At 42.8% G+C, this 63038-nt stretch overlaps 1 protein-coding gene and 1 pseudogene across 1 annotated transcript; one reads left to right on the forward strand and one right to left on the reverse strand.

Moving 5' to 3' along the window:
* The first annotated feature begins 21180 nt into the window (after positions 1–21180).
* CUNH21orf62 (chromosome unknown C21orf62 homolog) lies at positions 21181–35563 on the forward strand. The gene is made up of 3 exons (XM_032865423.1): positions 21181–21492; positions 34153–34259; positions 34734–35563. Exon 3 carries the CDS (start codon positions 34799–34801, stop codon positions 35456–35458), a length of 660 nt encoding a protein of 219 aa, XP_032721314.1. The 5' UTR covers positions 21181–21492; positions 34153–34259; positions 34734–34798; the 3' UTR covers positions 35459–35563.
* A 23237-nt stretch (positions 35564–58800) lies between these two features.
* On the reverse strand, positions 58801–60511 carry LOC116872345 (annotated as a pseudogene).
* Positions 60512–63038: the final 2527 nt, after the last annotated feature.

Consider the following 63038-nt stretch of genomic DNA (forward strand, 5'->3'; position numbering starts at 1 on the left):
GAAGCAGGTTCCCCTTGGAGCAGGGAAGCTGATGTGGGACTCAATCCCAGGAACCTGGGATCATGACCTGAGCCCAAGGCCGACACTTAACTGACGGAGTCACCAAGATGCCCTCTTCTGTTTAAATCTAAAATCCCTGTCTCCTAAGTGGATGGGAGGGGGGTTAAGTCACTGTCACCCATGCAAGCATGGCAACACTGATGGGGGACCTAGAGCCACCCACTCTGGTGACCAGGCCTGCTCCACGCCCAGGTCTCAAAGCTATGGGGGCCTTATGGGGTCGCCTGGTTTGGCCTTCAGCTTTCGGCCTTGAGGCAGGCAAGGCTCCCAGGCCTGGTAATGTCCTACGTTTGCCCAGTTGGTACGGGAGGAGGAGTGTCAGGCCCCAGGCCGCATCTCCTGGGTCAGTGAGCTCCTCCCCGTAGTGCGCTATCCAGTAGTCTCTTCCCATGAACTTGTTGGCCCATGTGGAGAGAATGGAGAGAGTGGATTAAATGACTTCTGGGGCCTCTCAACTCTCCAGTTCTGTGGTTGGGACCAGCAAGATCTTAACCGTTCGGGTAAAGATTGTCTTTGGATAGAGAATGCCATCTGGCTTCCCGCGCCCGACACTGTCCACACGCCAGTGTCTCAGCTAGAAAATGTCCGCCTGTTTTCCTCTCCAGCCCTTATGCCTTTTGTCTCCAAGTGCTACTATTTCAAACTCTTTCTCAAGTCTTCAGCTTCTCCTCCCTACTGCCCTCCCTTCCACATGCCTTCTAGCTCCTCCCCCAGCACCTCAGCTCTGCTCTCAGGAGCATTGATAGGAGACCATCTTAACCGGCCGGTCACAGCCCTGCTGCCCACCCCTCCCTACTGCGCTGGCCCCCGCCCCTGATCACCTGGGCTTCCACTAACCTCCCCAACTCCAGCCAACCTCACTTTGGTCCCTCAGCTGGCCATGCCACCCTCCACTCACTCTGCCCAGCATCACTGGCACGTTTCTCTTCCCGGCAAAACTTTCTGCTTCTTCACTCCTTTCCAAGTGTTATGGTCTTAACTGCGTCCCCCTGAAAAATCATAGGCTGACCTCCAAACCCCCCAGAACCTCTAAGTATGCCTATATTTGGACATAGTGTCTTTAAAGGGGTAATTAAGTTAAAATAAGGTCATTAGTATGGGCCCTTATCCCATATGACTGGTGTCCTTATAAGAAGAGATTAGGACACAGACCAGACGGACACAGAGGAAAGGCCAGGTGAGAACACAGGGAGAAGGCAGAAGGCAGCTGCCTACAAGCCAGGGAGGGAGTCCTCAGAAGAAATCAATTCTGTAACACCTTGATCCTGGACATCTAGTCTCCAGAACAGTGAGAAAATAATTTCTGTTAAGCCCCCGACCTGTGGTGCCATGCAGACTCATTGGCCAGGTCATCCATTCATTCATCGGCGGAGGAGGGCTCAGTTCGAGTCCTACGTTCTCTGACTACACTTGTCCATCCTGTTCCCCTTTGCTCTGTGTGTCATGATGGAGCCATGTAAGCTGAGCTGGGAGGGAAGGGAGGACATGACAATGAGAAGCAGCAGTGACAAATTGGCAGGAACAAGGGACCATAGGTCCAGGTCGGATCAGACATCATGGGAATTGAGTGTTCCAAAGATCAGAGGCGGCAGCCAAAGATCGGGATGAGCAAGGAGCTGCAGGCTCTGGTAATGATTGACAGGGCGTCATGCCCAGCAGTGTGCTCGCCAACCAGCACTTACGAAATTGCTTGTATGATCAGTCCCTCAGAGGGAGCTGTTAACAATTCTCTAATTATTCCACGTGTCCGGGCACCTCCAAGTTACCACGCTCATGACGCGGAACATAGAAGCCACCAGCTGGGCAAGGGAAAGGAGGTTTGCCAAAGGGCTCATCTATTCAGGGCTACAAGTTGAGGATGAGGGCTGAAAAAGAGAAGTTTAGGGGGCACAAGAGGCTAATTTATATCCCAGGGATGGACACTTGGGAATACAACAGAGAAGAAAAACGCCCTCAGCAAGCTTACCAACTAGTGGGGGGTTGGAAGTACTCCAGGGGCTCCCAAGGACAACACATATAGTCCCACAGAAAAAGCAAAGAGAACGCATGGCACATCCCTAGGCCAGCTTGCAAAAGGCTACATTAAATTCATTAAATACATTAAATGGGTCAAATAAGCATACATCCTTGATACAACATAACTCTCTGCAGTCATCAAAAACGAAACCGAAACAAAACAAAAAAAACCCAAAAAACAAAAACCCTGAGATACCCTTGATGATAAGAAATTGACTTCAGAAAAGTAAAGAAAGGAACAGGTACATAACAGTTTGTATAGTATGTTTCCATTATGTAAGAATGGACACACACGTGCCCACATGGCTCTTGTGTATTAGAATAATTCTGGAGTCACACGAGGAACAGGAAGCACTGACTGACTGAATACACAGGGGAAAGGAAAGACTGGGGAAGAGAACTTACTTCTACTGTATTTTCTTTTTTACTATTTGCACTTTATCACACATATTACTTTTTCAATGAAAACAAACTAATTAATGAAAAGGAAATATTCATGCTTGGCGAGAATAAAGTCTATTGAACTTTCCTTCCTTCCTCCCTTCCTTCCTTCCTTCCTCCCTCTGTACCTACCTCTTTCTTTCTTTCTTTCTTTCTTTCTTTCTTTCTTTCTTTCTTTCTTTCTTTCAGTAGGCACCACACTTAGCATGGAGCTCAATGTGGGGCTTGAACTCATAACCATGAGATCAAGACCTGAACTGAGATCAAGAGTTGGATGTGTAACCAACTGAGCCGCCCAAGTGCCCCTTGAACTTTTCATCTCATACTATATACAAACCAAATTCCTGATGGCTTAAAACTGTTCAGTTTTAAAGTATTAAGGACATATTACGATCACTAATGAAATAATTGATTCAGGCAAGAATTCTCCATGGACACTAAAGCCAATGGGTAAGAGTTTGTTGGGGGAACAGGAGCCTTACACAGTCTCAAAGCATCACCCCACAGATTGCTTTTTAACTGCAGAAGAAAAGGTAAACTGATCTCTGGGTGAGAAAGAGTGCATTCAAGCATAAAAACAAAACAAAAAAGCTGAAGGCCAAACACACAAACAAAAAACCCATCCACCCTACACACACACACGGAACAGGTCCCTCTGCTTACAAATTCATATTTTCTTTTCCATAGGAAAGTTCCACTGTAAGCCCAATAAAAGGCAACTTGCAATTTTTGAAAAATAACTACTATGACCAGTATAGCAAGTCAGCGTATGTATTATATAAAAACGTACCACAAACTGACTTGTTAAAAAAATAGAACAGCAGGGTACCTGGGTGGCTCAGGTGGTTGAGTGTTGGACCCTTGGTTTCCATTCAGGTCATGATCTCAGGGTCATGAGGTCGAGCCCCATTTTAGGCCCTGTGCTCAGTGCAGTCTGTTTGAGATTCTCTCTCCTTCTCTCTCTGCCCTTCCCACTCGTGTTCTTTCTCTCTGTCTACTAAAATAAATAAATCTTTTTAAAAATTAGGACAGTAGGGGGTACATGGGTGGCTCAGTCTGTTAAATGTCTGTCTCTGGCTCAGGTCATCATCTCATGGTCAGGAAGTCTGCTTTTCCCTCTCCCTCTGCCCCTCCACACTGCTTGTGCTCTCTTTCTCTCTCTCTCTCTCAAATAAATAGATTAAATTAAAAATATAGGACAATAGGGAATGGACAAAAGAAAAGGATATTTCACAGGGCAGATAGATGACAATAGGAACAATAAAAAAATTAAAAAAGACATCTTACCTTTTTGTCCATCAAAGTAATGCCAAGTGAAATGGGGTTGTATGTTTTACTTTCCAAATTAGCCAAAATTTTAAAAGTAGGAGATACTTAAAGTGACAGACACTGTCACTGAGACTGGTGGAAACATAGATCAGTTGGAGCGCCTGGGTGGCTCAGTGGGTTAAGCCTCTGCCTTCAGCTCAGGTCATGGTCTCAGAGTCCTGGGATCGAGCCCCACATCAGGATCTCTGCTCAGCAGGGAGCCTGCTTCCCTCCTCTCTCTCTGCCTGCCTCTCTGCTACTTGTGATCTCTGTCTGTCAAATAAATAAATAAATTCTTAAAAAAAAAAAGAAACATAGATCAGTTTAAACACTCTGAAGAGAATCTGGCCAATGTATATCAAGAATTTAAAAATAGTTCATATATGTTACTCAATAGTTCAAGTTCTATGGCCCTGATCCAGAGGAATAAGCCAAATGCAGATGAAGCTTTATTATCTAGACTATTCATTACATCATGCTTATAATAGCAAAAAATTAGAAGGCTTTCAAACATCCAGTAATAGGGAAATTGTTAATTGCAATACATTCCTACAAGAGAGTATTTTGCAGCCAATTAAATCAGGATATTTTTGATATTTTTCTAATTTTGGATTAGAGGTCAAAAAGTAGCAAACAAAACCATAGAATATGATCCCCATTTGGATTTAAAAAGTAAACATTAAAAATGTGAATGCTTTGGGGTAACTTGCTGGCTCAGTCAGTGGAACACTGACTCTTGATCTCGGGGTTCTAAGTTTGAGCCTAGCATTGGGTGTACATATTACTTAAAAAAATAAAAATCTTCTAGGTGCATGGGTGGCTCAGTCATTAAGCATCTGACTCTTGATTTCAGCTCCAGTCATGATTTCAGGGTCGTGAGCTCGAGCCCCTTTTTGGGTTCCAGATTGAGCGTGGAGCCTGCTTAAGAATCCCTCTCTTTGGGGTGCCTGGGTGGCTCAGTGGGTTAAGCCTCTGCCTTTGGCTCAGGTCATGATCTCAGGGTCCTGGGATCCAGCGACACATTGGGCTCTCTGCTCAGTGGGGAGCCTGCTTCCCCCTCTCTCTCTGCCTGCCTCTCTGCCTACTTGTGATCTCTCTCTCTCTCTCTCTGTGTCAAATAAATAAATAAAATCTTTAAAAAACAAAAAGATTCTCTCTCTCTCCCTTTGCCCCCCTGCCCCACCCACACCCACACCGCTAGCTCTCTCTTTGTAAAACAATCGAAATAAAAATCTTTAAAACTAAATGTGAAATGTTAGCAATGATTATCTCCATGTGGTGGGATTACACATGATTTTTTACATTACTTATGTTACTTATTTTTCAAACTTTTTATATTCATTTTGTAATAGGAGAAAGGTTTACATAACAAGAGTAACAACAAGATTAAAACTAATACTTACTGGCCATTTCCTATGTGACTGTCCCCATGGCCATCATGTTACCTGTGTTACCTCCTTTATGATTAATCCTGTGTCGTAGGGAATCTCATTACTTCCACTTTGCAGATAAAGAAAGGGAGGTCAGAAATCAAATGAGTTCACAGGTTTGAAGAATTTCTATCGGTGAAGGGAAATGCTTCTGATAACTAAAAATTATGACAATTTTCAGGAATGCACAGAGAAAACTATTGGCACTAAAATGTTAGCGGTGATTATCTCAGGAAATGGAATTTGGGGAGATTACAATATTTTTCTTTGTGTTTGTATTTTGGATAATAACTGTAGATTACCCTAATGATAGAGGGAAATGATAAAATGTAGTGATATTAATGGTTAATTTGGAAAACTAACCACCATATAAAATGTTAATTAGAAAATGTATTTTTAGGTCCAAAGATTTGAAAATACAGCCCCTTCCTACATAGAGAGCTGAATGTATTATTTTTGATGCCCCAATACTTTTATTCAGTATTCAGAATACCAAATACTTCTTTGTACCTACCAAAGTGTTAGCACGATTTTTTTTAACGTGGACTTATCTCCGTAATATCTACTGATAGAAGTGGTGATACTAAAAGGAAGGTACTAGGAAGAAACTCTTCGAATTGGGAGGCACAGGGACATGAGAAGGTAAGCATCTTGTAAGGTGCACTGAACCCTGAGTCCGTCTAAGACCTAAGACCTAACACAGCCCTGCCTCTCATTTGGATTCTTTCCAACACAATCAGGTGAAGAATGTGGTACATCAAAGAGAAGGAAATCAAGACCCAATCTCAGATCTAAAGTTAAGTTGGAGGCTATTTGCTCAGAAAAGCACCTGCTTCCCATTGTGTTTTCACCGAGATGTTTGCTGCAATGGAGAATCCCTCTCTTCTCTTCCCCCACTCACTGTCTTCCCTTCCCTCCTTCTAACTTGGTCGCCAGCCTCAGGGGACCTCCACAGCTCTCCTCCCTAGGTCCACAGAAGCCTGTACCACTTCTAATTTGTCTCCTGGAGTCAGCAACACTACTGGGAGCCCTCCGGCACCCCCTAGGGGAATCGGCAGGCTTGTCCGAGAGCCTGAAATCTGGTTTGGTTTGCAGAGAAACATTGCCATCTAGTGCAAGAAAAAACAGCGTTCCCATTTCTTTTCTTGAGCTATGGGTGTGACTGTGGATTGAATGTTGATAGTGCAATCTCACCTTTTTTTTTTTTTTTTTTGAGATTTATTTATTTGAGAGAGAGAGGGAGCAGGGGGAGGGACAGAGGGAGAGGGAGAGAGAAATTTTATGCTGACTCTGCACTGAGCTTGGAGCCTTAAACAGACTCTGAGATCCGGACATGAGCCAAAACCAGGAGTCCGAGGCTTACCCCACTGCGCCACCCAGGCACCCCAATGCCATCTCACTTTTAAGCTGAATTACATCTAATCTCTCCTAGAAAAAGTTCTAATCATCTTCTTTCCCTGTTAAATATTGTACTGTAGGAAATTGAAGAAAATGTAATCCAGCATCACTTTCCTATGGAAATTACCAGAAATCTGAGCAAGACAGGAAAGAAAATGAGGAGAGAACAAAGAGAGCTTTACTTCATGATCAATTTGCTATTTTCCTCATTTTTACTGGCACTCCCCCCTGTCTATGTACATACTATGATTTCTTTGTCAAAACTTCGCTTACTGGCCCCATGGGTTCAGAATACAAAGGTGCACATGTTAGCAAACCTTCCCGGTGTGGTATGCTAGATTAGGGGTCTTGCTTTGGAAATATGCTCTCAAGAAAAATTTCCTGCATGAAAATTGACAGCTTAAAAGTGAGATTCCGTGGCTGCAGCTTCACATTCTGCCTGAATTACATCAAGAACACATCTTGCAACTTCAGAGAAGATGGTCTGAAAAGGAAATGCCCCGCTTGGCAGTCGAGAAGAAACTGGCCAGCCTGTGCAGACCCATGAGCTACATGAGTCAGATTCGCAACCTCTATGGGAAAATGGTCAAAGACCTGGGCAGAGAGCTGGAGAGAAGCACTGCCACTGTCCCTGGGAGGTCCTTCATGAGAAGAGAGCTCCGGAAGCCTGGGTGGCCGCCTGCTGACCGAGAGAAAGCTCGAGGAGCTAAGAAGTGATCCCTGCAGACTCCTGCTGGCCAACATCGAATCCAACAACCCGCCTTTCCCAAGGGGCCCTCTTGCTCCCGCTGCTCCACCGGCCGCCCACAGGGGTCCGGAAGTGTCAGGGGGTCCCTGGGGTCATCCGGCCCACCAGGAAGGAAGAAGATCACACCGTGAGGGCTCCAGGATCGAGGGTCACCTGCAGGTGTGACTCGGCTCCCGGCAGCGAGGACCCCAACATTCACAACCATCTGCATGTGTTCCTTGCATCCACATCAGCCAATCCTCTAGAATTAAATGGTATAATTCTTGTATTTTGACCTAAAGAAGAGGGCCACCATGACTGGAGCTGTCACTGAAATCTGGCGTGGATGTGGTCACAGCCGTGAAAACTGCTTCTGCCCAGCAGCGACATTTCTAGAGACCATACTGAAACACGTGAGCGGGTAGGAGAAGTCTGTAGGAGTAATTTAATAGTTACTGAACAAACTGACTCGTTTTTAAAAAACATTAAAAAAAACCCTAAACAACAGCACCCCATTCCAACTTCATAATATTTGCATTAGATTATCCCTAAATTCATAGATTAAGAAAGTTTACATTTTGCAACCAATTTTTAGATTTTGATTTTTTTTAAACATTTTATGTATTTATTTGACAGAGAGAGATCACAAGTAGAGAAGCAGGCAGAGAGAGAGGGGGAAGCAGGCTCCCTGCTGAGCAGAGAGCCCGATGCAGGACTCGATCCTAGGACCCTGAGATCATGACCTGAGCCGAAGGCAGTGGCTTAACCCACTGAGCCACCCAGGCACCCCGATTTTGATATTTTTTAAAGCGTTTTGTTTTAAGGCATTGTGTGTTGTTTAGATGTTTCTAAATTTGACCCAGTGAACAACTTTCCCTTGATGGCAAACAGGCAAGTCCACCAAAGACAAAGCAGACACGGGGACTCTCAGCTGGTAGGTCAGAAACAGAGGATAGTATAAAATAAAGCTGCGACATTTTTTTTTTAATTTAAAGACAGAAAGAAAATCATGCTGATGATCCCTAACTCACAGACACACGGAAGGAGGGGTCTGATGGATCAGACAGTCCAACAAGAAACGTCTCGTTGCAGCCGGTCAGAGGAAGAGTGTGCGGAAGGCGGGGTCTGGAGCTGCCGGCAGGGGTGGGGCGGGGAGAGTGAGTCTGGGGAGACCCCCAGCCGCTAGCCACCCACCCTGGAAGCTATTTCCAGCCCTGGGGGCTCGGGCCCTGGAGGCCGGAGGGGAATGTGGTGTCGTCTGGGCCCAGGGGAGCTTCATCCTGGAGGCAAAGCTGGGCGGGAACCCAAAACCGGCCCCCACCCTCTCCCCCAACCCTCTCCCCTCCTGTGCCCCCATTTACCACTGGAGGAGCTGCACCGCGCTCGGGACGGCGAGTCCGCGGCCTGGGGCACAGGGCAGGCCGGAGAAGGGCCCTGCGTGAATTTGGAGAAGGACCCGCACACGGGAGCCTGTTCGGTGGATATGTTCGGGGAAGAGGCCTGTGGGCGACCGGAGCTCAAGTCCTGGCCAGGGGGAGGTCAGGTAAGAAAAAGGAAGACGGAGAGAATGGGGATGAGGAGAGCTCAAGACCAGCTTGGAGGTGGTAGCGGGGCTGGCTCCCCCCTTCACTCGGGAGGAACCTCCTGGCCGTGGCCTCAGCCAGACCCAACCTACGACAGAAGCTCCTGGGCAGCGGCTCTGGGACCGAGGCTGATGTCCTCCTCGACTGCTGGCCCTGGAGCCCCAGCCCAGCACTTGGGGGGCTGCACTCCGGAGGCCGGGAGGGCTGCCGGAGTGGAAGTTTCCCACCCCTTCACCTTCGGAAGCCTCTTGCCTTTGGCTGCGTGCGATCGCTCCCACCTCGGGTCTCGCTTCGCTTCGTGGCTGGACCAGCGTCCTCACCGCTGACCCCGCACAACCTGATAGCGAAGGGTCTGACTCCGGCCACCACCCCAAGCTGGCTGTGTGCCCTCGGCCAGGTCACCTATCCTTTCTGCGCCTCCGTTTCTCAAACGTGGAATATGATTATTCATCAGGAGTACCTGCAGAACACAGGTGGCGGGAGGTCCTGCCGAGATGCTGGGTTAGTACTTAGTGCCTGTGCCTAGCGGATCCCACGTGCCTGTTTGCCAACAGCCGGGATTTTCCTCTTGACCCAGTGGAGCTCCTGGGTGGTGAGAGGAGCCATTCACGGTGAGGCAGATGTGCGTGGTTCCAGCTGGCTGGTGGGGGTGCGGGAGGCACAGCCAGGCTGGCCTGGGCTGGTCCAAGAGAGTGAGGTAGTGATGCCTGAACTGGGCGCTCAGGGAGCTGGGGCGGGTCTGCAAGAGGTCATGGCAGCCACAGGGAAGCTGGTGTGGGCCCCGTGGTCACCATGATTCCCCCAGCAGTGGGACTTGGGCTTCTCCATTTGCCCTCCCTCAGGCCCTCAAGACTGTGGCAGGGCTGGGGAGCCTGGGTGGCTCAGTGGGTTAAACATCTGACTTTGGCTCAAGTCATGATCTCTGGGTCCTGCATGGGGATGCCAGCTCAGCTGGTAGTCTGCTTCTCCCTCTGCCCCTCCCACCACTCATGGTCTCACTCCCTCTCTCTCAAACAAATAAAAAATTTTTTAAAAATTCTATCATCTAAGCTTTCAGTGAATCATCTTTTTGCTGGAGGGTCTTGCCTTGATGTCCATGGTGGTTGCTTGAAGGTTGGGGTAGTTGTGACAATTTCTTAAAATAAGGCAACAATCTAGTTTGCCACATCCATTGACTCTTCCTTTCCTGAACAACATGTGATCCTGTTTGAAATCATTCTATCCACAGAGGTTCTTTCAAAGTTGGAGTCAATCCTTTCAAACCCTGCCGCTGCTTTATCAACTCAGATTGTATAATATTCTTGACCTTTGGTGGTCATTTCAACAGTCTTCACAGCATCTTCAGGAGTAGAGTCCATCTCAGGAAACCACTTTCTTTGCTCATCCATAAGAAGCAACTCCTCATCTGGTCAAGTTCTATCATGAGATGGCAGCAATCCAGTCCCATCTTTAGGCTCCGCTTCTATTCTGGTTCTTTCAGTTTTCCAACCACATTTGCAGGCACTTCCTCCACTGAAGCCTTTAAACCCTCCAAGTCATCCGTGAGGGTGGGAATCTGCTTCTTCCCAACTCCTGCATGTGGATAGTCTGACTTCTTTCCATGAATCATGAATGGGTTCTTAATGGCATCTAGCATGGTGAATGCTTTCCAGGTTTTCAATTTACTTTGCTCAGATCCATCAGAGGAATCAGTCTATGGAAGCTATAGCTGAGTAAGAGGATTTGAAGGTCAAAATTACACATTGATCCATGTTCTGGAGAATGGATGTTGTGTTAGCAGGCATGAAAATGACATTCATCTCATTGTCCATCTCCAGCAGAGAGGTAGGGTGGCCAGGTGCCCTGTCAATGAGCAAGTAACATTTTGAAAGGCATCTTTTCTTAACAGTGGGCTTCAACTAGTCAGTAAGCCACGTTGTAGGCAGAAGAGCTGTCATCCAGGCTTTGTTGTTCCATTCACAGAGCACAGGGAGAGTATATATAGCATAATCCTTAAGGGCTGTAGAAATTTCAGAATGTAAGTGAGCATTGACTTTGACTGAAAGTCACTAGCTGCATTAGCCCCTAACAAAAGAGGCAACCTGTCGTTTGCTGCTTTGAAGCTAGGCATTGACTTCTTTTCTCTAGCTTGCAAGTCCTAAATAGAATCTTCTTCCATTGTAAGACGGTTTTGTTTACATTGAAAATCTGTTTGGTGTAGCCACCTTCCTTGGTGATCTGAGCTAGACTGGAGGACTTGCTGCAGCTTCTACATCAGCACTGGCTGCTTCCCCTAGCACTTGATGGAATGGAGATGGCTTCTTTCCTTTAACTTCATGAACCCACCTCCACTAGCTTCAGGTTTTCCTTCTGCAGCTTCCTTACCTCACTCAGCCTTCACAGAATTGAAGCAAGTTGGGGCCTTGCTCTGGATCAGGCTTTGGTTTAAGGGAACATTGTGGCTGGCTCTCTCTTCTATCCAGACCATTCTGACTTTCTCATCAGCAATAGGACTGTTTTGCTTTTTTTAATCATCGTGTCTTCACTGAAGTAGCACTTTGAATTTCCTCCAAGAACTTTTTCTTTGTATTCACCACTTGGCTAACTGACACAAAAGCCCTAATTTCGACCTGTCTGGGCTTTTGACATGCCTTCCTCATTAACCTTGATCATTCTGGTTTTTTATTTGAAGTGAGAGATGTGTGACTCTTCCTTCTGCTTGAACACTTAGAGGCAATGGCAGGGTTATTAATTGGCCTAATTTCAACATTGTGTCTCAGTGAATAGGCCCAAGGAAAGGGAGGAGGGCAAGGAACTGCCAGTAGGTGGGACAGTCAGAATACACAACATTTATACAACTAAGTTCCCTGGTCTCAAATGAGTACAGTTTGTGACCACCTCAGAACAGTTACAGTGGTAACACCAAAGATTACTGATCAAAGATTGCTATAATGAATATAACAATAATGAAAAAAAATTGAAATACTGAGATTTACCAACATGTGACACAGAGATATGAAGTGAGAAAATGCTTCTGGAAAAAGCGGTGCCAATAGATTCACGAAACACAGGGTTGCCAAAAACACTCAATTTGTAAAAAAATGCAATATCTGCAAAGCACACTAAAATGAGGTATGCCTATAAAAACGGAGACCTGGATAAAGAAGAAAAAAGCTAGAGACATCACACTCCCTGATTTCAAACTCTATTACAAGGCTGCAGTAATCAAAACAAAATGAAAAGTCTGGCTTCTAGATGGGAGAAAATATTTGTAGATTATGTATCTGATAAGAAGTTAATCTCCAAAATATGTAAAGAACTCATACAACTCAGTAGCTTAAAAAAAATCCAATTTTCAAATGAGCAGAAGATCTAAGTAGATATTTTTCCAAAGACATAAAGATGGCCAAAAGATACATGAAAGAATGCTCAACGTCACCAGTCATCAGTGAAATGTAAGTCAAAATCACAGTATCACCTCATGCCTGTCAGAATGACTAATATCAAAGAGACAAGAAATAACAAATGTTGGCAATGGAATACCATTGAGCCGTAGAAAAGAATAAAATATTGTTACTTGCAGCACCATGGATGGACCTTGAAAGCCTTATGCTAAGTGAAATAAATTAGAGAAGAGACAAATATCAATTAGAGAAATTAGAGAAAGACAAATATCATATGATCTCCCCACTTAAATGTGGGATCTGAAAAAACAAAAACAAAACTGATCTCATAGATGGAACAAATTGGTATCTGACTGAGGTGGAGAGTGGGGTGGATGAAATTGGTGAAGGGGATCGAAAGGTACAAGCCTCTAGTTTTAAAATAATCATAGGGATGTGATGTACAACCTGGTGATGTATTGCACATTTTAAAGTTTGTAAGAGTGAATCTTAAAAATTCTCATAAGAAAAAGATTTTATCTAGTCATGGATATTAACTACACTTATCATGGAGATCATTTTGCAATACATACAAATATTCAGTCATTATGTTGTGCACCAGAAACTAATATAACATTATATGTTAATTATATGTCAATTTTTAACAATGGAGATCTATATTATATCACACTCAAAATTAATTATAGATGTATTAAAAACTCAAATGTGGAAAGCAAAACTTTAAAACATTCAGAACAGGGTGCGTCGGTGGCTCAGTAAAGCCTTCAGCTCAGGTCATGATCCCAGGGTCCTGGGATCGAGCCCTGCATTGGGCGGCTCCCTACTCAGCAGGAAGCCTGCTTCTCCCTCTCCCACTCGCCCTGCTTGTGTTCCCTCTCTTGCTGTGTCTCTCTCTGTCAAATAAAATCTTTAAAAATAAAATAAAATGTTTAGAAGAAAATATGAACATAACCTTATAACGTCAGACTGGGAAGGGCTCTGCAGCTAGGCTGCCTGGGATCCAATCTGAGCTCCACAATTCACCAGCATTAAAGAACATGGACAAGTTACTCCCTTTTCTCTAGTTTCCATATCTGAAAAATTAGAAGAATAATAGAAGAATTTGATGAAATCTCTTTCAGAACACTCCCCCAATTTTTTTTTTTTTTTGTAGGTCATAACAGCAAAGTAGGAATCCAAATCAATCCAGTGGAGAAGATGGAGAACTTTATCACATTTGGTTATAATCCCATGTGTCTCACCTCCTCCCTTGAAAGTTACAAAAATTAGAAAATGATCTAAGGCAGGTTCCACCATGCACATCACCACCACCGGGCTGATCCTGATCAAAAGACAGCAGCAGTAAAGAGGGCGGTAACCTTAGCAGTCACTATGTTGCCAAATATAGCCAATAACATTTAAATCACATGAAGTTCGGTTCAAAATAAATATGTTTCTAATCTAAGTGTGTTTTTGTAGATCCTCACCGATAGTGACATTCTTGGCTTGGGAGGCCACTTGGAGTTTTCCCTCTAAAAAAGGCAGGGCCTTGAAAGACAGGCCTTGAGTTGAGGAGGTGGGTGGCCAGAGAATCATGTGAACCAAGCTGCCACAGAGAATTAGCTATTTTTGACAATCCTCTATAAAAGAGACAGTAGAGAACAGGAGTAGGAAGTTTAGATCATCTGTGTACAAACACAGAATTTTTTTTTGAAGAGTAGTAACAGAACCTACCTCAAAGTGTTGTTGAGACGATTATATGAGCAACGTGCATTAAGTGTTTAAAATGACCTGACACTTCTTACGTGCTTTACACAATTTTGTTATTGTTATTGGTTGCTGTTAGAGAAATAGCTACACCTGGTTACAAAGGCAAATGCTCTCAATTTGGCAAATCTATGCCTAACAAATTCCAAAATTTTTAGTAATGCAGGGAAGGAGAGGCTGATCAATCCTGGAGGGTAATGAAAAAGAAAAAGTAACAGAAAACCATAATAATGAAAGGACAAGAGTTCACGATGTGTTCATCAAAAACCGAACAAATGGGAGTCGAATTGCTCTATCAATTATTTCATTTAATCATTTCATCTGTGTACATCCTCCCCCCAAACTGCCTCCACCAAACTGAAGCTGTATGGGGTGTGTTTTGCCTTCTTTCTCTCTGCTGCACTTCCACATTCTGAAATGTGTGTGCATCATGGGTGTTCAATAAAAATCAGTTGATCAAGAGACAGAATCTGCAAACTTGATGCTGCAAATATGCCCCAGATGATGTGTTCTTTCTCTATCTGGAGGCACATTTTCTGGTAAGATGCCACAGAAATCAGAAACAGTGAAACAGAGATTCCTTAGAGATCCAGCAAACTTTGCAATAAGATGTTCTTTTATGCTCATCTTTTACAAGTTTTTTTGACTTCTTAGTTTTAAAAAAGCAGTTCTTTAATTCCATAGTACTTTTCCATCATATTTTTCAAACACTGACAAACTGCAATGCACAGGCTTACGGTTCAGTTGTTAAAATCAGTAACATTATGTAGATATAATATTTTATGTTTTTGACACAGTAAGGGTGTGGCTTTTCTGTGCTAATTTTACTATGATACCATTCTTTTCATTAGAAAATTTATTATTGTCATTCTAAATGTATCAGCCAGTTGAACACATTTGCAGCATTGCCTACTTTTGCAAAGTGGTTTAAAATACCAAAGAATGGATTTTTCAAAAAATCCGGGTGTTTCAAAAAACCTGGACCCTAAATTTCATTTTTCACTAACCAACCATTTTGTCATCTAACGTTAGTAGGATTCCAAGGGTTTGTTAAAAACAAAAACAAAAACAAAACAAAACAAAAAAAACCATAATTTTGGACAAGTCACACACACGCACAATTAAAAAAAAAAAATGTATACAAATGGGAGTTTAATGATCTGCAATGTTCTGGGTTTGCTATTTCCTCCCCAATAAATTTTAAGGATTTGTAACAGAGAACCAAATCACAGATTTGAAGGTTACAAGTAGAAGTAGGACAAGGTCGAATAAGGAATGCAGATGGCCTTTCTTGCCACTCTCTTGACTAGTTGGGCTTCCCTCCTACCAAGATAAGAAGCTGGGTCTTGTTACTGCTTTCCTCCTATCAGTGCCTAGTTTATAAATAAGTTAATCTTTTATTGATTCATGGATAGTATCTCTAACAGACATTATTTTTTTTTTGTCAATAGTCTGAAACTTCTAGTAGTGATAGGAGAAAGGGAGTGTAAGCAACCCCTCTAAAATAACAGTCTTTCAAGCTATGTGTTAGTCAAGCACTGGGACAGCTGGGTTCAAGGTCTTAGTTTGTGAGAATCAACTGTCACCAGTAGGTGGAGTACCTGGCCAGATATTGTATGTGGGTGGCCGCAGGGAGGTTGAAGATGGAGAAGGTTGACAGCTTAGCTATTCAGTGGTCTAAGCAGGTCAGGGGATGTTCATGGTCTAGATAGTTTAGAAGGCTACTTCTACATGTAGCCTTCAAATCTGTGATTTGGTTCTCTGTTATAAATCCTTAAAATTTATTGGGGAGGAAATAGCAAATCCAGAACATTGCAGATCATTAAACTCCCACTTGTATAAAAAAATTTAAAAAACATTTTTTGTGTGTGTGTAGGACTTGTCCAAAATTATGTTTCTTTTCTTTTTTTTTTTTTTTTTTACAAAAAAGATAGTTTAGTAGATACTAGGAAGTGGATATTTAACTAGATGACACACAAGACTAACTGGAAATGTGGGACATAGTGAAGGATGGCATCCCTGAGTGGGGCAGCCCTCCATAGTGAGTTCCATAGGCACCCTCTCTTAGGCGATGGGGCCCCAATCTTTGTTGCACACCCTCATAACTCCTTCTGGAGAAGGAATTTCAAAACAAGGCTTGCAGTATTTGGTGACCCATTTGCTGTATGGACCGAAGGAGAAGGAAGAATCAAAAATGCTTCTGTGGTTTGGGTCTGAGGGACTAACAGGAGATAAGTATGAGACAACAGAGTATTGCTAAGGACTATAAAAAAGAAGAGGAAAGATTTTTTTTTTCAATGCTTCTTTGGAGGACAAAAAAAAAAAAAAAAAAACAGTCAATGTCCCCAAATTACCAAGAGACAGATTCAACCATATATAACAAACCACTTTACACAAAAGAGCTCTCCAGAAATGAAAAAAGCTGCCATGTAAAGAGGTTAAGACCTTCATTTCTGGGGGCATTCTGGCTGAGGGCAGATTACCCAGTATTAAGAAGATGGCCCTCCTGTGTTGAGTTGAATTACGCTGTGTTGAGTTTGTTCCCCATGTGGGGGTAAACTAAGGATAATTGAAACAGAGGATTGGAATTCATAAAGAAGAAATGTAAAAGAAGATCAGAAACAAGCAATGAGCTTTAGTGCTGAGAGGAAAAAGAAAAAAGAGCCATAGGGAGAGAAAGAAATGATGTAATTAATAAGTAAACACCAAAGGAAAAAAATCACAGAATCATGGATGACAACAGAGAACTAAGGAAGGATTGGCCTATAGTCAAGAACCACACAGAGCATAAGTAGATTAAGGCCTAGAAAGAGTACTTTATAAAACTATTTAAGGGTCTCAAAACATCACTTTGGTGTTTCAGATATTTTAATTTTATGGAGACAATTATATACAAGAGAGGTCCTCAAAAAGGTGGGTTTTTTTTTTTTTTTCAAACTCTCAGGATACCTCCCTTAAAGCTATCAAGCTTTTACTTACTGGAGGAGGTGAAGATATTGATATAGAAGAAAACCCTCTCAGGAAAGAGGAAGGGCTAGTCTTTAGTTCAAAGGAGGAAGAGTATTTTAGAATCTGTAAAGAAGAACAAAAGATGTGTCTTAGTCTGATTTCCCCAGAGAGATGAACATGAGAAAAATATACATCTGCAAATGTTTTGCCGGGGATGGTGATCCCAAGAAGCAGCAGTAGAAGAAGAGTAAAGCACTGGGAAGTTCTCTTGCATTGTTTGCCCACACAAGCTACCTAAGAGGCCATGGGACACGCGTCTCACACCACACTGTGAGTAAGCAGGCAGGGTATGTCTATCAGCTGGCATCCTCCCTTGGTCAGAGAATACTCCATGAGGCATTCACTCCCCGGCACTTCTAGGTTGTGTTTATGAGGATGCCAGGGGTCGTCCGCCCAGTCCTGAGCCATAGTGCAAACAGAGAAGCCTTATAGAAGGCAAGAGGTGCTTGCAGGTCGCCTTCATGTGCAACTGGTTGGACCCATGGCCACACCGCTTACCATCGTGGTTACTGGAGCATAAAACAAGTATGGCTGAAAGAATCCAAAGTGGTATGTAACAGGTGCTCCAAAACGTTTGTAGTTTAAGATGTGTGTTTTTTGGGACGCCTGGGTGGCTCAGTTTGTTAAGCAGCTGCCTTCCGCCCCGGGTTGTGATCCCAGGGTCCTGGGATCGATTCCCACATCTAGCTCCTGGCTCAGCAGAGAGCTTGCTTCTCCCTCCCACTCTGCCTGCTGCTCTCCCTACTTCTACTCTCCCTCTCTGTTAAATGAATAAATAAAACCTTTTAAAAAAATTCTTAAAGACGTGTGTTTTTGTGAGCAGGGTGATGAGAAAACCCAGACCAGCTGACTGGTTCCTCTCAGGAAAATAAGATGCAAGCACCCCTTACAAGAACAAGGGTGCTGTGGTTGAAATGAGCGTTCAGTTCCAGTAGAGGAGGGTCATCAAAGAAAGCCATTGGGCAAGAGCAGACGGGAAGGATGACCAGTTGGTGGCAGGGGTCCATTTGAAGTGAGCATTATGAACTTCTGGCTCTTCACATTTTCTCCATGAGTACCTGCACCCTCCAGTAGGAGCTGAGAAGGCAGACTGGGGTGGGGGTGGGGGGGAGGTGGCAATCCAGGGCTGGATGGTATGGCGTGTGCATCCTCCTGGGTGGGGTGTCATCAGCATGGTGGGGAGGGCAGCATGGAAACAGCTGATCAAAGTCAAGAGTGGGTGGAGTAGATAAAGTGAAACCCGCACAGATGTTTCCATGAGGGTAAAGCAGAGCAGGAGTGAGGGAAAGAAAGAACACAAAGGCAACAGTGGCAGCTTGAACGTGGAACAGGGTCACATGCCGATGACAAATCAACACATGTTGATTTGGAGGTGGTTACACCTCCAAACAGAAGACACCAGTATCTTCTGTTAGCATTTACATCATCCTGGGCAACTTCAGGATTCATCTCAGGTCCTCCCTTTCCATCCCAGCTCCTTCTGTTAGCAAGTGGTAATAAAGACTTTGGATGATAATACCTGGAGAAAGGCTATTGGAAAGAGTGGTGTTTGAGGCTTTGCTTTAAAAGAGTTTGGGTAACCAATATGTTAATTAACAATCAAAGCAGTTGCTAAAGTTTGAAGACAAAGCACAATTTGCCTCTATGCAGAATTATAATTGGCTTTATTTCTGCAGGATAAGTTGGAGAGGTGTGTATCAGTATGCACTGAGTATTATCTGCATGTGCTCTCAGGAGTCTGCATTGTTCTCGTGGAAAAGAAAAAAGAAGAGAAGAGAGGAGAGGAGAGGAGAGGAGAGGAGAGAAGAGAAGAGAAGAGAAAAGAAGAGAAGAGAAGAGGAGAGGTGGGGAGGGGAGGGAAGGGAAGGGGGGAAGGGGGGAAGGAAAGGAAAGAGAAGAGAAGAGAAGAAAAAAGAAAAGAAAAGAAAAAAGAAAAGAAAAGAAAAAGCTTCAGGTAGTTTCTCTTGGCCATAAAATAAAATGTCTGCGAGCAGACATAAAATGTCTGTCTCTTTCTCCAGCAGACAGGGCAGTACAGAGCTGCTGTGGTGATGTAGCAATGTCCTCAAGGTACTGGGCTGCTCCACATTCCTGCAATCTCTGTGTTCACACAGGAAGAAGCAGCAGAGGAGGCAGTGCTAGCAAACCGCCACTCAGCTGGTATTGGCCAGAACTTGTCCCTGGCATGTCATTCAGGGTTCAGGCTGGTTGCAGAGGACGGAGTCCACTCTAACTGATCTAAATGAAAGGAGTTTCTGAAGACATACAGAGAGTTCTTGAATCATGGAGAGGGCTGAACAGACTGTAGGCTGAGCTCAGAAAGTCCCCGGGGGATTGAGCTATGGAGGGAGCTGCTGTCTCTTCCACAGTCAGGAAGTTGCTGAAGTAAGAGGCCACCTTCTCCAGCTGGAAGCCAGGACCACAGACCTCAGCTCCAAGCCATGACACATCTGCTATGACCAGGAAGCAAGTCGACCAGAAAGCTGTGCCCCCACAGTGTTGCTCCCAGATGAGGCCAGTTCTGCCGAGGCCCGTGCCCACAAGAGAGATGTCCAGAACTCTCTTCTCGCTCCCCACCAAATTCAATTCCTAAACAAAACACCGTGGTCCTCTCTCCATGTGACTTAGTTCCAGATCAAGGAGACGTGATCAGTCAAACTTAAATCCTGTCTGGAGCCGCAGCTGCAATGGTAGTTGTAGACTCTGTAAGTTGGGTATTTTAGTGGAAGCAGGCCCTGGAATAAAAGTTCAGTGTGTCAAACTCCTGTACTAGCCACTGTCGCTCTGGAAATTTGGGACGGCTGGCGAATGCTTGGTCAGCTTTCCCTTCCTCCATTCTCAGGGGGTCTGCCCACACAGGTCATCTCATTGAATCCCTACCTCAACCTTTCAGTGAAGTATTGCTATCCTGCTTATGGATTAGGAAATCAAGGCTCATGAATGTTGAATAATAATGTTCAAAAAGGTAGTAGAATCAAGATTTGAGCCAAAGTCCATGTTCCGCTATTCTCATATGGTAGCATTTACGTTTGCTTTGCCAAAACTAACCACTGGGAATAGTGGATTTTCTCTATTCTCAATTCCCTTGCTCCTGACTGTGGTTCACTGGCTTTCAAGAGCTGAATAGGCTTAGTACTCTGACATCTCCAAACCTTTGCTCTAGCAACATTCTTAATTGCTTGAGTTGCTTTGTCCTGTGGACCATCTAAGACCTCAGATGACCTGGGTGTCAAGACTGAATGGGGTGAGAAAGGAGGATGGCTTCGTCCATCAGCTCACATTCTCTATTGGCCAAAGACTCACCCCATGAGACATTATTGCCCTTTTCCCTTACATCTCACCACTCCAGATCAGATGCTACCCCTCCCTCTACAAAGACGTGTCCAATCTTCCCGCCAACATGTAGCTCTACCCTTCCTGCGACTCCTGTGTGTTTTCTTTGTACTTCCCTTCAAACATTTCTCATCATCAACTGAGATAAATACCCCTTCCATATTATAGCTTGAAGATAAGAACTATGACATTAATTCCTTTTGTCCCTTACAGCTCTTGGCACAGCACATGCATGTGGTAAGGGTTCCCTAGGTGAATAATAAATAAACAGAATGAATTTCCCTAATTCATTCAAGAGGGACTCTCTTTGTTAAAATAGTGGATAATCTATATCAGGGTAACACAAATCAACTGATTTTCCCTAGTGTTTTTAATTAGTGAGAACTTCCTCTATCACCACCACCTGATTTTTCCAGTATTTACTGACCCTTCATCAGTTAAGGTACACAGAATATTACTTACATGTTTATTTGCTTTGTGGCTCTAAACATTTTAAAAAGTGCTTGGAAAAAGAGAGAGAGAACAGGGCAACATCTTTGGAGTTGAAATGTGTTCATCTGCTCTTTGAAACAACCACAAGAGGGTTTTTCCCCTAGTTCAAGCCTCTACATACATAACAATCCCTCAAGCCCAAAAGAATGGAACAAACCATGAAAACAAAACATCTAGGAATCTATGCTCTAAACTTAGCCCATTCCATTTCCTGCTAAAGTAGAACTTCTCCCGCTACTGTCAGCCCTTCAGGGTCAGCATACAGCAGCACCCTGCCTAGTTTCTTCTGGAAACTTCCCATTGTCCAACCCCCAGAGTGGCCAGCACTCACCAAGGCAGGTTCTGTCCTGCTGTGTGGTTAATGAAGCTGGTGAGCTGGCAGCTTCCTCCTGGTTGCCATGAGAACGACCAGGGCCACTGGCCCTCTGAAAACGGAAAAGAACAGCAAGTGCAAGACCACACATTCCATCCTGCCTTGCAGATTAAAACAGCTGTCAAGCCGGAGTGAAGAGTCAGACAGAGGTCTACAGAGTGGAAAAGTGAGCCTCACGGTAGAACTCTGAGATGTAAGTACTTGGTCTCTTCTTTTTTGAAAAGCATGCCTAGCCGGGCAGACAGGTTTTCGTAGCTTCAGAATTTCTGCTGGCTGGCAGGCAAGTTCTGTGACCACGTGAACAGCCACGGTGGGCGCCCCTTCTTCTCACAGAAATTACATTCCCTGAACAAAATGTACACTTAATGGGTGACTTTCACCATGAAACGATTTTGTTTAGGCTTCTAGGCACATGAATTGTTCTTTACTGACATTCTGCCTTTAAAAAGAAATGTTTTCAGTGTCTTCAGCAAAGAGTGAAATGGTCTTCTCATTTAGTCTCTAAGCAGATAAACTCATGTAGGCTAATATTATACAACAGATAATCTCCGTGGAACCTGGGCTTGTTTCTATTTAAAATATTTGGCTCTATTTCCCAGTCCATCTTCAATGCAAAGTCATAATTACACACAAGAGATGACCTCTTTGCCTTATCGTGATCCCACGGAAAACTGGGAACTTTCAAAACATCAGCTGATATTGTTCCTTTGCTCTGTTTTTATCTAACAGCATTACATTTATTGCTTTTTTACACATTGCTCAATGGAAAACATGGAAAGATAAGAAGAATGTTTAGATGAGCTTTACTCATGGATTGGTAAACTTGGTAAAAAATATGTCCCTTTATTTAAAAGTGAAAAAATACGATAAGTACTATAGTCAAAGGCAAGAGGATGGGGATTTTTTAGTCAAAACTAGGCGTCCTTACACAGTTCTGCATAAATGTTATTGTTTAATAAGCATTTTTTGGACAGTTTTTTTTTTATTTTAGCAGTAAGTGTGTTGGCATGAACTGAGTAGAGGAAATGTTTCAGAAGAGTTGTACATAATACTCTGTAAAAACCTGTTTTTAAAAACTACCAAAAATATCCAGCCTCATGTGTTTGAAAAATTTTTTAATGAAAACAGGGATCTTTGGGAAGTTTTTAACTTTTATCTTTGGACCAAATAATGCCATATGTTTGAAAGAAAAGATATTTTCATTAAAAAAATTTTTACAGAAACTGGGTATTTTCTGAAAATAATAGGTTCAATAAAGTATTTATGGAAAAGAGTGCTTTTTCACAGCTGACGGATTTCCCAATTTTCTCTTCCATACTAGCATTTGTATTGCTTAAAGCTAGTACACAATCAACTTTTTAAATTCAGTGTCCAGTAGATCACGTCTCTGTGTTAGTGGGGAGAACAGATAAGCCACATGGCTCATGGGTGTATGATCGAGAGCACAGACATGCGTGTATGTGCCAGGCTGGAGGGTTTGAACCCCAGTGTTCTGATCAGCTGAACATAGACCAAGTCCTTCAAGGGAAAGTCTTGAGGAGTTTACAGTCATTGGGGAACAAATTCTCACAACGCCGTGTGTCAAAGAGAGAAGGCAGTAGCTACATATTTTAGTTAAGCCTTCCCATTGGCTCACTCCCCAAGTTAATCTGCGTCCTACATGCAGAAGCAGCATTCAACTGATGTCCTTATTTTCAAATCCAATTTCTAAATATTCTTTTTTTATTAAGATTTTACTTATTTATCTGACAGAGAAAGCACGTGAGCACACAAGCAGGGGGAGCAGCAGTGGGACAGGCAGAAGCAGATTCCCTGCAGAAGGAAGCCCTGCGTGGGGCTGATCCCATGGTCCTAGGATCATGACCTGAGTCAAAGGCAGACCCTTAACCGACTGAGCCACTCAGGCGCCCCTAAATGTTCATTTCTAAAAGTGTTTCTGAAATGTTTATGTCTGCTGGAACTCATTTCATTTTGTTTCCTATTCCTCTAACATGAGGTTGCTATACACCCTTTATGTCAAAGGGCACAGAATCGAGTGATAAAATGTGAGGTATTAGAGTAGGAACATGAGTCTGGACTGGAAAATAACACTGTAATTTCCACCACGACTCCCTAGAACATACTTGGCTACCTGAGTTTAAATCTTAGCCCTGTCTTTCAGGCTCTGTGACCTTGGGAAAGCTATTTAACCTCTGTGTTTCTCCATCTTCTGATATTAAAAATGGGCTCAAAATATCTACCTTTACTATGACTGCAAGGATTAAATTATATAAAACATGTAAAAGTATTTTGAAGAGTACCTGGTACAAAGAAACACTTATTAACTGTTATTAATCAATAAAGCATATGCATTGTTCCTAATTTCAGTCAACTTTCAACACCACGTATCTCCCACACCTCTTATTTGGAAGTACGTTGTCTGTTATCGGTGTTTCTATATTTAGCTGGTTTAGTCCTGGGAACACAAGGCTGAGGAGCTGTAAGTGTTGATGCAATACAATGTTGATACAATAACATGTCTTCTCTACCCAGCAGCCTGAACTCTCCTGGGAATCAAGAGTTGTGTATATGGCAAGTTAGGTTTGAGGTGCCTTGGATATTTTGTCAAGTTGAGCTATCAAGTAAGATGCTGGATACACGAGCATGAAGCTCAGGGAAGAGTGTGGGAGCAGGTTCATCATCAGCAGACAGACAATATTGTGAAGTCCATATGTTAACATGCAGTCAACAAAAGAATGGATGTACAAAACCAAAAAAACCCACTTATTTTAGGGTCATTTTAGTGTTAGAAAAATTGTGAAGATGGCACAGAGACTCCCACTGGACCCACGCTCCGTCTCCCCTATTGTTACGTCTCACGTATGTATGCTACATACATTTGTCACCATTAATGAACAGATATCAGTACATTATTATTATTATTAATGTCCACATTTTATTCGGATTTCCTTAGAATGTCCTATTTCTGTTCCAGAATCCCACATTACCTTTAGTCATCATTCCCAGGAGGCATTTAAAGACACAAGCCTTTCAAGAAAGCAACAAGGTTTGGGGCGCCTGGGTGGCTCAGTCAGTTGAGTGACTGACTCTAGTTTTCTGCTCCGGTCGTGATCTCAGGGTCATGGGATCAAGTCCTGCGTCCGGCTCCACACTCAGCACAGTCAGCTTAGGATTCTCTCTCTCTCTCCTAAAATAAATAAATCTTTTTTTTTTTTTTTAAAGAAAGCAGCAAGGTTTAAATTGCTTTCGGTCCCAATATTTGTAACTAAAACCACTAAAGGAAAAGCTAATTCTTACTATTCTAAAATCGAATCGTTGGAATAGTTGAATACAAATGAAAGGAAACAGCTTCAGTCTTACATCGTGGGGATATAGTTCAATGTACTTTATGGAACTGTAATAATGTACAACACTAGGCAGAAGATCTTACTCCCTTTTTATTGTTCTGGAAGCAGGTAATTAAAATAGTAAAGGTTTACAAGACTTTTTTCTTTTTTTTTCCTCTCATCTCTTAGCAAAGGGATTACTCTGACTCATTTTCCTTGGCAACCTCATGCTCATGTAATACAGGCCCAGTAATTGGAGTAAAGCTGTTCCAGGCTAGTTTGACAAAACCAGATGCTTCATTGTTCAATTGTGGGGAAGTCTGCGATGTGGGCTATTATAATCCCTCAACTGAGAGCAATTAGGGCGATGGCTTCTAATGCTCACAAATACCTATGAGATCAACATTTCCTAACTCTGCTCACTCTTCCTGGAAGGCCTGGGTGGATGTGTGTAGGGAGGTGGAATGACAGGGATCTGGGGCTCTGACTTGGGCTCCTGGTCCCCATTCCAAGTGAGCGTGTTTTGCTTTGTGTCCCCAACAGTTACAGGAAAGTTCCAAGGCAACTGCAAACCTAAATGGTCCTCAATGGCAAAGCCAAAGAGGTTGGCTTTGGGATTTTTGCAGATGTCACTCAATGGCTTCCAGGGGGACCCACAGGCATAGGAGAGCAGTCACCAGGGGCATCCCCAGTCTGTCCTCCTGGAAGGGCCAAATGGTGCTGCCTGCTCCTCCTTCCTCATTGTGCTGGAGCTGTCCTGCACTCAGTGCAGAAGTGGGGAGAATGGCTCTGTCCCCAGTTCACTGTCACACTTTGTCACCCAGAGAGGGACCATTTGTGCCCCACCTCTCAGAGTTCTTGAGAGACATCCAGGCAGCCTCTGCCTCCAGCTCCACTGGACTCAGCCCAAGGTATTAATTAGTCTGGGCTGAGAAGAAACAGGTGCCATCCTGCCCTTCCACTCATCCCTGCCCTAGGCCTTCACACATCATCTTCACGTTTCCTTCTTTCTTCCTTGACAGTTCCACACATGCAAATAACCGCTGGCCACAGGCCCCCCTCTGAATTCATGAGACGGGTCCAGATGCATCTGTTTAGGCTGGACTGGGCCCAACACAGCATGACTACTCTGGACAGTTTTGAGCCTGGTATTTCTGAAAACAAATAATGGAGCTGAAGATCTAGTTACCCCCAAAACTTGTCAGTAATCCAGGCTAGTGAGAGGGGTAAGACATGAGAAATACCTAGCAAGTGCTGCAGGGCTGTAAACAGAGTTACCTGTGCATTTGGTCTGAAGGGTGATTGGATCCAGGTGTTTTGTTGCTTCCTTAAACCTCTTAGATTCCTATCACTACATAACACATGTCTATAAACGTGGTGACTTAAAACAAAAGAAATTCATTCTCTTCCATTTCTGGAAGTCAAAGTCCAAAAGGAGTCTGTGCTAAAGTCAATGTGTCAATACGGCTGATTCCTTCTGGAGCTCCAGGGGAGAATCCGTTCCTTGTGTCTTTCAGCTTCTGGAAGTGGCTGGGCTGGCATTCCTCTGCTTATAGCCATATCACTCTGATCCCTACTTCTATGGTCACATTGCCTTTTTTCTTTCTGTCTCCTCCTGTTTTCCTCTTAGAAGACCCTTGTGATGACACAGGGCTCACCCAGATAATCCTGGATCTCCCCATCTCAAGGTCATTAACTTCATCTGCTCTGCAAAGTGCCTCTTGCTCTACAAAACAGCATTTACAGGTACTAGGGATTAGGACATGTACATCCAGTGGCCCTTATTCACCCTTCCCACTCCCTCCCCTGGCCCCCCACAGTATCTAGCAGGGATAAGAAGAGACCAGGAAGAACGTGTCTTGATCATTGTCTATACCCTACTGCTTCTTTAAACATTTTACACACATTTAAGTTAGAATATGTAGAATTAGTAGAAATGGGAAATGGACACTTATTTCCATTTACCAGATTATCTCACTAAGAATGTTGAGGCTTCCCATTCCCCAGAATTACAGAGGAATGTTTGTAAATCAGTTGTTTGTTACAAGAAAAATGGTGTGAAGAAGCATTTTTGCTTTATGTTGAATCTATTCTTTATTCAAATTTTTGATGTAAGGAGTGCATTGAATAAACCAGTAACTTTCTATTTCTTTGGGTGGCTTTTGGGATGCCTGGACAGAGCATGCTAATATAATCCCTCTTATCATTATAATTCTGACATTACAAAATATCATAGCTAATAATACTATGTATATCATAGTATACCTACTATTAGTTAGCAGTACTCATGAGTAGCACTAATAGACTATATATATTTCCACATGCATCCTTCTCTACTCATATTATATCCTAGTGTGGTAGGAATTATCACCCCGTGTCATATTGAGAGAAATGGCTCAGAAAGTCATTTCTGAGTGGCCCATACTGTACTCCCTGTACAGTGAGTTGAATAGGAACCATCACAAAAATACTTTAAATTGTGTCCCATTGAGATCCTAATTGCATGCTTGAGCCTAATTTTGCCTAAATGCCATCTCATGGAGACACGAACTTTGAGTTCCTCATTTTCTGGATGAGGAAATAAAGCAGATGACAGCAAACAATTTAGCTCTTACGCTATAAATCAAACGAGATCCCAGTCATCTCCGAATCACATTGAACTCAGCTCTGTGCCTCTCACGGTGAACCGTGTCAAGCTCAATGACAGGGAAGTGGCTTTCACCAACAGGGAGTGCACAAAGCGGTATCTCCAGAGGCAGACTCTTGGGAGGGCATGTGAAAATTCAGTGGTTCATACCAGGGATAGGGGTGTGCTATTGTGGAATGTGAAGAAGAAAGAAAAGGCAACACTTACCGCAGTTAAGAAAACTTTAAGGAGAGATCCAAATCAATGTAACTTTCAACATTGCAAACTTCGAAATAGTCAACATCAAAGCTATCACTCCTCTCTTTAATATCATCTTTCATAGTGTTTTATCTGTAACCTGCCTCCCGCGGTGCATTTGTGGGTCAGAGCCAAAGAAAAGAAAAATGCCCAAGATCTTTTTTTCTCAAAGAGCTTCTCAAGGTCCTGCACCTAAAGGGTTCTCATGAGCATCTCGTCCACATAATACAGGGGAGCCGGCACTTCCTCCTTGACCTGCCTGGGAAGGGTGATTGCACAGCGACAGATGAGTTGGCACTGGACCTGAGAACAGGAGATCTCTCGGTTCTAGGGTCCTCGAGAGGAGTCTCCATCCCACACTTCTCCCCTGTTTCTTATTTAATCCTCGCCTTCCCTCTAACAAGGGACACGTAGGAATGAGGCTTAAAGTGCAAATACCCTTGAGCAAGAATGTTTATTTAAATGAGGGCTTAGCCATGTGCCATTAGAGCCTTATCTGAGAGTGGGTTTTTAACACTAGGCACCTGGATGAGCCCTGACCAAGGAATTAAGAGGAAGGCACAGCAAGGGGACTCTGGGGATGGGAAAGCTACTGTAGCCACTTCATAATCTTGCCTGTCACTTGTATTGCCAGCAGCTGGTCTTGCTGCCAGCCTAATGAACCCACCAAGGGGCTCCTGACTCCGTGAACTCTGCCTTTTCTCTGGGCGGTCAGGGACAGAGTGGGCATCTTCAGGAGTGGAGTCCCAGGTAAGCCAGGCTAGGATGCTAAGAAGGAAACCAAAAGCTTTTCCAGTGCTTCCCACTCTGGATCCCCTGCCTCCTATACCACATGTTCCTCCTGAGGAGTTCAGGCAGGTGTCCCGGCTGCTTGCCTGCAGGAGGGTAGGAGCTATGTCCTCATCCCTGCCTCCCAGATCCTCCTCTCTTGGTCCACTCCACCCACCCCCGGATTCCGGATACTGAAATAGATTTATCCGGAGAGGCTGGAGGGAGAAGGAGTTGGCAAATGGAGAGAGGCAAACCTTCAAAGAAAATACAAAAGAAAAATGTTCTCTTACTTAGAACCCAGGGTGCTCTCTGTGTCTCTACTCCAATTTCATTTCTGCCTGGCACCTAAATGACCTTCCTTATACCTGGAACTAAACAGGTCTGCCCTGCTTACAAACTTTCAGCGCCTCCTTTTTGCCTCTTCCAGGGGCCTCCTAAGGGGGTGTTTGCATCCAAGGGAGTGTGCAAACCAGGCTAGCAGGGTAGAGCTGAAGGTCCTCCAACTTTCATTATTTCTCACCTCAAATTTTTAAAAAATCTACTGTGTATAGCTTACAATGTAGATGATATATAAATATGATATTTATAATTTATTTTTATAAATGAAAGGTTGTATCTATTGGGGAGGGGCTTTTAAAGTTTTTATTGATGAGGTGAGGATCAGAAGGGTTTGGAGAGAGGCACCTGGGTGGCTCAGTCAGTTATGCATCCACTTTTGGTCCTGGGATCCCAGGGTCCTAGGATCAAGCCCCGCATCAGGCTCCTTGCTTGGTGGGGAGACTGCTTCCCCAACTGCCCCTCACCCCGCTCTTGTGCTCTCTCTCTCAAATAAATAAATAAAAGGAAAAGAAACCTCTCTTCATTCTGAAAAAAAAAAAGAAGAAAGGAAAAAGGAAGGGGAGAGGGAGAAGAGGTAGAAGGAGGAGGAGGAAGAGGAGGACGGCAACAATAGGTTGGAGACTAAAACCCTGAGCCTGGCTGGCAAGGTTCAGGGTCTACCTTGCCCTGCCTACCTGTCTACCCCTGCCCTGCCCTCCCTCCAGCCTCATGGGCTCCCAGATGTGCCAAGCACTCTAGTCTCTGGGATTTTTCTCAAGTGACCCTTCTATCTGCAGCCTTTCCCTTTCCTTCTCCCCACCCCATTCTCTGCATGACCCTAATAACACCCCTTTTGGGAGACTTTCCTGGCCTTTCTGGCCAACACTTACTCTGTGTCTTTAATAAGCACCCACCAATCACATTGCCCACTGCCCTATAATTAGTTGCCTACTTGCTTGTTCCCAGAGTACATGCCAAGTTCCTGGGGTAACCCATTAGACCCCTGGGGTAAGTGAGGCCATCCTATTGCTCTCAGGGTTAGCAACACTGGGAAACTTTTTGATGAAATACACTTCAATAGTAAGGTGTAGCTCTCTGTTTGTGGGATATACCCCAAATTCTAAATTGTCTCTTTTTCTGGAATTTCTCTCATTTTCGCCCCCTTGGAATCTTCAAGGAGTTTTGCAGAAACACACTTTGAGGACTTCATTTGTGAGAGAGCCTAGCCTAGCTCTCCAGGTTCTGGCTTCAAAGTGGATTTCTTGGGGTGTCTGGACCCTGGCTGTCTTCTGTCTTTCTTCCTCTGTCTGCAGTTAAGATTTCTCTTTCGGACCATCTGTTTCTTGCTGGAGCATCTCCTTTGTGTCTGGTCTTATTTCCCCAGCTTCTTCAACTGAGTCTTTTCTCTAAGTGCCTTTCCACCTTTGAAATTAAAAGATCCCTTCTAATTTCAATTTAACCCATTTCTGAATTAAAAATCTGAAATCACTCTTAGTTTTTAATTGCTGTTAAATTGGGGAATACCACTATGATGTTCCACAATAATATTTTTTCTCTTTTGTGTTGAGACTACAGAGTTCAAAACATCATTATTCAAGACATTTCAAATCTGTTTTGAGCAAATGGTCCAAATGGTATCCTCCCACCGACAGACACACTATTTCCTTACTAGTAATATCTTCTTATAAACAGAACTAATGAATTTTGAAACATTCCTTTTGGAGCCAAGCATAAACATTATCTAAACACTGGGTGTAATCCTAGATTGAGAAAGAATCCGTGTGGAATTTGTTTTGAAGTTACTGATGTCTATATCTGCTCAATTCAGAATTCTTTGCTTTCGTGCAGCTAATTGCTGGTATTAATTGCTGTTGAGATTTCTTCTGTGGTGATACAAAATGAATATTAGAACTGATTCTGAATCATTGTCCTGGTTTATCAACATGTTCAGTTATTTAAAGGCTCAGAGATTTAATGATCATACATAGTTTTCCATATCTTGCCAGAGAAATTTGGGTGGATTGACACCACCTGTTGATCATGGTTGCATAAAGCCATTTATGATGTCTTACAACTTAGGCATGTCAGAAATCTCTAGTGCCCACCAATATGCAGGCTGTCCCCTCCTCCTTTGGCATGGTGCTGGATTTCATTTCCAAGCTGCTTGCAGAGAGGGGTGCCACATGCCTGAGTTCTGGCCAATGAAGTGTGAATGGAAAATCCTGCAGAGGATCCAAAGGCCTGGGAGAGGATAGAGCTAGGGAGGAAAGCTTGAGTCCCTGAATGACCACATGGAGCAGAGCACACCCTCCCAACCTCCATGGCTCCTTAATGGCATTATGCTGCAACATAAGGGAGGAATCAACCTTTGCTCTAGCTTTACTATGTAGTTTTCCATTTGTGGGCAAATTCCAGCACAACATCAGCAGAACAGCATAGACCCGTCACATTGCTAGGCTCCTGCCCATCATGGGGGTGGGGAAGGGGATCACCTTGGGACATGTGAGGCAAATCCTAATGATAGAGCACACAAAAAGCTGGGATGCTGAGAAAATGATGTGTCAGGGCAAGTCAGAATTTTCCACCCTACAGGACCCCTCAGCTCCCCTCTCCCATGACTATCCCCATAGCCCATCAATCTCTCGGTACTACTTTTGGTTTTTCCAAATTCTGATCACCCTATGCTAATTACATAGATAACTTTTTTCTTTTTTTTTTTTTTAACTCAAGAACTACTGCCTTCCTCAGATACTACCTCTTCCATGAAGCTTATTATGCTATCTTTCATTTCCAGGCAAAGTTAGGTGTAGACATAACACCCTATACAAAATGTTATTATAGTGATTATCACATCATACTGTGATTATCAATTCAAGTGTCTCTTTCACTGGGGAATAACCCCTTGAGGGAGATCTCATTGGCTTTCTTCTAGGTTTCCTGCACAGCAGCTAGCACTCAGTGAGGACTCAACAAAGGTTTATTGAATGAATAAAAAAAAGAGAGCTTACCAAATGTCAGTGTATTCTTTTCATTACTTGTTATAGAAATCCAGTTCAGACTGGTTGAGTAGGAAAAACAACAACAAAAAAAACCTGGTTCACATATTTCAAAAATCAAGGAAGGATGTCAGGCATAGCTTGATTTCAGTGCTCGAAAAGGTTTTTAGGAATATCTCTCCATTTCGTGCCTGTTCTTCTCTGTGTTGGCTTCATTGTCAGGCAAGCTCACCCCTTCTGGAGACAAGATGGTCACCAGTAGATCCTGATTTCCCTTCTAACAAGATGAGCAACCCCCAGAGGAAAAATAGTTTCTTTCCCCATGACAGCCAAGGGCATAGCTAAGGGCAAGGACAGTGTGATGTATCTGTGTCCATTCTCCTAATTCCAGGCTGGAATCTGCCCACAAATGAATAAACACATGGTGAAACTCGGGTGTTCACAATCCACATTCAACAAATCTAAAAAACCAAGTGGTTTTTTACCCAGGATAAAACCGAAGGAGAAAAATGTCCAACAGCATCTTTTTGGAAACCCCATAAGCTTATTACCAGGGATATTTGTCCCACTCTGTACCCTATTGGGAGGTCTTCTTGTTTCAGCTTTCAAGTTCCCTGATATCCAAAAGCAGGGAGGGGGTCACCCTGAGGTCCAGCCAGGGCCTTGACTGCAGCGGACAGGGGGTTGCTCACAAGTCCCTTTAATGATCTCTAGCTCCACTCATTTCAGGAAATCATCATCCGTTTCCCTTCCTACCTCTTTTCTTCTTCCATGCATGTCTCTGAATGGTACCAGCATCTGGAATGATGAAGTAGGCACTTTTCTCACCAGGTTCCAGGCTGATGGGTAGAACCTTTTCCACCTCTCTTTTCCCCTCCAGGCTGAGATCAGAGCAAGCCATTGGCATTGATGACAGCTTTCCTAGTTCTGGGATGAAAGGGTTACTGGGGCATGAAGACCTAGAAACTTCCAGTGGAATCTAGGACAACTGATCATCTAAAATTATCTTGTAATTAATAAGTTACTGCTCCTTACTAACTGGGGTAGTCACCACCACATTTTAAAACTATTTAAAACTGTTAAATCTTGTGTTCAGGAAGAATTCTGGCTCTAGGCATTTCTCAAAGACCTTTCTTTTATTACAAAATGAGCCAATGAATACACTCTTTCAGAAAAGCTTGTGCCAACTTCAAAATAAACACAAAACACTATAAAGCACCTTATTCAGATCCCCAAATGGACTTTAACCTATCTCTCTGCTATGTTCCTATAACCACTGGTATGTTCAATAGGGTCTTTCTCAGTTCAGCCTCATTTGTCCTCCACTTCTGCTTATAAGCTCTTGGAGGGCAAGGGTACGTCTTGTTCATCTTTATTTCTTCTGCTTGACCTTGGTACATGGCCCCAAAGTCCTGCCTTTGCTTTCTCTCCCTCCCCACTGCTATGGCCCCCATGGTCCTCATAGGTATGCCTGGAAGCAGAATCAAGTCCTTTTGAACACAAGTTCTAGAAGCTTGTTGTCTTCTGGGCTATGTCCCCAGGGCTAGCAAAGTGCCTGCCACCCCATGAATGCCCAGTAAACATTTGCTGAATGAATGAAGTGTGATGGCTGTGAACTAATGTCTTACCTTCTATTCAGGTTTATTGGTTGAGCTTTGGGTGAGTCTCCCTGCACTCCAGCCATCAGCTGATGAACTTGTGCTCTCCGTCTTCCACCTGACCCCGGCATTTCCAGCTTTGCCCTCTTGAACTTCCCTTTGCCTTGCTTTGCCACCTTGTGGCCTCAACTTGCACCCTAAGTGGTGCATGTCTGCCTTGCTTCTTTCCGGCTGTCACATATTCAGCCTTTCAGACTGACCCGTGTATCCCTGCTCAGCACTTCCTGTGGGGGTCCTGTCACTTGTCGTGGACTCTCTAAGTCAGAGATCTCATTCCAAGTATTTTACCATGCCCACGGTGCTTTGTACATGCAAATGAACGGAATTGTCTCGTTGGTCAGTTCAGAAGAACTGAATGGTATCTTTGGTCCTACATCTTTTGGTCAGCTGTCAGCTAACTCAGGGGAAATTATTTTTGCAAGACTGAAAACCTGGCACCCTACTTCATAACGTGTGTCTCATTCCAAGCTCACCGTAAAAGAAGACCATGCATCTATTATATGCCAGGTACTAGGGCATTTTCCTCCAGATCGCACATTGGCATTGCTCCTTAAACCATGCATATGCTCCTACCTTATTTAGATCATTGATCGCTGCTGATATATTGCTTCGTTTTGGAGCCCTACACTAAGCTATTTGATAAAATCTGTTTATAACATTTGTTCCGGGGAAGGAGCAGATAAGCACGTTTGTTGTGATTAATTGGTGTGTGATTAGCGTTTTCACTGTCTATGAACACAGTTAAAATCTACTCTAAATCTTACATTTGTAGGAGAGCAGGAATGTATCAATGGATCTATAAACAGATTAATATGAGGGGGGGCATGTTTGTCTAGTTAGAAATTAAAGTTTATCATTAACTAAATGTTTCACTGGTATTCATGCTATGTTGTTTAACAGGTAGCACTTGGGGAGCTGAATCCAACACCGAAGTGTTTGTCTCCTGAATTCCAGGAAGTCCGATATTGAGGGGGAGGAGGGAATGTGCATCTTCCAGGGGCCACCAGGTACTCAGTCCAAGAAAGACGATGTTTGGAAAATGTGCACAGTCAAAGCACCACAGATCCCTGCCCACGGACAGCAGGGTGAGCCGGGGTCTCATCTTGGGCACCCTGTCTTGCTCGCTGTTGGTGTGTTAGTCTGTCAACAGACATCACAGGGAGTCTTATGTCTCAGATGAACAGATTGACTGCTGTCTCTCACGAGGCTCTGAGAAAAGATAGTGTCTGCACTTGGGCTCCATGCATTGCCTGCCTTTGATAGAACTACGAGAGAGAAGAGGTTACCATGGGTTATCTCAGGGGCTTCTTTTCTATCAGCTGCATATCCCTTAAGTCATCTCAGCACCCAACGTGGGGCTCAAACTCAGGAGCCCGAGATCAAGTGTCCCGGGCTCTACCGACTGAGCTGGCCAGGCTCCCTGTAAGCTGTATATTTTTAAAGAGAGCCTGTGATAACCAAGCTGCATATTTTCCTTTCAGGTGAGTTCCAGTGAACTGGCTCACAAAGGGGAAACACACGCTTGGTGGCACACGCTGAGATCAGAATGGCACCACCTCCTGGGCACAGGGTCCTTCTGGCCGGCGTGCTGGGCATCTTTGTTCTCCACTGCTTCACGGGAGGGCAGAAGAACAGCACGCTGATTTTCACCAAGGAAAACACCATCCGGAACTGCAGCTGCCCTGCAGATGTCCAGGACTGTGACTACAGTCTGGCCAACTTGATGTGCAGCTGTAGAACCGTCCTGCCTTTAGCCCTCGAGCAAACCAGCTACAGTGACCATTTGACCATCTGGTTCACAGATGCATCGGCCCTGGGCCTCCTGTTGAACTTCACACTGGTCCGGGACCTGAAGCTTTCTCTGTGCGGCACCAACACTCTGCCCACCGACTACCTCGCTATCTGTGGTCTGAAGAGGCTTCGTGTCAACACCCAGGCCAAGTGCCTATCACCAGAGCAGAGCTTGCTCATGCTCAACGGTGGGGAAAGGGAACCCAGAGAGCAGCCCGTGTGGTTCCCCAGAGGTTGGCAAACATGTATGTACATCTCCTTCTTAGATCTGGCTCTTTTCAACAGGAAATCATCATTAAAAGCATACAGTATTGAAAATGTTGCCAGCATTGCCAACAATTTTCCTTACTTTTCTTACTTTGAAACCTTCCCAATTTTAAGCAATGAAAGCTATGTCATCACATTCATTTACTAACGTTGTAACAGAGGCCAACCATCAGGAACTTTGGCAAGCTGGAAGCTGGAACAAGGAAGCTGGGAACAAGGCCATGGGCATCCTTACCTACAACTTCACCTGTCTGCCCAGGTGACCACATTCACCATTCACCCCAGAGCCACACATATACCAGCCCTCTCTGCTCTACTCTTTGCTCAACCATGGGAGTGATTTCAAAAAACAGAAAAGGAACAAAAACTCAAAAAACCCAAAACCAACTAAACAAACAAAATGATCTGTGTCCAGAAGGTCTTGAGAGCAGCTGGGTCTGTGCTCCTGGGGGTCTGTGGGGAAATGTCAGATCAGATATGGAGAAAGCAATACACACTAAGGACTGCTTAGTGGAACTGAGCACCGGGGATGACCACCAAGGAAGACATCTTCCTTCAAAACACTGCCTTCCTTTTATTCTGCTTCATTTTGTTACAGTGACTGGAATTCCCCTAAGAAGGGAAGGATAGATTTCAGAGGCTTTGGGACTGTGAGTTCCACACAATGATTAGGTTCTCCTAGACTCATATTTTCCAACATATTTTCCAAAAATCTCTTAGACCGACACTTGCCAAGCATGTATGTGCTGAGAAAGGGGAGTTTTAAGAGTGGAACAGGTCAGGTTGGGGTGGGACCTTAGGACCAAATGAGAGCGTTAAGCTTAGAGGAATGTGATACAGAAATGAAAACCAGAGGACACAAAAATCAATGACATATATCTCAAAATTTTGCTTAGAGCAAGGCCTAAACGCAGGGAGTTTCTCTCTTATATCCCTTTTCTTCATTCTTTTCTTTGACTACTTCTTTGTCCCCACCGTACCACTTCACCTTTCTTCTCCCATTTTCCTCATCCTCTCCCTCCCCTTCCTCCTCCTGCTCCAGAAATAAGAATTTGGATTAATACCATTAGAACTGCATTTAACACCACCAGGGGCTAGCCTGGGAATCTAATAATCATTTATAATGTTATTCTTATGGGAAAAGATGCGCATATGACTAAAAGAAAATTAACCAAAGAACTTTTAGGGGTCAGTCCATTCGGATGTTAACTGTAAAGTTAAGACACGTTATATGACATGATTCACACAAAGTGGTCTGAGGTATTACAACAAAAGGAACCAAGGCAACATATTAAAAAAAATAAAAAGGAAACTGATCTCAGTGTACCAAGAAAAATTTTCTTCACAGACTCAATTTACCACTGAGATACGAGGTAAAGAATCCATGGCAGTTATGATACAAATGACCAAACTTAGAGTGCAAGGAACTAGAAACATAATTGCATTTATAATGTCATAATGGTAAGAAAGAATTTTATTATAAAATAACAGGATGTCTTGGGGTTGATGATTTCAGATCACAATCAACACATTTTTCTCTTACCCTTAACATAGGGTAACTGAAATAACCTGAAATATCGACATTTGCTTAATTGGTGAGGGATTTGGCCATTCAGGCTAATTAGCATGAGTCCATAATGTCAGTGTTTAAATCAGGCCAAAATTAAGACCAAAGTATGACTTTTAATAGAATAATGCAATAACCTCATTACTGATACTGTATTTGAGAGGTAAGTTTAAAGTGAGAGAAAAAGACAAGGGGAAAAAAAAGGATTTGGAAAAAGGAAAGCAAAAAGAATATAAGTGAAAGGACAAAAAATAAATATATTTACTAACATTAGTTACTGAAAATACAAAAAACTGAATTTTAATGGATTTTTGTTAATAAAGTACAAAATTAAATGATTTAGAAATTATGAGTACCTTAAGATGAATTATCTTCCATTTGGTGGCTTTGAATAGTTTCAAAGCCCTTTCACAGATGTTGTAAGTGATTCTTGTAAGAAATAATTATAGAACAATGGGACTTAAATCAATAGACAAGGAAAGTTAATTTAGTAATAAATCAAGCTTGCCTGATTTATTTCTGGCCTGGAAAAGTGGTTCAGGTTGCACTGACAGAGGATAAATAAGGAACAGAGAAAAATCCACAGAACATACATGGGGGAAAATGGCACTCAATGCTCAGTGGAGGGTGAAGGTTGGGGTGGGGGGCAGCAGGAGGCAGTGGGAATAGTGGCAAACTGAGAGTATATACCCCACCTGAAAGGTCCACAACAGCTCAGTTCTAGCTGAATGTCTCTGTGGGAGGATACAATGGGGCCAGATTCCATCCTTCAGAAAAATTAGGAATTTCAGGTTTTTGTGTGAAATCTCACAATTTGTAAATGTTGGCACACTATTTTGCCTCTTTGTTTGTTTGTTGACTTCAGGAACGCTGTGTGTCAGTGGTCCCCTTAAGCTTGGGGCTGGACATTAGTCACCTCTGATCAATGGTGTGCTGAAAAGTTTCACCACCAGCTCTCAAAAAAAAAAAAGTACCTGGATACATATGTACATAAATTTATTACAAATTTTGCTGATGTTTATCATACAGTTTACAAAATGATAATGAAATATACTGTATTCTTTATTATAAACTGTATGTATGTAATTAATTCCCAAAGAATGCTGTAGGTGATTTTTGGCAAATTCTTACGTCCAAAGCTAACCCAGTATTGTGACTGATGAGTGAGTATAGTTCCTGGTGTGAATGTTGGCTGGTATTTTTATTTACATTAGGAGTAAGAGGAAAATTAACAAAGATTTTTGTGGGAATGCCATTTGCTAGTCAATGATGTAAGGAAATTCTTTGCTGAATCAAATAATCTTTTTCAAATACTGGAGGAATATTTACTTAACTTGGAGGACTCTTCAGAATGTTAAGGCTATTGAAATGATACACTTTTAAATTTAGCTTAGCCTGCATTATTAACATTTTCTCCAGCACACTCAACAAGACAACAAATCAAACCCTGTTATGTGTAGTGTTTTCCAATGTTAGTGGTGTAAATACTGACATCATAACCAATTTAAAGCTACCAAGAGAAGCCACTGAACAGAGTTGAGCAAAGATGCACAGTAGGACATGAGTAGGTAGCATTTCTACCTACAGATGCAATAGGCACAAACAATCTCAACAGCATAAATAATAGTAAAATGCAGTAGAATAATGAAGAAGTGGTGAGTTTTGAGGATTATCTTTGGTGTTTTAATATAATAAATTATAAGTTTATGTAATTTAATTTTTAATAATGACTATTTAACAACCAGCTTGCAAAATTTCTGGAAAGTTAATGGTCCACTCTGGTGAGTCAGGGCAAGAGAGTCCCAGTGCCCCACTGACCAATAGGAAGAGATGCAAAAGGACTGGACTGAAGACAATGACCTCAGGGTTGTGGAAGATCATTTGCAGTATTTTTAAAAATATTTATTTATTATTTTATATATAGAGAGAAAGTGTGTATGTGTGCATGTGCATGGGCTCACCGGGGGTGGGGGGTGCACAGAGGGAGTGGCAGAGAAAGGATCTCTAAGCAGACTCCCTGCTGGGCATAGAGCCTGCCACTGGGCTCAATCTTAGGATTCTGAGATCATGACCTGAGCTGAAATAAGAGTCAGACACCCAACTGACTGAGCCACCCAGGCACCCCCACTTGCAATATTGATACGCCTTATTTCCTCATTTTCAGAGCTACAGGTGGGAATTTTAGGAAATTTGCCCTCGTCTCCCATGCAGTAGTTCACTCTTCAACATCTAGAGTCAGGATCCTAAAAGCCCTTGGATGGAGATTGGGGGTGGGGGGGGAGTGAGGAATCTAAGGCCTTACGAGAAAAAAAGAATTAGGGGTTAGAACTCTTGAGTGAACCTATGAAAGGCTCCTGAAAGGAAGGAAGAACAGAAGAATCAAGAAAAGCTATTAAGAGTATTTTACACACATTAAATTAAAAATGGGAAAAGGGCAATCAATTTCCATTTCCCAGAGTTGCTCACTAATAACTTCAGGATCTTTCTCCAGAATCTACAGCAGACATTTGTAGATCTGATCTCATTTGTTACAGGAAAAATGACTCCAAAACAAAAAGTTGTTTTATGCTGAGTCCTTTTCTGTTCAAATTTTTAATGCATTTTAAATGTAGCAGAGTCTGCAGTCACAGTTCACAACTCAGAATGACACACAAGTGTCATCAGGCTACCTGATGTAGCCTCCAGGAAAGCACTGATGGGTGGAGGAGGGCTGGCTCTGCAGAGAGCACAGTGTATCATAAAGCTTCATCAATTTAAATGAAACAGTCACATCACCACACAGATGAATAAAAACCGTGGTAAGAACAGCTCAAAAACAGATTCTCCCATTTCAAAAAATCAGCACATGTTAAAAATAAAGTCACAAATTCATGGGAAAAGAAATCTAATAAATGGTGTGCAGAGGTAAAAAAGGGAAAGAAATTTAATAAATGGTATGCAGAGGGGAAAAAAGATTAGAGGGATACACACTACGATATTAATGGTACTGTATCTGGGTGATGACATTAAAAGTAATTTTCATTTTCTCCTTCTGGAGTATCTCGATTTCCTAAAGATTTTTTTTTTTTAATAAACATACAATCACTATTATAACAGGGAAAACCTTGTAAGACTATTTTTATATAAACAAATGCTGGAACAAGTGCTTACTACTTAATGCTACAGTCTGACCTCCTAACCAACATTATTATGTTAAGTAGGATAATAGTAAAATGAAGCTACAGATAACTCTAAAATATGGGAAAGAAAAAGATTAACAATCTGCTAAAAAACAGGGGAGTAAATAAAAAGGCAATTCACATGAGATGACACTCAAGTAGCCAATAACTGAATAAAAAATTGCTTCTACTAAGAGAACTAAGAGCAATGCAATGGGACACTGATAGTTCATCTATTCAACTGTCAAAAAAAGCTACTTACTAAAAAGTTTTGTCTTACTCGTAGGCAAATAGATATTCTCATATAATGCTGGTGGGGTAAAAAACTGGTACAGCCACTTTTAAGTACAATTTAGTAATGTATCTTAAAACACACATAAGCTACAAGCCAATTCTACTTCTTTATATCTACCATAAACATCTTCCCCCACAAATACACATATATTAACTAGTAGAAATTTATCTATCCATTCACCTAGAAAAAAAAATGCATTTTTTTAAAAATCACATTGTACTGCAATACAAAATTTTAAAAAGAAAAGAATGAATAATGCAACTAATACTCATGAAATTGTCATCCAGAATTGACAAATGTGACCATTTTTCATGTTTATTTAAAACATTTTTGAACACAAGTTTATTTAAAACATTTTTAAACAAAAGATATAAAACAATATTAGTTTTTAAAACTGCAAATAAATTGTGAATTTTACTCAGTAAGCTTGTTGTTAGTAGGAGTATAGGCACAATTCTGAAAGTATTTCGTGGGTATTATAGGATTGGGCAAAAGAGTAAATATATTGAAGGTTTGGGGGGACCCACAGTTCTAACGGGAGGAATATAAACTAAGGGAAGGAAAAGCAGCATCCTAGGTTTGGAACTAAAGGTATTACAAACTCATGATCTTTAACACATACATGACTTAGCTTTATCCACAAAGAGACCCAAGAAGAAATGACAAAAAACACACCAATACCTAAATTTTGGTTTCTCCAAACCACTCCCCATTAAAACAAACAAACAAAAGAACAACAAAATAGGTCCTTGAAGAAATGGCTGATTCCAGGGGATCAGGGCAGCAAAAGTATAAGGTGAGCTTGGAATATCTTTACTGTGACAGAAAGCAAGAAAAGCTCAATAAATTGATGGGAACGTATCCAAAAAAAAATACAGGAGCCAACCTGAAGGATTCCACTGGCCATAAGAGGGACCGTCTGAGCACCAATATGATGAATTACAGGAACGGTTTCCAACATATTGATCTGAAAAGATTCCAGGAGTTTGTACTATCACAAGAAAGAATACAGTGAGAAGGCACATTACCTCTGTAGTATTCTTGTTAAAACTGTTAAGTCTACATCTAATTCAAATCCAAATTAAGGCATAGTCTGCAAAATAAAAATGGGGGAAAAAAACTCAAAAAGCTGGGCTGGACTCTAAAAATATCAATGTCATGAAAACTAAAAAAAAAAAAAAAAGGCAAGAGAATAATGGTGCTGTTCTAGAATAAAGGAGAGTTACCAGCTATGACAACTGAATGTAATACACAATCTTTACTGGACTCTGGACTGGAGAAAAACAACAGCTACAAAAGGCAGGAGAAAATGGATGTCCCAGTTCAAGCAGAGAGTGCATCATCTTTTCCCCTTTCTTTTTGTTCTATTCATGCCCTCAACAGATTGGATGATGCCCACCCACACTGGCAAGGGTGATCTTATCTCTTTGGGAGACACCCTCACAGACACACCCAGAAATAATGTTTTACCAGCAATCTGGGCATCCCTTAGCCTAATCAAGATGACACACAAAATTAACCATGACAGATAGGGGGAAAAGGTCATAGAATAAGCATCTCATTTCTCCAGTGAGGACAAATTGCTTCCCCTTAATGATGGGAAGGGTCTAGAATAATAACAATGGCTGGTCCTGCCAGGGAATGTTTCATATTGGGGGATCGACACTGGTCTCAGCTGTTGACAGGTTGGGCCCTAAAGATATCTGTTTTGATGAGAGGAAGTCCATGTTGATGAATCCATGCAAAACCTTCATCCTTGTCCCCATGGCTACTTTGTTCAGAAGGCCACTGGTAAGCACTGGAGTACCTAGAGAAAGAGGTAGACTGGTATCCATAGAATGAGTCATCTGATCCACCCGATTATTGAGAGCACTCTTTTTGGTGAGGGGACTTTGCAGTATTTACATAGACACAAGTATCTCCCTACTTATCCTTATTCTGAGTCTATTCATATCACTTGTGCCCACATCACCTTGTCTAATTCCTTCCAAGTTCCTGACCATTCACCCCAGCCTTTCTTGTTCTGGCCTCTGCAAGAAAATTAAACTATATAGGAAATGATTTCTTAATTCTCCTAAGATGGAACATACCTAGATGCATACAAGATAAGTTACTTCTAGATGCATAAGAACAACAACAAAATAAAAGCTAATTTATTACATAAAATGGATGCCTTTAGGACATCAAGTCTAATTCTCTTGAGGCACCCCAGCTAAGAAGTGGAAATTAAGCCAAACCTTTAGTGACTATATGATGAGTCAGAATAGATCTGTTCTTCTAGCCATGCTTTTCCCCCAGCAAAGCAGGCACCTGGATGAACTGGGAGGATTCCCCTTCATGGCTTCCTTCATGTCCACTCCTGACTGGGGCTATAGTACTACAAAGCCCACTGTAGGCAGTGCCAGCACATCATATAGAACCATATGTAAACTAGACTTGAATTTTTTTCTTCCTTAACCAGTTCATCATCGAGAATACCTCAAGAGGCCATAGGTATGCTTCCAAGAAAAGGTAGCAATGCATTAAGAGTAAAAGAGACAAAGCACAGGGAGATGTGTCTTCAAGACCCACCAGCATCCAACCCCATAGGTACTACTTGCACTAAAATCTAGAGGGCTGTTTTGCATGCCCAACTTTATGTTTCAGGAGAACAGATAACTTTAGTTCATCAGGGCAGCTAGATCACATGGTCACTTGATTTCCCATGGTTAAGCATTCAAGAGTCTATTTGGGCTTTGGGAAAGCCAGGAATAATTTCTCAAAAGGAGACTACTTCTTTGTCACTTAGTTGAATTCAACTTCAATTTACCTCATTCAATTCAATTCAACTGCCTGGTCCATATTGGTCACAGGCCTGAGGTCATCCTTATCATGATAAAAATTAAAGCCATAGGGTTTAATTTAATAATCTAACAAGAGATTTTTAAAAATTGATCCAGGATCAAACAACAAAGCACTTGAATACTTAGTGATTACTTACAGGAGCTCCCCTAAAGGGCTGGCAAGGTTAGTGAAAGAGGAGATAACATGGGCCTTGGTGTTTCTGAAGCAGTGATAATCTGCTAAATGTTTGATACCTAGCTCTCCAGGAAGAAGGGATTTGATTTGAGGCATTTTCTGATTTCCATGGTGTAAATACTCCTACCTTGGACGGTTTCAAGCTACAATGTGACATCACTGAAGAGGAAGTTGAGAAGAGATTGTATAATGAGCTCTTGTAAGCCCACATGAGTCAGCTCCAGCATACCACTGAGAGGACAGTGTTTCAAGTAAGAGAGTGGGGTCAGTTAGTTTGAAGGTTGTTGATAGGTCATATACAATGAACATAGAAGCATCCTCTGGATTTGCAAGAGGTAAGTCATTCAGTGGCCTTAAAAGGGGAGTGTTGGCAGAGTCATGGAGACAGAAGTCAGACTGGAGAGATTTGAGGAATGAATGGGAGATGAAGATGTGCTGGCAGTGAGTAGAGACAAATGCATGAAGTTCAGCTGTGAAGGAGACCAGAGGAAAGGAGCTGGAGCCAGATGTCCAAGGAAGTTCTCGGATGGAACTTATTAAAGTAGACGCGTGTGCTGACGGGAAGCAGAAGACAGAGGGGATGGCCAGTAGAGTGAAGGCCTTAAAGGAAGAGAATACGGTGCACACCTTGATAGATTAATCTTAGATAAGAAAAGGATTCTTTTTTGATTTACATGAGCATGAGTGAAGGGCTGAACTTTTCAGCAAAGAGTTACGTAGTTATTAGTTGGGGACACATGAAGGGCTTTGAGGAGAGGTGATGCCCTAGTCTCATGGTATGGGAGAGGAAATTACCAAGGACACAGATTAAAAGTACTGGATAAATGTATTGAATCCCTCACATGCAGAAGGCTCTCTCATCTCCTTTGTCATGGTTTCATTGGGGTGAAGGGAAAAAAGACTGCTAACAACTCTGTGATCATTCCTAGATCTTTAACAAAAACTCTATTTACCTCTTTAATATCTTTCCTGCTTCTTCTTGCTTATTGGTTTGTTAAGAGCCACCAGGGTCTTCTTAAGCCCGTTTTGCGAAACTCGTATTTTGCTAGAAAATACATTTTCTGTAGAATTTCCTATGTCTTTTTGTTGGGTTCCATATAACATTTTCTCATAATTAATTTGGCTCTCCCTTATCTCTGGTTTCAGGCTTGGATATCTTGACCACATCTTCTTTATCCATTCATCTCTTGAAGGGCATCTAGGCTCCTTCCACAGTTTGGCTATTGTGGACGTTGCTGCTATGAACACTGGGGTGCATAGGGCACTTCTTTTCACTACATCTGTATCTTTGGCGTAAATACCCAGTAGTACAATTGCTGAGTCATAGTGTAGCTCTATTTTTAACTTTTTGAGGAATATCCACACTGGTTTCCAAAGTGGCTGTACCAACTTGCATTCCCATCAACAGTGTAAGAGGGCTCCCCTTTCTCCACAACCTCTCCAACATTTGTTGTTTCTTGTCTTGTCAATTTTTGCCATTCTAACTGGTGTAAGGTGGTATCTCAATGTGGTTTTAGTTTGAATTTCCCTGATGGCTAATGATGTTGAACACTTTTTTATGTGTCTGTTAGCCATTTGTATGTCTTCTTTGGAGAAGTGTCTGTTCATGTCTTCTGCCCATTTCCTGATTGGATTTTTTGGTTTTTGGGTGTTGAATTTGAGAAGTTCTTTATAGATCTTGGATACCATCCCTTTATCTTTAGTGTCATTTGCAAATATCTTTTCCCATTCTGTGAGTTGTCTCTTTGTTTTGTTGACTGTTTTCTTTGCTGTGCAAAAGCTTTTAATCTTGATGAAGTCTCAAAAGTTCATTTTCTCTTTTGTTTCCCTGCCTTTAGAGATCTGTTTTGAAAGAAGTTTCTGTGGCCGATGTCGAAGAAATGGTTACTGCCTACGTTCTCCTCTAGGATTTTGATGGATTCCTGTCTTACATTGACAGTTTTTCATCCATTTTGAGTTTATCTTTGTGTATGGTGTAAGACAATGGTGGAGTTTCATCCTTCTGTATATAGCTGTCCAATTTTCCCAGCACCATTTATTGAAGAGACTGTCTTTTTTCCATTGAATATTTTTTCCTGCTTTGTTGAAGATTAGTTGACTATAGATCCATATATACAATGGGCTATTACTCAGCCATCAGAGAAGATGAATACCCAATATTTGCATCGACATGGTTGGAACTGGAGGAGCTTATGCTGAGTGAAGTAAGTCAAACAGAGAAAGACAATCATCATACGGTTTCACTTATTTGTGGAACATAAGGAATAGCATGGAGGACATTAGGAGAAGGAAGGGAAAAATGAAGGGGGGGCAATCAGAGGGGGAGATGAATCATGAGAGACTATGGACTCCAGGAATCAAACTGAGAGTTTTAGAGGGGAGCGGAGTGGGGGAATGGGTGAGCCCAGTGATGCATATTAAGGAGGGCATGTATTGCCTGGAGCACCAGATGTTATACGCAAACAATGAATCATGGAACACTACATCAAAAACTAATGATGTATTATATGGTGACTAATATAATAAAAAATTATGAAAAATAAAGTAAATTAATGCAAAAAAATAAAAATAAAAATAAAACCAGGCATGGGTTTTTCTTTATAATTTCTTTATAATTCCTACATTTTGGTTTTTATTGTTTTCTAATTTATTGATTACAGTTTTCTCTCTGATTATTCCTACTCCCCATCTTCTTTGAATTGTTTTGCTAGGGTTTTTTGTTTTTTGTTTTTGTTTTTTAAGATTTTATTTATTTGAGAGAGAGAGAATGAGAGAAAGAGAGAGAAAGCACCAGAAGTGGAGAGTCAGAGGGAGAAGCAGACTCCCCACTGAGAAGGGAGCCAGATGCGGGATTTGATCCCAAGACTCCAGGATCATGACCTGAGCTGAAGGTAGTTGCTTAACCAACTGAGCCACACAGGTGCCCCTAGGGTTTTGCTTTATTTTTGTCATTTCTGAGGTTGGATGATTTATTCCTATCACAACTTTTGTAGTTACAAATGGTTTGAAATTATACACTATTTTCTGAGTACACCTTAACAACTGTGCATCATATATTTTTATATACAACTATCAGCATTTTTATTAATTTTTAGAGGTTTTAGATAACATATCATATTTTATTTCTTCTTTGATTCAGAGATTTAGGTGGCTGCTCATTAATTCCCAAGTAGTCAAGGTTTTTTAAAGTATTTAAATTAGGAAGGGTTGCTTACCTTTTGAATTTGGTTTGTCGTATAACTTCTCTCTGGTTGGAGAATGTGACCAATAAAATCTCTAACTGGAAGAATTTGTTCAGGTTGTCATTTTTCTTTTAATTGTAGCCAGGTTAATGATTGCTATTTATAAATGTTTCACAAATAAAATGGATGATTAAATAGTCTCTGGAGAGTACATAATTCTATCAGTTTATACATTTGAGTTCACTGATTTTATTATTAAAATCTCATATACCTTTACATATGACTTGGCTACCTCATTGTCTGACTCAGAAAGGCATATTATAACAATGTATTACAGAGAAAAAATGTTTTTAGTGTCCCTTTGATGTATGCCATCCATTTTTAAAACAGTGTCAGGGATGTTAGATAGTCAGGAACAGATACAGAAAGGTTTGCCTCAACTATGGTTAGAGTTTTATGGTGGGTGAGTATAACAAAGGAAGAGGAAGGAAGAGAGTTGAAGTTGCGGCAAGGGGCTGACTGTAATCTTACCCCAGGAAATCCAACGTGGAAAAGGAGGGAAACAAAGGCAGAAGGAAGAGAATGGGCAGTGAACAGTGATGGGTTCATTGGACTGGAGGTAGAGTAAGCCAACTGGAAGGACAGAAGTGATACAGTTCCTAGAAGACACCCAGTAACTCTCCAGCACTTGGAGAAGGTCCAAGGTGCAATCATGGTAGCAAGCCAAAGTAGAGTGGTGGATATGATTATTAAAGGTGAGAGAAGTAGAGAACTAACTCCAAGTAGATTATGTACTGGAATGATGAAGCCACTAAGAATGAATGAATGAATGTTCATAAAAAAATTCTGGAAGGAAATGCTTCAAAAATTAAGCATTTAGACTTAAGTGATTATGACTTAAGTGATTATTTTCTTTCTTTTGTTCTGCATTTCCTGAATTTCTAATCGACAGGTAGTACTTTTATAATTAGAGAAAGGTTTTTTTTTTAAGATTTTATTTATTTATTTATTTGACAGATAGAGATCACAAACAGGAAGAGAGGCAGGCGGGGGGTGGGGGAGGAGCAGGCTCCCCACTGAGCAGAGAACCTGATGTGGGGCTCGATCCCAGGACCTTGAGATCATGACCTGAGCTGAAGGCAGAGGCTTTAACCCACTGAGCCACCCAGGCACCCCTAGAGAAAGGTTACTTTTGTTTTTTTATTTTTATTTATTTTTTAAGACTTTATTTATTTGACAGACAGAGATCACAAGTAGACGAGAGAGGCAGGCAGGGAGAGAGAGGACGAAGCAGGCTCTCCGCGGAGCAGAGAGCCCGACGTGGGGCTCGATCCCAGGACCCTGGGATCATGACCTGAGCCGAAAGCAGAGGCCTTAACCTACTGAGCCACCCGAGAAAGGTTACTTTTAAAAGCCCACTTAACTGAGAGCCTAGGTGGCACAGTCAGTTAGGCGTCTGACTCCTGGTTTCAATTTGGGTCATGATCTCAGGTTCTTGAGATCCAGCCCAGCATCAGGTTCTGTGCTCAGCATGGTGTCTGCTTGGGACTTTCTTTCCCTCTGCCCCTCCCTACCACTCTCTGCATAAATAAATAAATAAATAAATAAATAAATATTTAAAATAAAAGTCCACTTAATTTTTAAGGAATTGGAAGCTTGATTTGGTTCTTCTCTATGTAACTGTATTAGGAAGTTACTGTGTTTCTTATACACCTTGCTGCCCTCTAGTAACACTCAGTAACACAGAAGAAAGAAACATTATCTTTTATACCTAGAGGAGATACTTATAACTCTGTTGTTCTTAATAATGTATCTTCTTTTCATTTTTTCCTCAAGTAGGACCCACAGAAATGTATGAATGGTATTAAGCTAACACAAATGAGTTCTTTCAGAGAGGCTGCATTGCTATTTTTGCTTTTGTATTGGTAATAAAGTTCTTAGAATCATTCATAAAGCATCCACTATGGATGTAATATAAATATCTTATCTGTATGACTGCAAATTACACTCTTTCAAAGAGTAACACTAGAAATGTAAATAAAATATGGAGATCCCTGGTTGGCCCAGTCAGGGGATCTTGGGGTGGTGAGTTTGACCCCATATTGGGTATAGAAATTACTTTTTTAAAAAGAAATATAAAATACTGAACTGGATAAAATGATTTCAATGGCTCCTCATTTTATATGAAATATTTTAGGGACACCTGGGTGGCTCAGTCGGTTAAGCCGTTGCCTTCGGCTCAGGTCATGATCCCAGGGTCTTGGGATCAAGTCCCGCATCAGGCTCCTTGCTCAGGGGGGAGCCTGCTTCTCTCTCTGCCTCTGCCTGACACTTTGCCTGCTTGTGCTCTCTCTCTCTGACAAATAAATAAATAAAATCTTTTTAAAAATATTTTAAGAAAAGTTTACTCAAGGAGTCATCCAGGAGGTAGTAACTGTAATCATCTTAAAGTGTTCTGCTTCAGTCCTAGAAATTCTTACATATTTAGTGAAGATAAGGATTTTTAAACGGTCATTGGCACACGGGAAGAAATGAATCAAATTAAAATTTCTATGATTTTACATTTGTGCTTCTTAGATGAAGTAGTACCCTATTTATTTCCTTATAAATTAATGGTAATTAGCAATCAATGTTTATTTACTTGTTTATTATGTCTCCAGCACCTGACTATAGGTCTGGAAGAGAAAGAACACATCTGTCTTGTTTATTATGTTCCTATTGCCTCACACAATGCCTAGAACATAGCAGATGCTCAATAAGTTTCGTTGAATAAATGGATAATAATAGAATTACCTGGTCTAAATAGCAGATGCATTTTTAAAATACTGAACAAGCCCAATATTTTCATGCAAGAAAATAAAATATTGTTTACTTTCATGACACTCTAAATTTGGATGAGAAGAAATTTCACTTTCTTTTTGTTGAAGAAACTGTCATTTCAGAAAATGAAGGAATAGCCATTACAGTTGAATTGCCAAAACATTCTTTAAAGTTGAGTGTCTCTCTCCTGAAAATTCTAATGTGGCAAAAAAGAAAAATTAACTTTTAAAAGACTGAATCTCTTAAATCTGGATTCCATCATTAATAACGGTTTGATAGAAAAGATAATCTTATGGAAGTAGATACAACGACTATATTTCAATAGAGTTTGAGGCAAAGAATTTAGAAATTTTCTATATTTTAATAGGCCCATTCACATGCTCTGGATGGAACTACTTGTTTCTCTGTACTTGCAATAACTACAGACTTGCAAGATAAAGAGCTTTTGCTTGTGACTTAAATGCCAATGAACATACCCATATGGATATCTTAACAATAGAAAAAAAAGAATGAAACAAAACTCCTCTCTAATAAACTACAGTAAAGCTGAAGAGTTATTAAGTTGCTAAACTTTAAAAAAAAAGCATAATCCCTGTCAAAATACTGCCAGCATTTTTCACAGAGCTAGAACAAACAATTCTAAAATTTGTATAGAACCAGAAGAGACCCTGAATAGGCAAAGTAAAGTGGAAAAAGAAAAGCAAAGCTCGGGACATCACAATTCCAGACTTCAAGCTGTATTACAAAGCTGTCATCATCAAGACAGTAAAGTACTGGCACAAAAACAGACACACAGATCAATGCAACAGAATACAGAGCCCAGAAATGGACCCTCAACTCTACGGTCAGCTTATCTTTGACAAAGCAGGAAAGAATATCCAGTGTAATAAGGAAGACAGTCTCTTCAACAAATGGTGTTGGGAAAATTAGGCAGCCACAGGCAGAACTATGAAACTGGACCGCTTTCTTACACTATACACAAAAATGAATTAAAAATGTATGAAAGACCTAAATGTGAATCTGTCAAATCCTAGAGGAGAACACAGGCAGGAGTCTCTTTGACCTCAGCCATAGCAACTTCTTACTGGATATGTCTCTGGAGGCAAAGGGAATAAAAGCAAAAATGAATTGTTGGGACTTAATCAAGATAAAATCTTCTGCACAGTGTATACGCCTGATGATTCATAGACCTGTACAAAGAATATATGTTAATAATTTTTAAAAAACCCTTCTGCACAGCAAAGGAAACAAGGGAACCTACAGAATGGGAGAAGATATTTGCAAATGATGTAATGGATAAAGGGCTAGTATCTAAAATCTATAAAGAACTTATCAAACTCAACACCCAAAAAACTCCAAAGAATCCAATCAAGAAATGGGCAGAAGACATGAATAGACATTTAAAAAAAAAAAAAAGATAAAAAAGACATACAAATAGCTAACAGACACATGAAAAAAATGCTCAACATCACTTATCATCAGGGAAATAAAAATGAAAACCACAATGAGATACCACCTCACACAAGTCAGAATGACTAAAATTAACAAGTCAGGAAGCAACAGGTGTTGGAGAGGATGCAGAGAAAGGGAAAACCTCTTACACTGTTGGGAATGAGAGCTGATGCAGCCACTCTGGAAAACAGTATGAAGTTTCCTTAAAAAGTTAAAAATAGAGGGGGCCTGGGTGGCTCAGTGGGTTAAAGCCTCTGCCTTCAGCTCAGGTCATGATCTCAGGGTCCTGGGATCCAGCCCCACATCGGGCTCTCTGCTCAGCGGGAAGCCTGCTTCCTCCTCTCTCTCTGCCTGCCTCTCCTCCTACTTGTGATTTCTGTCTGTCAAATAAATAAATAAAATCTTTTAAAAAAAAGTTAAAAATAGAGTTATCCTACGATCCAGGATTTGTTCTACTGGGTATTTAACCCAAAGGTACAAATATAGTGATTCGAAAGGGCACATGTCGCACAATATTTATAGCAGCAATGTTCACAATAGCCAAACTACGCAAAGAGCTCAGATGTCCATGAACAGATGAATGGATAGAGAAGGTGTGGTATATGTATATAACGGAATATGACTCAGCCATCAAAAAGAATGAAATGTTGCCATATGCAACAATGTGAACAGAACTAGAGGGTATTGGGCTAAGCGAAGTAAGTCAAAGACAAAACCATATGATTTCACTTTAGGTGGATTTTAAGAAACAAAACCAATGAACATAGGGGAAGGGAAGGAAAAATAAAATAAGATGAAAACAAAGAGGGAGGCAAACCTCTAAGAGACTCTTAATTATAGGAAACAAACTGAGGGTTGCTGGAGAGGCAGCAGGTGGAGGGATGGGGTAATTGGGTGATGGGATTTAATTTAAATCTTGAAAGAAAAAAAAGTTGTATAAATTGCACAGATAAAATTAATATTACTACAGAATTAAAATAACTTTTGTTTATTTTGCTAGAATTCTTTGGTCCTAGGGTTCTTTGATTCTAACTAATGGAAACGTGAAGTATTTAAAGCAGACACACCCACAAAATAAAACAAGCTCAACAGCAGCAAAACCAAAAAGAAATTTACTCTAAGGATTCGGGGGGCATCTCAGGGAGCCCACAGACAGGAGTGCAGTCCTGCTTCAAGAAGCATTGAGAACAAGAGCCAGGAAAGACCCAGGAACCCCACATGCTATTTTGTCTTCTGCTTTTTAGCACATCTGCTTCATTCTTCTGCTACAGACTAGTTTTCTCAGCGTTTGAATTGACATGGTAATTTATGGCTTCCCTTGGGTTCCTGAGTTCATTGCAATTCTAAGCCACAAGCAGGGACTCATTGTCTTAGTTTCAAGTGCAAAATCTTGGGAGAATCTGATTGGCTTACCTTGGACCAAGTGCCCATCTTTGCCAATCAGTACTAAGTAACTATCATTGGGTGGAGAGCGCCTTTCTCTCTACTGGAGGCACTTCCTAAAGGCCAATGGGGAGCTATCTATTACTGCTTTAAGAACTCATCTACCAGGGGTGCCTGGGTGGCTCAGTGGGTTAAGCCTCTGCCTCTGGCTCAGGCCATGATCTCAGAGTCCTGGGATTGAGCCCCAAGTGGTGTAGGGCTCTCTGCTCAGCGGAAGCCTGCTTCTCCCTCTCTCTGTGTGCCTGCTTGTGCTCTCTCTGTCAAGTAAAAAAAAAAAAAAAAGAACTCATCTACCCAGGAATTTATAACAAATGTATTGCAATCTTGTTTTGAGAATAAAGGAATGTAAGCTGTAGAAAATGTAATTTATATCAACATAGGATAAAATATTTATCACTAATTAAATAAATAGATAATGTGCCGTACCATTCAGTCAACAAATATTTATTACCAGTTGTGTATGAGGTGCCATTATAGGTGCTGTGAAGATAGCAGTGAACAAAACATCAAATCTCTTCTCCCGTGAAGCTTACATTTTACTTTAAGATAATGCAGAACTGCCTTCAGCAAGGCAAGCTCTAAAGATATTTAAATAATTGAATGATTTTTCCAGAGTAGAATTATTGAGTTATAGTTTTAGAAAATAAAGAAAAATTCCTAGATTAGGGGTTCCTAGACTATGAGATTCACCTGCCAGATACAATTTTTAGGGCAACTCCTTTGGGTCCACTCCCTCCTCAGGAACTTTGTACTATCACTTTGCTATCCCTTAATAAACCTTGCTTTAAAAAAATAATAAATACTAAATAATAAAATTTCTAGGTAAAATAAAAAATTTAGGATTATTCATGGCTTTTACTTTTTACTTTGCCAAAAAAGAATGCAAAAACAAACACACACACTATCGTATAACCTCATCATTGTTTCACAGGAAAGAGATCTTAGTATCTTAATATGGAAAGAGAAAGACAGTCGCAGAATAAACGAATATTTTTCCCCCCAAGAAAGGACATCTGGCGACTCTACACAGACAATTTACTGTTCTCATTTGGTAGCTGACTAGGGAAAACTTTTCACAGGTTCATAGACTTGCATTTCATAACCATTGTTCTAGACTACAGAGTTTAATACTGAGTCAGCAAATAAAACGAAACTGGTTTGCCTGTTTTATCTGAATTTATGGGTCAATTAATCCATTCAAACTCACAATTCAGTGGGGGAAAAAAATCAGAATTATTGTCTGGAAAAAATGACTTTTAAAAAGAACTGAACTAACTTACTGATTCAAACAAAATGACTGATGTAACAGTTCTATGTAAGCAGTTTCTGTTTTCCCAGAACACTAACCACCTTCCAATATTAAATGGTAATGACATACTATATGCAATAAACAAATTAGTCAGTTTAATACTTAAAGCACAAAAGCATTTTATAAAATCATCAGTTTGGATAATATATGGGCTGACAGGCAACCAAAGCAGCTAGTTCAGTTTCAGGAATTCAATTTCCACAAGATCTATAACCTCTATAAAAGGAACTTTGGCTTGCTTGAGTAGCAAAACAACTTTCAAGTGTTTAACTTTGCCCTTTAATTATCTGAATAGGTAGACTGTCAAAGTTATAAATATATTAGTTGTTTATCACTATCTTGGCTGATGTTAAAATGACATGTCCTCCCTTCTATCCATATTCAGCCACTATTTTTACAGTGGAAGATCTTTTTGAAATTTTAAGCCAAGATATTAACATATTCTCCTCTGGACCTTATGTTTGTTACCTCTAACCCTAATCATATTACTGCAAATCTGTCTCTTGGCTCAGGTGTCTAGAGGCTGATCAGGCACAATTTGAATCTTCTGTGATGGGAACTGGAGTTCAATTTCACCAATGAAACACTGTCAGAATCAGAACTTAAATCAATGCTGAGTAGCCAGAATATAAGAACTTAGAGTAATGAGAAGAGAATGGGAGTGAGATGTTTCTAACTTTTTCTATTAACTGGAATAAAATGTTACAGAGGATGCTTTTAGTCTAGATCAACTTTCCAGTTTCCAAAAGTGGGTCCTGACTGGGCAGATCTCAAATCCAAACAAAGAAAACCAGAGAAAATAAGGCAGATGTGAATGACACAGAAATTCTTGGTGGGTTTGGGATCTTCTGCTTCAACTTGGAACTTAAATCTTAAGTGCAATTTTGACCGGATGGTGTGGACAAAAAGGCACTCTCATATTTGCTGGTATTAGTACAAGTTGGCATGTTGTGCCCAAGTTTCGTACCTGAGAGACCACCAAGGAGCCAACACCGATGCAATCACAAGACGGTTTATTCAGCAAGCTTAAGCTTGGGTTCAAGCATACCCGACACAGCGGAGTAGGGACTTGGACCCTGAACCAGATTACAGTCAGAGTTTTTAAAGGCAGAGTAGGGGTGGAATCGGCAGTAGGTGATTGGGCCACAGCTGCTGGCCCTATGTTCCTGTTTTTCTGGCATGATTTATTACAACGTTAAGCTATCCTATTCCTGACTGGTCTTTGGTATGGCCTGTTGTCTTCGAAAACTTTGGTCAGTCTTCCTGGAACCAGGAGTCATTTACCTGTCACGGAGACCTAAGATGGCTGCCAGGGCCAAGATGGCTGCACTTATGTCGAGGCTAGACTTGAGGTGGGTACAGCCTTGTTTTTCTTGGCCTCCACATTTCCCCCTCGCAAAGGAACCTAAGGAAGGACCCAATCATATGTCCAAGCTGGCCTCAGTAACAAGGTCCAGTGGTTGGTATTGCTGTCTGCGTACCATGAGTTGAACTGTTCCGACTCTGTCTTTGACAAATCTATTGATCTAGACAAATCTATTTGTCTTTGACAAATCTATTGATAATGCAGGGCCCGAAGGTAAGGAGGAGAAGGAGGATCTTGTGGGAAGGGGGTTGGGACGGGAGTAATCATATCTACATTAGAGGTGTTATTGGATGCAGATGGTATGGTGGGTACTGGGGAGGGTGGCGGAGGGGGGAGAGGAGTTATCTGAGTTTTGGACAGTGCTAATACAGGGTTTGGGCCTAGGTTAACCTGGTAATTCTGGGCCAAGAGTCTCAAGGTGAATAGTGTACCCGGGTCCTGATAACCAAGTCTTACTACGTCATAGATTCTTAAGCCCCAAGTAAGTCCTACCTGCCATCTTGTGTCTAGTTTGCCAGCTTCTGTGAATTTTAGGGTGATCAGATTACCGGTTTCAGAGCTCTGCGATGTGCGGTTTCTTTTAAGAGTAATTAAATCATCTTTGTAGGGGGCCGTCCACCAAATTTCGCCAGTGGAGACACAGCTCCAGCTGGCACAGTAAAAGTGAGAGGGGCCCCCACACTGTCTTGCCCCGTTTCCTGTAAGGTGTCCCGGGCAAACATAAAAATGCCGTTTGTACAGTTGGCTTCTCAATCCGTGGAGATGGGTATTCCCAAGTATTTTTGTTAGGTCAAGAGTAAGGTCAGGGAACCAAGCCTGTTGTGGGGCAATTTTTGAAAGGGAATATACAACCTCTGTTGTAGAAACACATATTACCTGCCATGTTAGGTTAAGGGGCTGGTGGGGATTAGCCCTGGCATGAGAGGGACATAGCATAAGCAACATTAGTGGGGTAAGTGAGAACGATGCAATCTTAGCTTTAGGGGATTGTCCTTGTTGGGCTGACTTTTCCATTCTGGAACAAAGTCCTTGAGAACAGCGTGTGGTTCAGCTGGCTGGACGTGGGTGTAGTGGACCCAGGGAGTAATCCTGTCGACCTTGAGAGCAGTGGGAGTGGTCAGGATCACAATGTAGGTCCCTTCCAGCACAGTTGAAGTGTCTGGTGTTGGTGTCTCCGGATGTACACCCAGTCACCCAGTCGATACCGATGAGGGTCTGGGGGTGGCCCAGTCTCGTAGAGGGCCCTCAGCTTAGGCCACACCTGTTCAGGGGTTCGTTGTAACATTTGGAGGGAGAAAAGGAGTCGGTGATCATCAAACTCAGCAAGCACCTCAAGTTTTAAATTGGGAATAATAGGTGGAGGAATACCGAACATGATCTCGTAGGGGGTAAGTCCCATCTTATATGGGGAGTTTCGTACCCTATATAGGGCGAAGGGGAAGAGAGTCACCCAGTCCCCACCAGTCTCCAGGGCTAATTTAGTGAAGGTCTCCTTTAATGTTCTGTTCATCCTCTCTACCTGTCCTGAGCTTTGGGGTCTATATGCACAATGTAATTTCCAATCTGCCCCAAGTACTAGTGCCACTCCCTGTGTTAACTTAGAGAAGAAACCTGGTCTGTTGTCTGATCCAATCTTAATAGGAAAACCACACTTTGGTCGGATATCTTCCAGCAGTTTCTTGGTCATAGTCTGCGCTGTTTCATGTTTGGTGGGAAATGCCTCTGTCCATCCTGAAAAAGTATCTGCAAACACTAGCAAATACCTCCATCCATATTTTCGGGTTTTATCTCAGTGAAGTCCAGTTCTCAGTAGGCTCCTAGGTGGTCCCCCAGGAGCTGGGTGCCCGGGTTAGATCCATGGGCAGTGGCATTAGTTAATTGATATGCGTGGCAGATTGCCACAATCTGTTCGATCTTTGATTGGGAGTCTTTGATGGTGATCTTTGCATGTCGCACCAAGTCTTCCATTTTTTTGTTCCCATGTGGGTACTTTTATGCATTTTGGATAGGACTCACCATCCCAGTTCCTCTGGTAGGATTAATGCTGCAATCTGCAGCTCTCCACCAGCCATGTAAGCATTGTGTCATGGGCAGACGCCTGATCCATTCTAAGTCTGCATCAGTGTAGTTGGGGTTGTCTGGCAAGCTCGCTGCTCCCGGATCAGGCAGTGGGGTCACTAAGACATGGTCCACCGAAAGAGCTGCCTCTTTTGCTTTTAAGTCAGCCAGCCGGTTTCTCCTGGCCACTGGCGTATCTGCTTTTTGGTGTCCGGGACAATGGATAATGGCCAGTGCCTTAGGCAGCCAGAGGGCCCTCAGGAGCTCAAGGATTTCTGCCTTGTTTTAAATAGTCTTTCCTTCTGTTGTTAAAAGCCCTCTTTCCCTATAAATGGCTCCGTGGATATGGGTTGTGGCAAAGGCCTACCTGCTATCTGTATAGATGTTTATCCGCTTGCCTACTCCAATTGTTAGTGCCTGGGTTAGCGCAATCAGCTCTGCCCCTTGGGCAGATGTCCCCGCTGCTAACGGTTCTGCCCAGACGGTCTCTGTCTCTATGGTCACAGCTGCTCCCGCATACCTGATTCCTTCCCAGACCAAGCTCCTGCCATCTGTATAGCAGGTGTCATCTGCATTTGGCAGTGGTCAGTCCTGGAGACCGGCTCTGACTCCGTGCACCTGAGCCAGGATTTCTTGGCAGTCATGGGGAGGGAGGGGATTCCCAGTCAGGGTTAGGGAGCAGTGTCGCTGGGTTTAGGGGTGTTGTCTCCTGGAACAAAATTCTGGTAGGGTTCAAAAGCAAGCCCTGGTAATGGGTCAAGTGGGTATTGCTGTTCCATCGGTCTGGGGGTTGTTTGAATACCCCTTCAATGGCATGTAGGGTAGTGACGTATAGTTCCTACCCCATAGCCAGCTTATCTGCATCTTTAACCATGGTGGCCACTGCAGCAATAATTTTTAAGCATGGAGGCCATCCAGCGACCACGGCATCTAATTTCTTTGAGAGGTATGCCACCGGCCTCTTCCAGGGGCCTCTGTATTGAATTAGGACTCCCTTCGCCACCCCTTCCTTTTCATCCACGTAAAGGTGGAAGGGCTTAGTCAGATCAGGCAGCCTGAGTGCTGGGGCCAAAAGCACGGCTTGCTTAAGGTCATTGAAGGCTTTGTTCATGGCCTCAGTCCACACAAAGTCCTGTTTTTGTTTTGTCGCCTCATAGAGGGGCCTAGATATGTCAGTGAAACCAGGGATCCACAACTGGCAGAACCCAGCCGACCCCAAGAATTCATGCACCTAGAGGATGTTACGAGGCTGCGGGATCCTCATGATGGCCTCCTTCTGTGCATCTGTTAACCATCTTTGTCCATCTTTCAATTTGTACCCCAGGTAGCTCACCTCCGTTCTGCAGATCTGGGCCTTTTTAGCTGAAGCCCGGTATCCCAGAGTTGCTATCGTTTGGAGCAAATCCTTGGTGCCTTGTAGGCATGTTTCCTGGTCCTCTGCTGCCAACAGGGTATCATCTACATATTGTAATAGAGTCAGATTAGGGTGCTCAGCATGGAACTCACCTAAGTCCTCGTGCAGTGCCTCGTCAAAGATGGTGGGCGAATTCTTGAATCCTTGCGGCAGTCAAGTCCAGGTGAGCTGGCCATTGATGCCCTTCTCCGGGTCTGCCCATTCAGAAGCAAAGAGGTCTTGGCTCCTTGGGGCCAAGGGCAAGCTGAAAAAGGTGTCCTTTAGGTCTAGTACTGTATACCAAGTCTTGTCTGGGGGCAAGGTGGAGAGGAGAGTGTAGGGGTTTGGGACCATAGGGTGCATGTCCATCACCCATCAGTTGACTTCCCTCAAGTCCTGGACCAGTCTATAATCATTAGACTGTGGCTTTCACACTGGCAGCTGGGGAGTGTTCCATGCCGACTGACAAGGCCGCAGTATGCCCGAGTCTAGCAGTCGCCGGCTGTGTGGGGTGATCCCCGTCCATGCTGTGAGAGGCATGGGATATTGGCGGACTCTGACTGGTTCTGCTTCTGGCTTTAGTTCAATGTATATCGCTGGCCGATGTCGGGCCAGTCCCATTCCCCCAGTTTCTGCCCACGTTTGGGGAAACTCCTGCAACCAGTGGTCAATGTCGGTCATTGGTGCTGGGGGCATTTGGTGAAGACGATATTTGTCCTTGAGGTTCATGACAAGCACCTGGATCAGGTGCCCCTCTTTACCCAGAACCTTTGTCCCTTTAGGGTGGAAACTAATTTGGGCTCCCATCTTGGTGAGTAAGTCCTGGCCTAACAAGGGGTAAGGGCACTCAGGAATGATCATGAAGGAGTGGGATACCCAGCCCACGCCGAGGTCCACTGTTCTTCGGGTAGTCCATGAATATTGTTTGCTGCCTGTGGCCCCCTGTACCCATGAGGTCTTATTTGTCAATTTCCCTTGAGGTTGTAGCAAGGCAGAGTGCTGTGCCCTGGTGTCTACTAGGAAGTTAATCGGTTGCCCCTCCACTTTAAGGGTTACCCTGGGCTCAGGGAGGGGTGCCGAACTCCGACCCCCCTAGTCATGTAAATCTTCGACCTCCAAGATAGTAGCAGAGGCCTTTGGTCTTTTGTTGGGGCAATCTTTTACCCAGTGGCCTTCTTCCTTGCAATAAGCACACTGGTTTTTATTCAGTTTGGGGCGTTCTCGACAGGGGCCATCCTCCTTACTTGCTCCTGAAGCCAACTTCTTGAGACACCTCTGTTTTTCATGTGGGTCATCCGTGGTTGTGGCCAGTAGGATCTTAGCCAGGTTCCGGGTCTGATGGTCACTTGTCTTAGCCTGTTGTTCCTCCAAGCTCTCTCTGTTATTATAGACTCATTCTGACACCACTATCAGATCCTGTAGGCTCTTTTCTCCTAGTCTTTCTACCCTCTGCAATTTCCTTTTAATGTCCGGAGTGGCTTGGTTAACAAAAGCCATTAACAATGGCAGCTCTGGTTTCTGGGGCTTCTGGATTCATAGGGGTGTACAGTCTGAAAGCCTCTATGATCCTTTCTAGGAATACCACCGGACTCTCATCTTTACCCTGTCTTACATCATATACCTTAGCCAAATTGGTAGGCTTGCGTGCTGCAGCCTTGAGACCTGCCATTAGAGTCTGGCAGTAGACCTGGAGTCTCTCCTTACCTTCTGTCAAGTTGTAGTCCCAAGAGGGGCGAGACAAGGGGAAAGCTGCATTTATGAGATCGGAGTTCTGAGTCAGCTGTCTGTCGTCACCCAGGACGGACTTTCGGGCTTCCACCTGGATTTGCTCTCTTTCCTCAGTGGTAAAGAGAACCTGTAAGAGCTGCTGGCAGTCATCCCAGGTGGCTGATGGGTGAAAAGAACAGTATCCAAAAGACCAATCAGATCTTTTGGGTTATCAGAGCGCTTTGCACGTTGGGTTCTCCAGTTGTATAAATCACTAGTAGAGAATGGCCAATATAACATCGGCTGTCCCCCCTGTTTCATCAGGGGGTCCCATGGCACGGAGGGGAAGGACAGTGGAATTGGCCGGTCCCCAGTTTGGGGCTGGGGCTGCTTGATGGGTCTGTCCACGTGTCCCTGCCGCCGGCCCATGCATGGGGGCGCCTCCATCTGGGAGGGGGAGGGGCACTCCCTCAACAGCCCCTGATGCTTCTGCTGGAGGGGCAGACGGGGCTGGGGGAGACCTGGTAGGGTGGTGGGAGAATCAGGTCCTCCGTGGGAGTGCCCTGAAGGACTGGGGAAAGCGGAGTCTTTGGTTCGGACTCCGTTTTCTTGTCAGACTTAGGAGTTGGGTTCTGCAGGGCTAGGATCTTGGATGTAGGTCCTGCTTTGGGAGGGAGAAAAGGTTTAAGCCAGGAGGGAGGATTCTTGATCATGTCCTGCCAGATCAGGATATAAGGTACTTGGTCAGGGTGGCTGTGTAGTTTTTCTCTGAAGATGATGGCCTTAACCTGCAAGATAATAGGCAGTTGAAAAGTTCCCTCCCGGAGCCATCCAATATTAAAAGCTGGGCACTCAGACATGCAGAAAGTCTGAAACTTTCCCTTTCGTACGTCTGTGCTCAGGTTATGAGCTCTCTCCCTGACGTCTGAGAAGTGGTCAATCATCAGAGACAGAGGGGTAGTCTGTGTCTGTCTTATCATGCCCTCAGTCCACAGCAAGACAAAGACACTTACGACAATTAACAAGAACACACTCACACAGACAAATGATCCAGCGCGGCCGCGAAGACAAAACTGAAAGTAAGTTAAGGGAGGATCCGACCACAACGGCAGCCAGCTCTCCTCACAGATGAGGACTTTGTCCTCCAGGTGGGGGCAAGGGATGTCTTCCAAGACCCCCGGTCGATGGCCTGCCAGTGCGTCCGCTTAAGCCAATGTCGACCCAGATACTGCTTGGAATTCCTACAGGTAAAAATGCAGATTGGAGCTCCCAGAAAGTATGCACGCAAACAGGAAAACGAGTGCACTCTCCAGCCGGCACAGGACCCTCCGGGTCGGGGTCCTGGGGGTCTCTCAGATCTCAGTGGAACCTCCAAATGTTGTGCCCAAGTTTCATACCTGAGAGACCACCAAGGAGCCAACACCGATGCAATCACACGAGGGTTTATTCAGCAAGCTTAAGCTTGGGTCCAAGCATACCTGAAGCAGTGGAGTAGGGACTTGGCCCGGAACCAGATTACAGTAAGAGTTTCTAAAGGCAGAGTAGGGGTGGACTCGGCAGTAGGTGATTGGGCCACAACTGCTGGCCCTATGTTCCTGTTTTTCTGGCATGATTTATTACAACGTTAAGCTATCCTATTCCTGATTGGTCTTTGGTATGGCCTGTTGTTTTCGAAACCTTTGGTCAGTCTTCCTGGAACCAGGGGTCATTTACCCGTCGCGGAGTCCTAAGATGGCTGCAGGGGCCAAGATAGGTGCACTTATGTCAAGGCTAGACTTGAGGTAGATACAGCCTTGTTTTTCTTGGCCTCCACAAGCATAGATTCTATAAAGTGCAATTTAGAATTAGCAAAAATATAAATGCACACGTTTGGATCTAGTACTTCCAATTCTGTTTCATTCTCCAGGTGTGACCAAAGCTTTTCACTGTGGCACTGAATATTATAGCAAGATGGGAAATAACCTTAATATCAATTTTTATGGGGCTGGTTTAATAAATCATGGTACATTCCAACAATAGATCGGTAGGCAGCTGGGTAAAAGGAAAGCCAACTTTATGTATGGACATGAACCAAACTCCAATTTATGTTAAACTAAAAACACAGTTTACATATGCATAAAAAGGTAATTCATAAAGATACACTTATTTGCTTTTATGTTCATAGAGTATCTCAGGGGGATCGTGAGGATTTTAATTCCTGCGTTACTCGAAAGCTTCTGGGGATGGGTGGGCTCTTTTCACTGTACGAAGGCCCTTTGTAACCTTTTGAATTTTGAGACATGAAAATGAATTCACATATACGCCCGCACGTGAAGGAAAAGGCCTCAAGTCTGTTGATACGAAGGGTAAGCCTGTGAGTTCAACCTCACGGTCCGGTACCCGGATGGGGCCTTGCCAGTTTGGACTGTGACGTCTGTGACGTCTGTGACGCAAGGCTGAAATGCATCACAACCAGTCCCACTCATGCAAGCCAATTTCCCTCCCGTTTCTGAAATTGGCTGTTTCAGAACTGCTCGCAGACTTGGCATTCTTTCCCAAAACGCTGAAACACTTTTGCTTTGCGCATAACGGAGAAAGGGGCTAAAACACCAGGCCAGGTAACAATTTATCATAAATGGGATTCAATGCTTTTCAAAGTGCTTTGTAGCTACAAAGATACAGAAATACGAAGTGTGACCCAAGAGAGTTAGTAATTATTACCATAGCACAACTCAACTTAGTTTGGGGTAGACTATCCACCCTGGGACCCTATTTTGACTCACCTAACCTGGTTTCTCTTTCTGGCTCCTCCCCCACCCCTTCCGCCTCTACTTTCCTCTCCTTTTCAACCCCTCCTCCTCCCCCTCCTTTCTCTCCTCCTCCTCCCGCTCTCTTTGCCCCTCCCAGACCTTGGCGGGAGGTTTCCTCTCGTGACTGACTACTCTGCGTAAGAGCGGAAGACGCACTGCAGCACCGTGGGC

Source organism: Lontra canadensis, unplaced genomic scaffold, assembly GCF_010015895.1.
Source record: "Lontra canadensis isolate GAN:19392208 unplaced genomic scaffold, GSC_riverotter_1.0 scaffold29, whole genome shotgun sequence".
Lineage (NCBI taxonomy): Eukaryota > Metazoa > Chordata > Mammalia > Carnivora > Mustelidae > Lontra > Lontra canadensis.

Excerpts from the sequence above, each read along its gene's own strand:
- CUNH21orf62 (XM_032865423.1), top strand. The coding sequence starts at position 34,799 with ATGGCACCACCTCCTGGGCACAGGGTCCTTCTGGCCGGCGTGCTGGGC.